Source organism: Jaculus jaculus, chromosome 15 (genome assembly GCF_020740685.1).
Source record: "Jaculus jaculus isolate mJacJac1 chromosome 15, mJacJac1.mat.Y.cur, whole genome shotgun sequence".
NCBI lineage: Eukaryota > Metazoa > Chordata > Mammalia > Rodentia > Dipodidae > Jaculus > Jaculus jaculus.
The window spans coordinates 4,679,987-4,751,396 of NC_059116.1; the positions used below are offsets into that span (position 1 = coordinate 4,679,987).

Below are 71,410 nucleotides of genomic sequence, written 5' to 3' on the forward strand. Positions count from 1 at the left end.
TCTGCCGGGAACTGGCATGCTGGTGGCTAAAGAAAGGAGCCCCTGCTGTCTGTGGAAGAACGCTGGAGAGGCAACGGCATTTTTCTGACTCTCCTAGATCTTTAACTGGACATGTGTCTGTGCCATCATTTATAGCCGGTATTTCCTACTTCCTCATAGTTATGCCTAAAAGGAAACTATGTTTCCCGCCTGAAAGCATACATGCTTTCCCAGAAACATCTAGAATGACCAAGTTAATTGTCTATGTGTTTGTAAACAGCTTTCCCATGATGGTTTTCTTAGATGGTTCGCTATGCTAAAACGCACACTGCCGTCCCTCCCACAGGAGACCCGTCTTCCTGCCGAAGGCTCCCCTCCCGCCCTCCGCCACCCCTCACATCACAGAACACTTCTGCTCTGCCGACTGCTTGATTTCCGTGAAGGTGGCCTGTGCCTTCTCTTTGATGGTGTCCAAGTCCATGTTCTGGAGGTTCTGTAACTGCCCAAGGATAGAGTCCTTGTCCTCCTCCTCTTCCTGATCCTCATCCACCATCTTCCGGAGGTCTTCTGGCACATCCACATCATCTCCAGCTAGCTGGATTTGTGTCTCATCCATTTCACTCTGGGTGAAAAAGAAAATCACACATAGAGAAATAACTATATAATTAACCAATTAGTTAACTAGCTAAACAAAATGTCAAAGCACCAGGAAGATAGATAAAGACCGGCCAAGAATGAATGAAAGCTTTGCCAAGCTTCTGCTACCAGTGGGTGAGGCTACATACAGCTTATCCCATTAGGAGGCCCGCCCCTCTGTGCACTTTATGTGGACCAGAATCTTCCAGCCTCATGGGTTACCAGCAGGCTCCCTGGACAAGAGGCGTTAGCAGCATCTCGGAGCCTATCAGAAATATAAATGGTCTGATCTCATTGGATCTGAAACCCTGGCAAGGCTACCCAGAGAGCTGAGTGCTAAGAGATCTTTTGGGGTCTGGGGATATGGCTCAGTGGTTAAAGATGCTTGCAAAGCCCGATGGCATGGGTTTGATTCCCCAGAGCCTATGTCAAGTCAGATGCACAAAGTGATGCATGCACCTGGAGTTCATTTGCAGTGATTAAAGGCCCTGGTGTTGTGCCCATCCCCCCCATTCTCTCTCTCTCCTTGTACATAAATAAATAAATTAAAAAATATTTTTTTTAAATTTTATTTGAGAGCGACAGACACAGAGAGAAAGACAGATAGAGGGAGAGAGAGAGAATGGGCGCGCCAGGGCCTCCAGCCTCTGCAAACGAACTCCAGACGCGTGCGCCCCCTTGTGCATCTGGCTAACGTGGGACCTGGGGAACCGAGCCTCGAACCAGGGTCCTTAGGCATCACAGGCGAGCGCTTAACCGCTAAGCCATCTCTCCAGCCCAATAAATAAATTAAAATATTTTTAAAAGAAGCCTTCTTTTGATATTGATGTATACAGAAGCTGGGACATTCACTCCAGATCCTCTGCAGAGCAACATGTTTTGTAGAGCTTGTCTGACCCATGCCACCACCTCTAGGGACTGGGATTGACCATAGAGGACCTGGTCATTCACTTTTCACACTAGAGTGGTGACTTATGCTTAGCCATTGCTCCTTCCCTTCCTTCTACTGGGTAGAGAGCCCCTGGGTGGGGGCGCAGAACCATGTGCTGCTGATATCCCTAGTTGGTGGCTCTCACACAAGTTTGTTCCTTCCTTCCTTCTTCCTCCTCCTCCTTCTTTTTTTCTGGTGTGTGAGTGTGTGTGGAGTTTTCATGTCTGTGTGCCTAGTGGCCCCGTCTGCTGTGGGCGAGGTGTTTCGGCCCGCGTGGCTGATGGTGAACATCCCGTGTCCTGTACTCTTGCACTTGTCCTTGAGCCAGAGTTTCTTACTCCATCCCCTAACTTGCTGTTTTTCAGGATCTCTAATCACTGCTCCATCTGTGGGACTGGGGTCAGAGGTGCACAAGGCCACACCAGCAATTTACCTGGTATCTGGGGATTTGAACCTGGTGCTTTCAGGCCCCTTTAGGCCCTTGTGCTTGCACAGGAAGCACTCTTTTTTTAAATTTTTTGTTTATTTATTTATTTGAGACAGAGAGAGAGAGAGAGAGAGAGAGAGAGAGAGAGAGAGACAGGGAGGGAGAGAATGGGTGCGCCAGGGCCTCTGGCCACTGCAAACGAACTCCAGACGCTTGCGCCCCCTTGTGCATCTGGCTAACATGGGTCCTGGGGAATCGAGCCTCGAACCGAGGTCCTTAGGCTTCACAGGCAAGCACTTAACCACTAAGCCATCTCTCCAGCCCCAGGAAGCACTCTTAATCACGGAACCATTGCTCCAACCCTCTGCCTTTTTTTTTTCCCAGTCACATTATAACATGAAGGGGAACTGGATTTCAGGTGGCCGGTAAAGATGTAGGGTGTCAGAAATGGTAAGGATACAAAAGACCAATATGGGTTGGAGAGATGGCTTAGCAATTGCCTGGGAAGCCCAAGGACCCAGGTTTGATTCCCCAGTACCCACATAAACCAGATGCACATGGTGGTGCATGCAACTGGAGTTTGCAATGGTTAGAGGCCTTAGCATACTCATTCTCTCTCTTTCTCAAATAAAAAAAAAATTAAAAAGAAAATATCAACGTTAGCACCCCCTACAGATTGTGACCAGTCTTGCATTTGTTGCCAGAGCTCATGGAATCACATCAAAATAATAGTCTCAGACCATACTGGTTTAAGAAGTTTCCATTACCTGTGGAGTTCCTGGGGAGAATAAGTCTACCACCTAGGGGAGATGGGAATTCTTTTCATCTGGGCACAAGGTAGAAACTGTCAGAAGCACAAGGTGTCACAAGGTCTGGAAGGCACTCAGGGGACTGTGGGCACTGTTCTCCATGTGTAAATCGGGCCGGTGGGCCCCAGCCCTGACCACTGTCTCCATCTTTGGAGAGGTGGAGCTGAGCAGCCCTTCCCTGGTGCGCTCTTGTTAGTTTCCTGGTAGAGATCCTGAGAGCCCCACTCTAGAAGGAGCTTGGCGGACACAGGCCTGATGCGCAGGAGGCCATGCGTTCAGGGGAGAGGCTCCTCACCCAGGCCCTCCCCACAGACTGCTCTCACTCACCCTCGTCTTCATCCCTCCTCATGCTTAACAAATTAGTTCCTCCTCAACTGTTGTGGGATTAGTTGGTCCCCAGGGTTCCCAGTGTACCTTGCATGTGTATTTATTTTTATTTGTCTACCCTCAGGGGCTACTTTCCTTGCAGATCATCCCCTGGGCATTGCTGTGGAGGAGTGGGGACCGCAGACGTCTTCTGACCCCCTTTCGGTGTACACTAATACAGACGGTCTGACCTCTTGGTTGCTTCCCCACAGCAAATGCAAATGATTTAAAAAGACATTCCTGGTGCTGCCCTAGTCTGGGACAAACTAATTGATGTTTCGTAGAGATGGGATGCGGCTAGCTTGTAAACCCTTCTCTCCAGCTCAGGAGGGTCTCTGGTGTGGGATCAGTGGTGTTTACTCACTACCTCAGTGAGCCTGTATAGTGCACTCTTTGCTGGCAAGAGCTCTGTCCACTCATCTTTTTATTTTATTTTTAGAGAGAGGGAGGGAGTGAGGGAGACAGAGAGAGAGAGAGAGAAAGAGAGAGAGAGAGAGAGAGAGAGAGAGAGAGAATTGGCATGCTGGGGCCTCAGCCACCATAGTTGAACTCCAGACGCTTGTGCCACCTAGTGGGCATGTGCAACCTTGCGCTTGCCTCACCTTTGCGAAACTGGTTAACATGGGATCTGGAGAGAGGAACCTGGGTCCTTAGGCTTTGCAGGCAAGTGCCTTAACTGCTAAGCCATTTCTCCAGTCCTGTCCATGGGGTCATGCTCACTGTAGGTAAGCTCACAGGCTTGCGTGTTGGGTTGTCTGACAGACTGTGTTAGGTTGTGAGGCTGTGTGTGACCTGGGCCGTCCATCCCAACCTCCCCCTGCATGTGAGCCTGGGCAGCGACAGCTATCTGGCTGACAAGCTGGTCCCCATTCTCCCTGGTCCCTAGCTCCATCTGAGGCATTTTAGGTTGATGGCCCTTTGCTCAGGCATCAGCTTGGGTACTTTCTGGAGCAAAGATCCTCCCAGGAGACCTGAGCAGGCTCCCGAAACTCACTTAAGAAAAATATGGGGTCCTGAGGAGGCAGAACAAAAGAGGGCATGGGTTGTCGTAGGTACGTCTCTTTAGCTCTGCAGACGCCTGACTTCAGCTGAAGGAGGGTGTGGCTATGAAGTGACCACGGAGACTCTGTGAATGTGGAGTCCAGAACAGGTGGTCCTAGTTGTCCAGGTCTAAGGGCAGCATTGGATGTGGTCAGTGGGTTTGGTCACACAGCTACATTCACTATAGCTCTAGAAGGACACTGCTGCAGGACATTTCTCTGAGAGGTCAGTCTAGTTGTGGAAATAAACCACTGTCCTTGGCTGCAGCTGGGCCTTGGACGCCTTTGACTGAACCGCACAGTGAGGTGAGTGGCGAGAGGACAAAAGCAAGCCCCTGCCGCTGACCCTGGATCTCTGGCCTCTTTAATCCTTGCCGTCTGAGCAAGTCTCAGAGCGAAGGCTGGCCCAGTGGGTCTCATGTGTACTTGCCCTTAACATCCACACGACGGCCTAAGGCAGGAGAAAGATGGAAGTCGCCTGACAGCAGAGGACATGGGCTTGAGTCTCAGAGTTGTCAATCTCTTTGTGACCTCAGGCAAGTCGCTTTCCATGTCCTGTGCCTAGTGGACTTTTTTTTTCTTTAAATAGTTTATGGATTTATTTATTTGACAGAGAAAAAGAGGTGGTGGGGGAAGAGAATGGGCACACCAGGGGCCTCCAGCTGCTGCAAACAAACTCGAGATGCATGTGTCCCCTTGGGCATCTGGCTTAGATGGGTATTGAGGAATTGAACCTGGGTCCTTTGGCTTTGCAGGCAAATGCTTTAACCACTAAGCAATCCCTTCAGCCCCCTAGTGGACTTTGTGATTTTTGAGCACACTGAATAAGACATGACATTAAGGGTTGGGGATGTAGCTCAGTCGGTAGGTCACTTACCTAGCATACACAAAGCCTTGGGTTTCACTCTTAGCACTACATAAAGTGGGTGTGGTGGCACAGGCCTAAAATCCCAGCACTTACGAAGTGGAGGCAGGAAGATTAGGAATTTAAGCTATATAGTGAGTTTGAGGCCAGCCTGGGATATAAGATCCTGTCTAAAAAAAAAAAAAACAACAAACCAAAAACAGGTGGGGGTTGTTAGGTGGATGGCTCAGAGCAAAGTGCCTGTGCCACAAGCATGACGGCTTGCGTTTGCATGCCCAGTGCCCACATAAAGCTGGACGCGGCAAAGTGCACCTGTCACTCCAACAGGGGCGGCAGGCGGAGACGGGCGAATCCCGGGAAGCGCGCGGGCAGCTCGTCTGACGCATGCAGCAGCGAGCAGTGGACCTTGCTTCAAATAAAGTGGAAGGTGAGGACCAACACTGAGGTTGTCCTCTGACCTCCACACACACGCAATGGAACGTGCACACCTAGACTCACACCCATGAACATGCGCACACAGGCACATACACAATCCTAAAAATAAAACATGCCATGAAACCGTCTCCCATGTTTCCAGCCCAGGACAAAGGGTGGCTGTGTTATTAATATCCCAGGGGGAGGGGGAGGGGGAGGGGGATGTCTGTGTCCAGGTGCCTGTGGACAGAGAAGGCCTGGGACACAGTGGAGCGGAGGGCGGACGGCACAGGGCAGAGCCAGCAATTAAGGAGCGGAAGTGGGGTGCCCTGAGCAGACACTGCAGCCTTGTTCGTGCCTTCCTAATGAGCCATCCTGCTGGCAGGATCTAATCTAGTCCTCAGACAAGGGCCGTCTTGTCTGGACTCTATGCTGCCCAGGGACAGAGCTTAGGTGGGGAGAGCAGAGATAGTGACATGGCTCACACTTCAAGGGGAGGCAGCAGTGTCCTCTCATAGCCCTCCGAGACAAGTTCAGTTATAGACATTTCAGAGCAGCATCGCTGGGGGCGGGAGGAGGCAGCTTAGGGAGAGGACTGAGCGTGCAGGAGGAGGCCCGGCGGTGAGTACGGGAAGAGCGGACCGAGCAGACCGCACGTGCCTAGATGTTCTGTGTCAGTCATCTGGCTTCTAGAAACCATTCTCTAAATTTTTAAAAAATATTTTATTTATTTATTTGCAAGGAGAGAGAGAGAGAGAGGGAGAAACAGACAGAAAGAGAATGGCTATACCATGTCCTATAGCCTCTGCAAACAAACTCCAGATGCATGGGCCACTTTGTGTATCTGGCTTTACATGGGTACTGGGGAATCGAACCTGGGTCATTAGGCTTTGCAGGCAAGCACCTTAACTGCTGAGCTATCTCTCCAGCCCCAGTTTTTCTTTAGAGACAGGGTCTCATATATCCCAGGATGGACTTGAACTCATGATACCATTAACTCCACTTCCTTAGTATTGAGATAGGAGTGTGTCATCTCTCTAGCTCGCATTTCTAGAAATCTTATCAACTCACAACACTGGTAAATGCAGTTGAAAGTGAGCGATTTTTGCCAGCTGATTGGCCTCCAGCTTAATCTTTTATTTGTTTTTCATCAGAGCTACTGTCTTATTACCAGGGCTAAATACCCAATTGTTGAAATCGCCCCACACCCAGCTAATGTCTTTCCCTATAAGTGATCCCTGACCTTTTTCCTAAGGGTGAGCCCAGTCCTGGCTTTCAGACTTGTGCCACCCTGGGTCATAATAAGCCAGCCTTGAGAGGTGGCATGAATTGTTTTCCACAGTTTTACCTTCATGGAGCTGAGGGCCTGATGCTATGAGAGTCCAGCCAGCTGGTGGCTAAGCAGATACCTATGTGATGTTGCTTAGAACCATGTGGCTGTGTTTCGCCCTATTCACTTATTTTGGGTGCACGATACATGAAATGCAGGATAGGCAAGGGTTGAGCAAACTTTCCCTGTCTTCCCATTGGTGACGTCACTTAGTTGCCACAAAGTACTACTCACTGTTGAGGTTCTGAGGGAGATGACGCCCTGGGAACCTCTCAGGTGACTCAAGCACGTGGCTTGGCCTGTCTCAGGGCATTCATGGGCACTCCTGCTGCTGCTGTTCTTCACCTGAGCGTTTTCTTTTCTTTTTTTTTTTTTTTTTTTTGGCGTGGCTAGGTGTGCGTGCATGTGTGTGTTGCGTACATTCAGGTATGTATGTGCCTCTCATGCACATGAGTACACGTGTGTGGAGGCCAGAGGTTGACATCAAGTGTCTGCTTGGATCACTCTCCATGTTATCTACAGCAGTAAGGTCTCTCAGTCAAACATAGAGCTCACTGATTCAGTGATTCTAGATACCCAGCAAGACCCGGAGATTTCCTATCTCTGCCCACCACGTTCACCCAGCATTTACATAGTCTCAGGGGTTCCAAACCCAGGACTAGCCCCAGCCCCCCTCGGAGCTTCTTAAGAACCCCGGCACATCTGGAACATGGCAGAGCGCGCAAATCTGTCTCTTCTGACGATAGCCGCGGTTGTTAGTGTTGGTAAAAGTATGTGTCTCAGGGGACCGAATATCTCCGTCCCAGCTGTACACACCCGGCCTTCCTTCCTCTTGGGGCCCCCAAGAGGCCACCTAGCCAAACTTCTCATTTGTGTATGAGGTAACCAAGGTTCCAAAAGACAGAAACCCCTAAAGGTCACATACCCAAGCTTCTCATTCACGAATGAGGAAGCCAGGTCCCACGTGGCAAAGGTGGCAAATATGTCATTCCCTGACAGGCGTGCAAGGGCATGCCGTATGCCAGCATTCAGGAGGTTGCGACAGAGCATTTCTGACAGTTTGAGGCCAGCCGGAACTGCACAGCGAATGCAACAAGGCTAGCAAAACCTTTTCTCAACATATGTGTGCTGGCTTGCACACACACACACACACACACATCTCTTGTCAGGATGTCATTTCTCTTGGCAATCCAACATGGCTGCTGCCAGGCTGGCCCACCAGAAGAACATGGTCTATGGGGTGGGGTCAGGCCAGCTTGGGGTGCAAACCTGCTATGGCAAGTATGGACTGTGTGGACTTGAGAAGTCCTGCTTGCCTCTGAGCCGGTGCTCACAGTCTGCCTGGGTGGTTGGAGGTTACAGGGGAAGGCTGCGAGCCGCTTCCTTGGAGTCTCCTCTCCCCTCTGCAAGTTCAGTTCGCTGCTCTTTGCAGAGGAGCTGCGGGAACTGGGGCAGGCAGAGGATGGGAAGTGGGGGAGGAAGAGGAGGCTAGGGGAGGAGACTGCTGAGGGCTTCCCTGCCACCAGCGGCAGCTGCTGGATGAAGGAGGGCATGGGGGTCCCAGACCCTGCCCGGCAGCCCCAAGGCTGTTCCCAACCACACTGCCAAAGACACCTCAAGAATCATCTTTATTACTTTTTTCTAACGAGGCCAAATTTAAAGTTGATTTTAGTAGGATTTTTGGTGTCTCCGGGTTGCCAGGGTTTCTTCCCACATTCAACTCTCTCAGTAATGAGCCATGTCCTTAATGCATCAGACAAACACCAGGTGTAACGAAATCGCACGGCTCAGCAGGGAGCACCACATTGCTCCCCGCCACGGCCCAGATTGACAATTCTGATAATAGGATTGGGGTTCCCTGTGGTAGTCTCTTCTCTTATTAATTTGGCTTGACTTACGTATACATCTTGAATCGGCTGGGGACATGGCCCATTTGCTTTTAGAAAGAATCTTGTGGCTTTATTAAAAACATTATGACCTCTTATACTTGAAGAAATATGATATTTCAATTGTAATATAAAGTAGCCTTTGTGTTCCATGCAAAATTGTGATAACTCAGCCAGCATTTTTCTTTTCATTTGAAAATGCATTTTAACCTAATTCTTTTCACTTAAAAATGTGTTTTAATCTAATTCTTGTGGAAGATTTTTTTTTTCTGCTGTTATATTTTATTTTATTTTGGTTTTTTGAAGGTAGTGTGTTGCTCTAATAGCTCAGGCTGACCTAGAACTCACTAGGTAGTCTCAGGGTGGCCTTGAACTCACAGTGATCCTCTTACCTCTGCCTCCCGAGTGTTGGGATTAAAGGTGTGCACCACCATGCCTGGCTTCTGCTATTTTTTTAAAAAAATGTCTTGTTCTTTGAGTATGTTACCTTTCTTTCCCTTATCCCAATAACATACATTCATTCAACAGTCATTGTGTGTGTGTGCTGTGCATATGTGTCCCCAACTTTTATACAACAGAGCTCATGCTAGGCACCGAGTAGCAAGATAAACAAGCCAGCCCTCTGTCAAGGAGCACAAGGTGGCTGTGAGTATTCCAGGTCTAAAGGTGATGTAATTATGTATATATATTAATGCCTTATGGGTACTTGGGTTTGGTGGACATAAATCAGTCTTAGGTGGGGGAGAGGAAGGAAGGCATGGAAGGTTCTGGAAGAAGCAGCACTAAACACACACACACACACACACACACACACCCCTTTCCAACAGGAAAGGGAGTGCAGGAAGCACTATGTAGGGCAGAGTGGGATAAAGGACCAGTTCCCGTGGGGAGCAGCCTGAGGTGAGGCTGGACAGAGAAAGCCACAAAGCCATGTCATGGTGTGCAGGTTATGGCCTCGACTTTTTGCTAAAAGCTCAAAATCATCCTCTATATGCACCAGCAGGAGGCTGGAGAGATGACTTAGAGGTTAAGGCGCTTGCCTGTTAAGCCTAAGGACCCAGGCTCGATTCCCCAGTAAGCTAGATGCACATGGTAACACATGCATGTGGAGTTTGTTTGCAGTGGCTAGAGGCCCTGGCCCACCTGTAAATAAATAAATAAAATATGAAAACAACAGCAGGGAAGGAACAGGTCTAGGTCTTCATTACTTTTGTGGTTTTGTGTCTATGTTCATGCTTGTGCATGTGGAGGCCACAGGTCAATGTCAGGTGTCTTTCCCATCACTCTCCATCTTATTCCTTGACATTGCACCTGCAGCTGGCCAGCAAGCTTCAGAAATCCTCCTGCATTTGCCTCCCCAGTGCTGGGGTTACAGGTGGGCGCTGCCATGCCCAGCTTTTACGTGGGTGCTGGGGATCTGAACACACACCCTCTTACTTTCGTGACAAGCACTTCACTGACTGAGCCATCTCCTTAGACCAGGCTTGCATTTTGGCAACACTGCATTTCTGAGACTCAGAGGAGAGCCCTGTTACTGGCCCAACCCAGGTGGGAAGCGAGGCTCGAGTGGGGGTGTGATGGGCTCCATAAGGTGACGTAAGGTGACCTGGTAGCTTACTAGATGCGAGGCTGAGGCGCAGAGGGAAGAGTCGAGGGTGAGCTTCAGATGCCAGCCTGGACTTGGGTAGCTAGGTTTGCTATCAATGGAGCTAAGGGCCTTTGGAGGGGCAGTTTTAAGGGGGTAATGAGTGGGGTGTTTCGCATATGATCTTGTCTTGCTAGTGAGGCACCAGGTAAGGGGAGCCACAACAGTGATGTTTAGGGAACAGAGATGGGTTGGAGGTCCAAGCTGAGAGACATCAACATGTTAGTGAGAGTAGAAAGTCATAGCCAGGTTCAGTCATCCAGTCAGCATGTGCACACTTGAGTGAGGAAAAGAGCTGCTTGAAGGATCATCCTAGAACATTCCACAACACAGGGGCAGATTGGGGGAAAAGACAGAAATCAAGAGGCGGAGAAACCTCAGCAGCAGACGGGTACATGGAAGAGAGCGTGTGCTGTAAAGAGGACGCGACCCGCAGTGCTACGGACGCAGAGGTTCTGTGAGCGCGGAGCTATGGTGGCACCCTGCTGCGTATCTGAAGGGAGATGGTATGTGCGGGGTGGGAACCAGGGCTGGATAACGGAGGACACCTAGCAAGGCATTGCATGATTGGTTTAGTTGGGAGGGAAGCCTTAGAGAAGGAGAAACTGAAGGTGTAGATGAGGGGACAATCGGTGTATGTGATACCCTCTAGCGTTAGAGTGTGTGTGTGTCTGTATGTGTGTGTGTGCGCGTGTCGAGGCTGGAGGCTGATGCTGACCCTGTGTGTCTTTCTTGATTTCTCTCCACCTTATTATTGGAGGCAGGGCCTCTCACTTGAACCCAGGGCTCACTGACCCAGCTTGTCCAGCCAGCCAGCTTGACCTTGGATCCTCTGTCGCCCCAGCCTGAGTGACGGGACGACAGGAGGGCCGCCATGCCCACCTGGTGTTCGCACGGGTGCTGGGGACCTGAACGCCGCTCCTTGTGCTTTACACACTTAGCCCCCCCCCCCCCCCAGCCCTATGCTAGGCGTCGCAAGTATTGCCATAGCCTCGAATTGCAAACCAGAGGAAGCCAGCACACGCTGGGTGTGTTCAGCTGAACATTCTAGCAACTCGCTTAGATGCACACACGTCATGTGCATGCATGCAGCAGATCACGACAGCTCGGTCTTTCTGTCTATGCCTTATCTATTTATTGCAATTAACAATGGCCACCAGAAGACACGGGCCTACGTGGCTCCACTTTAAAGGGACTGTTTTCCCGGCCAGCAAGAGAGTAAAACCCCCTTTGTTGTGCACACCAGCCAGCCAGCTCTTTCAGAAAGCACAGTGTGCCTGCCACAGTCAGCCTCAGGAAACATGGCGGCTCCCAGGAAGACCTTGCCTCCAGCCTGCTCTCTGTCGGCCCTTGGTAAAGGGGCATGTCTCAGCCGACTCATGCAGTTATGTCAACCATGGGGGGTGGTGACACTGGAGAATTGTGAATAGGGATCCTGGGGGGGGGTCATTTCTTATTAGTGGGAGCACATGTTGGATTCGCCCACTGCACTGAGGACTGTTAGTACTCTATGACAATATTTACACATTATGGATTTCATAAGATAACACCCGGGTAGATGTTCTGCAAACACTGTGTGGAGGGAGTGCTGTTAGGCACCCACTAAAGTCCCTGTGACCTTTGCTTTCTGCACAGAGCCATCTTCTTTGTTAGAGCACGTGTTCTGTGGAGAAAATGGGTGACTCAGAGGACTATGGGGACACGGGCGTGACCAGACGCCAAGTGAAGACTGAGGAGGTTGGTGTCTCTGTTGCCACAGGAAGCCTGTCACCATCCACAATTTCCTAAATGCACATGATTCTTGCAATTATGCACTGAGTGTGTGTGGTGTGTGTGCGTGGTGTGCACGTTCCTGAATAAAAGGAAGTCCAGCGAAAGGTAAGCATCACTCGACCGCTGGTGCCCAGGAGCTGAGTGTGGCAGCTGTCCAGACGTCCGAACCGACTGTGGGAAGACAACTTACGGCGCTGTGGAAAACCAAGGGTGTATTCTTCTGAAGTGATCCCGGATGGGGTACAGGTAATGACTCGGGCAACCGTGGCTCCATTTCCCACTCTAATAGATCCCCCATAGTCCAGACTTCATGAGCCCTTCTGGGCTGCTGGGACAAGCCTCCCCTTTCTTTCCTTGTGGTTCCTTCCATTTCTAGAAGCCCGGCTTCTTCCATCACATGCCTGGTGACCAAGAAGAGTGTCCTCTGGTTTCCCAGGGCCTCTGGCTTCGTAATAGAGGATAGGCTCACATCTGCACCGTGGTTTTCTGAGAGCATCCCAATGGTCCCACGGGGAATGACTTTGTGTCACAGTCCAAGGAAAACCGAAGATTCATCCGCTGTGCAATAAACCCAGAAGCCTGCCATTCCGGACAGGTTGGCTGGAGGCCATATTCAAGTGAAAGTATGGACTTAGGAGCTCCCATTCTTCAGGTCTCCAGTCTTCTCTTGTGGACCAAACTTCTAATTCCACCATTTGTTCAAAATGAACGTCAATTCAAAAGCTCACCACTTAATGAGGAGACATGAACACTTGTTTCTAGCTCGTCCTGCATCACCATGGGAAGAGCTAAAAGGCACAGTCTCTGCTTAGATAGCAAAAGGATGAAACTCTGCATAGGAAAGGAGCACCCTGAAATTTATTTCTATGGTTATGGTTCCTTTAGGACCCCCCACCCCCTTCAGGTGGCCTCTCTGCCTTTGCCTAGTGGGAGCAGCCTTCTGATGACGACCACCAGGGGGCGCCAGGCATCCCAGATTTGGTCATAAGCAGGTGCCCTGGCTCCCAGCAGACTTGTGTCACTGATCCTCTAGAGTCCCATCCCATGTTTTGCATGGACAGAGCCACCGGCCTACCTCCGATCTCAGAGCCTCTTGTAAACCTCACAGGCTTCCAAGCCGCTCCTGGAACCGCGTGGGTGGGCGGGGATGCAGGTAGAGGCCCGAGGAGGCAGCCAAAGCCACATTGGGTGATAATTCCGCTAGGTGGACTTTGATCTGGATGGTGGTGGTGGTGGTGGTGATGTGTGTGTATGTTTTGCAGTTTCTTTTAAGTACTGTGTTCACAGCTATGGTAGATTCAAATTTCCATGTGCTTTGCAAAATGTAAGCAATTTGATTAGAAGTACCTTTGTTTTCATTACTTTTTACATGCCCAGCAAATTCTTGAAACACTGTGTAGAATCGATTTTTACAAAGTGAAAACATAATCTGAACATGTCCTAGAGAGGCCGCAGCTGGGAGCCAACTTGGCAGTGGACAGGAAGGTGTAGGGTGCTTTCTAGTGTTTTGGAATTTAGGCCCCTGTGCAGGTCTCAGGGCAAACCACCCAACAACAAGAAGAAGGAAGAGGACCCTCTGCGGCTACTGGGGTGGGACTCAGTGACATGTTCCCCAAGTGGGCAGTATGGGCTGTCCCAGTTGTTTTAGCACAGTTTGAAACCAGGTGGAGTGCAAAACTGCCTCAAATGTTTGGGACAGTTTACACACAAGAGCAGATACCAACACTGGATAGAAAGCTCTGTGTGTGTACGTGTGTGTGTGTGTGTATGCATGCACATGTACACACAGACATCAGACAACAGCTTTTAGGTGTTGATCCTCACTTTTCACCTTGTTTTGAGGCAGGATTTCTCTCATTCTTTAAAGAAATTATTTAAGCGAGAGAATGAGAATGGGCACACCAGGGCCTCCTGCTGCTGCAAGCAAACTCCAGATGCATGCACCACTTTCTGCATCTGGCTTTATGTGGGTCCTGGGGAATCAAACCTGGGTCCTCAGGTTTACATCTCTCCAGCTCTCTCTCTCTCTCTCTCTCTCTCTCTCATTTTTACTGTGATTGTTCCGTGCTATACTCAGCAAGCTTCTGGGAAATTCTCCTGCCCCCACTTCCCATCTCACCATTAGTATGCTGGGATAACAGTAACCTACCACAGCTTCTGGCTTTTAAAATTATTTATTTATTTGCCAGCAGAGAGTGAGAAAGATAGAAAGAAGAGAGACAGACAGAGAGAGAATGGGCATGCCAGGGCCTGGAGCTACTGCAAATGAACTCCAGACACATGCACCCACCCCCTTTTGCAGCTGGCTTACATAGGTCCTGGGGAATTGAACCTGGGTCCTTTGGCCTCACAGGCACGCACCTTAACCATTAAGCCATCTCTCCAGCCCAGCTTCTGGCTTTTGATGAGGGGGCAGTGAGCTCTATCCATCAGATCCTCTGGTGTGTTGCTCTTTCCCATGGCTGGGAGGCCTAAGTTGCAATCTCTGTTCTGTGGGTTTATGAAGTTATTTCACTCTGTTGGGCTGCTGGTTCCTCAGGTACAATGCGGCAGTGACATTAGATGAGATTAACTCCAGGGTGTCCTTCAAGGTCTATAGGAACTTTCAGGTGAGGTTTCAAAATCATGAAATCATGGGGCATTCTAAACAGCTTTGCGGGGGGTGGGGTGCGTGTGAGCTGAGTGAGCCATGCAAGGAGACAAAAGAAAGAGCAAAAACATTTCTTTTTCTTTTTCTTTCTTTCTTTCTTTCTTTCTTTCTTTTTTTTTTTTTTTTGGTTTTCTAAGGTAGGGTCTCACTCTAGCTCAGGCTGACCTGGAATTCACTATGTATTCTCAGGGTGGCTTCAAACTCTCGGCGATCCTCCTACCTCTGCCTCCCGAGTGCTGGGATTAAAGGCGTGCACCACCACGCCCGGCAAAAACATTTCTTAATATAGCTAAAGTTATAAAGGTTTGGTAAGAAATGAAGAAACTAGGGGCTGGAGAGATTGCTTAGTGGTTAAGGCACTTGCCTACAAAGCCTAAGGACCCAGGTTTGATTCCCCAGGACCCACATAAGCCAGATGCACAAGGTGGCGCATGTTTTGGAGTTCCTTTGCAGTGGCTGGAGGCCTGGCTCACCTGTTCTTTCTCTTGGCTCTTCCCTCTCTGTGTGTGTGTGATAAAATAAATAAATAACTTTACAAAATAAATAAAGCCCAACCTGTGTGGAAGATGCATGAGCAGCTCATCATGTGTGCCATGTGTTTGATTCTGTTTCGTCCTAAGCAAGGCGTGACCCTGTGGCCCCGAGGGGGGGGTACTGGGGACTTCAGTCAGACAGCATGATTTTGTCACAGGTTTCCTGCCTAGGACATGTCACGTTGTCAGACAGCCAATGACATCCCAGGGAGTTTCAGGAAATTCGCCAGACAGCAAGAATGGAAGGGACAGAGTGTACACGTGCTTCCTCTTTACATGACTCAGGCGCGTGGGGACAGCAACAAAGCTGGCAGGCTGGCATGGGCTGGTGCGGGGTGGCAGGAGGCGCGTTCGCCGACCACCGGTTGCTCAGGAAATGCGATTAATGCTACTGAGCTTCCCTCCTTTCACTCTCAGCACAGCTGAGTTCCTCGCACCTCTGGGAGATCTGTGTCTCCCACAGGATGTCCAAAGCCCTTGCTTTCGGCAGTGATCTGGCTTGGACGGTGGGCGTGCCTAGGGTTTTTAGTCCAGTAGCTTCTGACAGCAGCTTGTTCAAGGATCTGCAGGGGACCCACTGAAGGAAAGACTCTGGGGTACTTTCTAAACCATCCAGACTTAGGCTTGGCCCTCATTCTCTGGAGAGGAGGAACTTCGGAGGAAGTTTTTGTTGGCTGCTTCAGATAGATGACCCCCTCTATGGGATGGTGCGCCTTTGGACTAGCAATTGGAACACCGGGAGATGAAGGCATGCAGGCATGCTGAGGGCTCCCCCAGACAGTGAGGAGACAGGCACCGAAGGAGCTAGTCCGATTAGCAGAATGCTAATCTCTGCCACCTGGAGACAAGTCTCACACAGCACATCAGATCCACAGCTTGTCAGTGTTTTCTTCCCACCAGTAAACCAGTGACACTGTCTCAGCTGTGTTCTCTCAGCGCTCAGAGGGGAGGGGTGCTAGGGAAGAGTCATCACCACGCCATCATCTTCCAAGCAAGTCTCCTTTAAACAGAGGCAGGGCTGTAAGGGAGTAAGGCCTCGGCTCCCCCGCGCGGATGGGCAGGCTTGGGACAGGAAGCGGTCTCCTGCCGTGGGCCTGTTTCCTCTGCTGTAGCTGGAGGCGACGGCAGGACCCCCAGGACCTACTGTCTCCATTATGTGTGGATGAATAGAAGTTCTGTATTCTCCAGGGGTATCTACATTAAAATATCATCTGTTGAGCTGTGGAGATGGCTCCGTAGTTAAAGGCACTTGCTTGCAAAGCTTGCCGGCCCCGGTTCGATTCCCCAGGACCCATGTAAAGCCGGATGCACGAAGTGGTGCCTGTGTCTGGAGTTTGTTTGCAGTCCCAGTGTGCCCATACTTTCCTTCACTCTTTCACATGCACAAATAAATAAATAAGTGAATATTTGTAAAAATAAGTGATAAATGCCATCTGTAGTATTGACTTCACTTTCAGCAGTGGAGCAGGAATTTTATGGAGGCATTGTGGTTTTCATGAACTCCTAGTTTAATGTTCTTTTCACGATTTTATGAACTCCTAGTTTAGTGCTCTTTTTACAATGCTACAGATGTAAATGATCAAGACACATACTTACTTATAAACATGACTCTGTGCCAATAAGCTAACATTCTTCTTCTTCGCTATCAGCATAATGAGGTGTTTCTGTGTTCAATGTCTTACCTTCGGGAGCCTGTACTTTTCCCTGAGGTGAACTCTGAGGCACGCCCTCTCTCCCTTTTTCTGAGTAAATGCAGCATCTCTTTCTATCCTGTAAAAAGCAAAGCATAAGATAAAGGGTCATAAAGACATAGAGAGCCCTGGACGTTCCAGCTGGTGCTCAGGAGACGGGGAGCCTAGGGCGCACCTGAGATCCCATGGCCCACGACATCTAGGAAATGTGGGACATTCCCCTGAGTCCCCAGGGTCTGCCTGTCTTTGGTTCTACTATCATTGTAGATCTCTTAGTCCCTCAGGCAACTGGGACCTGGGAATGTCTCCCAGATGTAAGCTGAGAGTGTCGGGGAGGATGCCTGAAGGAGCCGGAAGGAGCCTATGGACCAGGCCTTTGACCCTCAGCTTCCTAATCCAGCCCACTTCTGCCATCTGTACCCCTGGGGCTGGGCAGGGGCATCTAGATTCTTAATGAGCTCTCTGAGTGTTTTCTCTTGTCCAGGCCTGAGGCATCCCTTCCAGTCTGAGGTGTTTGGAGATGTGACCTAAAGCTGTTTCCTTCATTTTCAGTCTCTCCGGCCCCCAGTCCAGACAAGAGTCCCTTTCCTGGTCAAAGCTATCTTCAAAGGAAGCCAGGTTGATTCTTAGGGTGCCAGGCTTGGGTCCTGCCCTGTGGATGACCCAATCAGGCTTATGATTCAGCCGGTTTGAAATGGACTCCCTTGCATACAATGATCTAGACAAAGGCAGACCCCTTTGGAGATGTGTGTAAAGCTCACAAGACCCAGTTTTCTTTGCAGCCATGACCAAAGTATGCTTCTGACGCACTTACATGCGCTGCCCCTGGCTGTACTGGGTTAGACTTAGTTGTGCAAACGAAGACTCTGGGAATACCGGAGTGGGACCAAGAAAACAGACTTGAAGTGCGGCTGAGACTGCAGCCCGTGGACTTGAAGGCCATCAGCTGCCATTGCCCACTGGCTGTATGGTCCAAGTCATAGAGGGGGAGGAGAAGAGAGAGTTGGCTGCTGGTCAAACCAAGAACAACTATGTGGAGAAAGAATGATGGCGAGAAACAGGTAAAGTGCTCGGCCACGCTGCAGAGCTTTTGGCTCCTCCTGAATGCCCAAGGGAAGCCTGGGAGGAGTTCTGCTTCTGGGCTCCACTGAGAATCTTTGTGCAGCATTAAAATAGATCCCCTGTTTACTTTTTTTTTTTTTTGAGATAGGGTTTCACTTTAGCTCTGGCTGACTTGGAATTTACTATGTAGTCTCAGGGTGGCCTTGAACTCATGGAGATCCTCCTCCCTCCACCTCCTGAGTGCTGGGATTAAAGGTGTGCACCACCACTCCTAGCTCCCTGTTTAGATTTTTAAAAATATTTTATTTTTATTCATTTATTTGAGAGAGAGAGAGAGAGAGAGAGAAAGAGGCAGAGTGAGAGAGGATGGGCACTCCAGGGCGTTCAGCCTCTGCAAATGAACTCCAGATGTATGCACCACCTTGTGCATCTGGCTTTATGTGGGTACAGGGGAATTGGACCTGGGTCCTTTGGCTTTGCAGGCAAGCACCTTAACTGCTAAGCCATCTTTCTACCCCCCCCCCATTTACATTTTAGGTGAACTTGGTTCCTATCTCTCATTTTTAAATTATTTATTTGCAAGCAGAGAAAGAGGGAAGAGAGACAGACAGAGAATAGGCACACCAGGGCCTCCGGACACTGCAAATGAGCTCCAGACGCATGCACCTCGGTGCATCTGGCTTTACATGTGTCCTGGGGAATAGAATCTGGTCATTAGACTTTGCAGGCAAGTGCTCATCCATCTCTTCAGTCTGGTTCCTGTTTCTTGCCTTCAAATTTTACAGTTATCTTAACTATTACACAAAGGGTAGACCACAAAGATGGGTTACATCTGAAGCCAACAACCAGGTTCAATGAGAGATCACTGGGCCTTGGATCAGGTGCTGTCTGGACACAAATCCATCTGCAGACTGTCTCCTCTGAATGGGCTTGAGAGAGCAATGTGTTCAACCTTCCAGTTTTGAGAGAGCAATAAAAGAAAATGACTTCTCTAAGATACTAATGTGGCATGGGTAGGAGAAAGATCCTTTCTCTAATATTTTACTATGAAAACTTTCAACATACAAAAATCTTGAAAGAATTTTCCTCTTTTTTTTGAGGTAGAGTCTCGCTCTAGTCTAGGCTGACCCAGAATTCACTATGTAGTTTCAGGGAGGCCTCAAAATAGTGGCAATACTCCTACCTCTGCCTCCTGAGTGCTGAAATTAAAGGTGTGCACCACCATGCCCAGCTTATTCCTTTTTTAAAAAATCATTGTTATTTTTATTTATTTGAGACAGAGAGAAAGAGAGAGCGGGGGTGGGGGGTGAGAATGGGCACACCAAGGCCTCTAGCCACTGCAAATGAACTCCAGACAAATGCGCACCTTGTGCATCTGGCTTATGTGGGTCCTGGGGAATTGAACCTGGGTCCTTTGGCTTTACAGGCAAGCACCTTAACCACTAAGCCATCCCTCCAGCCCCCAGCTTCTTTTAAAAAATATATTTTATTTGAGAGAGAAAGAGGCAGAGAGAGACAGAGAGAGAGAGAGAAAGAGGGAGAAGAGGCAGAATGGGTACACCAGGGCCTCCAGCCACTGCAAACAAACTCCAGATGAATGGGCCACACTATGCATCTGGCTTCTGTGGGTCTTGGGGAATCAAATCTGGGTCCTTCGGCTTGATAGGCAAGTGTCTTAACCACTAAGCCATCCCTCCATCCCAGATGGCTACTTCTGTACATCACTTTCAAGGTAATGGAGCTGGGAAGTTGAGTAGCGAATAGAAGGTCCTCTCTCATCATGGGAAAAGTTTCCCTGTTGTCTCAGCACTGTTTCTTTTTTTATTTATTTTTGTTAGATATGGACATAATTAGTATGTAAACAACACATGTTGGTACCATCCCTTCCCTCCTCCCTGCCCCTTTTCCAAAGGGCCCCTCCTCACTGGGGAGGCAGGTCAACCCCGTGGAGATTGTGGATTGCCTGCACTGCTTCTTAACTTTGGAGCCCCTGTACATCTAGAATGTTCTCACTCACAAACACGAAGTCCAGTGGGTGACCCACAGCCCAGTCTACTGATGGACAGTACCGTCTTGTCACTTTGAGTTTTGATTTGTCCACATAGGAAACGAAGAGAAAGCAGGACATCGTTTAAGCTGCCTGGGGCTGCGTCAGTGGCCAGACTTTCTGCTTGGATTTACTCAGTGATGTTTGGCATGGTCAGGCATATTGTCTAAGTTTCTGACCATTTCTCATTGTGCGATGTTATTTTACTTTATTTATTATACTTCTTTCTCTTCAGCAGCCTGTTTCCCCTTCTATGTGTGTGTGTGTGGGGGGGGGAGTGGTCAGTATTCATAGAATGCCATTGCTTTGGCAAAGTTTTATCCTAGGATTGAGATCAGTGTTGCAATTGCATCTACATTTCTGCAAGCAAGTACCTTTGACCTTGAGCCATCTCCACAGCTCTTCGTTTGCCTCTTAAAACCGACTTTACTATAAAATCAAGCGTAAGCACTGGGGGTAGTTAACAAGCCATGATTTCTTTCAAAATACCTCTGACAAGGTTCCACCACAGGTGTGCACTGCTCCTCCTCAGGCTTCCTGCAGGCCATCAACCTGTCGCCCATCATCATCTTACTGACAGGGCTTAGCCACTATTCATTACCAGTAAAGAAACCATGCTAGAGACAAAGGAATACCTTTGCAACGTGATCAACATTTAACTTCAATTCCAAATTGATTATTTTAAAACCTTTAACTTAATTCTACTTGACACTTCAAAAAATCACACATAGATTACACTTACTTGAGGATCATTCTTTGAGCAGTAACAAATTATTGGTCATATTCACCTTCTATAATAATATCACATTAAAAATATTAAAATATTTTACCCCCATCACATTTTATATAGGTAGGAGAATGCCTTATCTTACATGTACTGGGACAAAATATTTAAGGCTGTAGTATCATGTCTATATTTCAAAAATGATTCATAGATGAGTAAAAGCCGGGCGTGGTGGTGCACGCCTTTAATCCCAGCACTCGGGAGGCAGAGGTAGGAGGATTGCCATGAGTTCAAGGCCACCCTGAGACTACAGAGTTAATTCCAGGTCAGCCTGGACCAGAGTGAGACCCTACCTCAAAAAACCAAAAAAAAAAAAAAAAAAGATGAGCAAATGTGGCAGAATGTTAACTGTTGATTAACATATATACATATATATATGTATTCATCATACTATTCTATATTCTCTCTGTTCAGTCTTTTCATAACAAATGGTATGATATATATGTGTATATATATATATTGGTTTTTTGAGGGTCTCACTCTAGTTCAGGCTAACCTGGAATTCAGTATGTAGTCTAAGGGTAGACTTCAACTCACAGCAATCCTCCTACCTCTGCTTCCCTAGTGCTGGGATTAAAGGCGTGTACCACCATGCCTGGCTATATAAAAATATTTTTGATAAATGGTATCACAATTCTCATTAAGTTTTTGGACTTTTAACGTGAGATCACAGAAATTGCATTACATGTTGATCTTTAAGACCCTCTTCTAGGTACAAAGTCTGAAGTCTCACAATTTGAAACCTTTCTACTTGGTAGGGTGGATTTCAGAAAGCTTTAAAAGATACTCAAATTTTTTTAAAACTTTGTATTATTATGTATTTGCTTGAGAGAGGGAGGGAGAGGCAGATAGAAAGAATGGGCTTTCAGCTGCTGCAAACGAACTCCAGATGCATGTGCTACCCTGTGCATCTGGCTTTCGTGGGTCTTGGGGAATTGCACCTGGGTCCCTTGGCTTTGCAGGCAAGCACCTTAACCACTAAGCCATCTCTTCAGCCCTACTATACTCAAGCTTTTGTTTGACCAATTAAGTTGAGGCCAATTAAATCATGCCTAGACCAGGAAGTGTGCTATGAAACTCACCAAAGTACTGAAAACAAGAGGGTCTTAAGGGCTCAGCGTTCAACATGACATCTCTATCATGCCCTTCAAGGCTCAGGAAACTTTGTTGAGGGAACGTAAGGGCCAGAGGGTGGGGAGGAGGACTTTGGGGCACTGTTCTGCAGACAGGAGGACTTGAGGGGACTGGTACATTGATGATTTAACTTCAATGACAGTGGGGGCTGCCAGCTCCACACAGCCTGCGCAATACTGAGATCATCATCATTATGACGCAGATGATGGGGGAGGAAGAAAACAGAGAATGAGACATCAAAATAGAAGAGGGACCACATGGAAAGAGGGGGTTCAGTGGAATTGGGGGCAGGAGAGGGGGGACTAATAAAGGCAGTGGGAGGGGATTATGATCAAATTACAGTGCGTTCATAGATTAAAATTCTGAATAAAAATATTTTGGGGTTGGGAGGCAGGGGTAGGAGGTGTCATGAGTTCAAGGCCACCCTGAGATGACATAGTGAATTCCAGGTCAGCCTGGGCTAGAGTGAGACCCTTCCTCAATAAAAAAAATAAACATATATTTTGGAGACAACAATGAACAAGAGGAAAAGAACTACTGCTCACTCCATTTCTACAAGTGGCTGCCGGTGTCAAGGGCGGTTCACTTTAGCAGAGCCACCTTTGTTCAGGTTCGAGGCAGGGAGTCAAAGGAGCGCCACCCTGGGAGCAGAGAGCCACCGCGGGGCCGCAGGAAGCAGGGCGGCCTCTACTCACTTCTCCTCGATCATCTGCTTCTGGTACTCCTCGTACTCTTCTCGGGTCATGCCTTGAGCAGCTGCGGGGTCCGTCGTGCCTCCTTCTTCTTTCTTCTCTTCAGACCCGCCTCCAAATCCTAGATTCTTTACCTGATTACTTATCATGTTTTTCACAAAGAAAGCCATCGTCTCTGCCCTAGAAAACTCAAAACGAAACCTAAACAACACCAGCAAAACAAATAAAACACCCCCCAAAAACTCAAGACAAAACCCACAAATATCCTCAATCCCAGCCAGGCATTTAGGAGCCGGGGATTGTCACTGCGTCCTCTGGCCAAGGGCACAGTGGTAAGGAGAGTGGTTCGCTGGTCATAAGCTGGATTAGAGGGTGAGCTCTTAGCAAACGGGCAGATGGGTCCGATTACTAAAGCCCACGATCCGACGCAACTCACTGTCTTACGCTTAATACACTCAGCTAATTTCACAGGGAGCAAGCCACTCACAGCCCTGCCCCTCTGTCCCTAGCCATTCCAACATTTTATATTGTCTCATCATTGGCATTGCTGGGGACTGAACCTAGGGCCTTATGCACTGAGCTGGGTCCCTGTCTCTTAAAATGTAAAAGCATGAATGTAGCAGGGCTTTTGTCAAGACTCCTGTTTCAATTAAATTAATGAGAGCCAGCGGATTAGATAGCTCTTGTGGAATTCCCACATTCCAGCCCTTGGGCGCAACATCGTGTTGACGTAAAACGCAGAATGCTTCGTGAAGCAAAAATAATCCTTCTGATTCATATTTTATTTCACTGGGCTCTAAGTACTAGGCAAGCATTTGCTTTTGGGTTTGCTTAAAAATTTGTCTGGCTTCCACGGGCATACGTCACACACATACCTACCCACGCCAGGCCGGGGGTCGGCAAGGGGAGTCATAGTCTTTCATTCATATTGGAAGGTGTGCCCAGCTTCTCCTGCATATAAGTGTCACTCCTCATCCGCTGGGAAAGGCGTGTAGGCATTCTGGCGGCTTCGATTCAGAGGAACCTCTGTGAGTCAGTCAGGTCATCAGTATGTTCCAGGACACTGTCTTTCCCTACAAATAGTTCACTGTCTAGGTGCTCTGTTTCACCTGAGCACACCTTTTTGTTTTTCTTTTTGTGAGGTAGGGTCTGGCCCAGACTGACCTGGAATTCACGATGGAGTCTCAGGCTGGCCTCGAACTCACAGCGATCCTCCTGCCTCTGCTTCGACCTCCTGAGTGCTGGGATTAGAGATGTGTGCCACCTTGCCTGACCTGGGCACAACTTTGACCGTGTTTTGTAGCAGCACGTGCTCTCTTGCTGGGATCTTCTTTTGGCCAAGGTAATAACTGAGTAGAACTAAGACTTTTAGTCTATGTTAGCATGTTTCTAATTAAAGTCCTGGGGTTGGAAGCTGCAAGTTATGTTCTTTTTGCTTATTTTTTTCCCCAAAATATATTTTTATTGAATTAATAAGATCTTGAATGTCTAAAACATACATATTGTCACAAATTACCATTTTTTATTTTGTGTCTAATTATTATTAACAACGTAGTTCATATGGCTACGTCATGTGTTGCTACCCTCTTTTCCCTCAGCCCTGCCCCCATTCCACTGGGGATGCTCCTCAGTGGGGTTGCAGGTATTTCCTACGGGGATGTTAGAAGTCCCTTAGAGTATAAATATATAATCTTGATTTTATTTTTGCTTAAAATGTTTGCCTTATGTATTTTAAGGTCTACATTCTCCTCACTAACCTATTTGAAAATGCTGCACAAATGGCCTCAACATAATAGACTGAAAAAGATCCTTTGGGCTGGAGAGATGGCCCAGTGGTTAAAGAAACTGCTTGCAAAGCCTGACAACCTGGGTTCAATTTCCCAGTACCTACAAAAGCTAGATGCACAAAGTGGCACATGTGTCTGGAGTTCATTTGCAGTGACAAGAGGCCGTTGGGCACCCATGTTTTTTTTTTCTCTCTCTGCTTGCAAATAACTAAATTTATATATATATATATATATATATTATATATATATAATTCAGGTAAACTCTAAACTTTACTCAGTGCTCTTCAATTGAGGACATACATTAGTACTTTTACTTTTGCTTTTAGATGGTTGCTTGAAAGATAACATATTTAAAACATTATCTCTAAATTCCCACTTATGATAAAATTTCATTTCCACTGGGGGTGGGCATTGCTGATTAGGATCTCATATAGCTTTTCAGCAGACAGTCGTTGTTCTAAACTTGTAATCTCTTGTTTCTCCCCTCCCCAACCTAGTTTTACACACAGAAATTCTCCCTTAGTAAATACTGCACAATTATTTCATGGCATTAAAGCCCACTTTAATTTCTCAAAGCAAAAGTCACCCTGCTGAAGTTCTGCCCTTCTTTTTTTCTTTTCCTTTGGTTTTTGGAGGTAGGGTTTCACTTTAGCCCAGGCTGACCTAGAATTCACTATGTAGTCTCAGTCTGGCCTCGAACTCAGGGTGATCCTCTTACTTCTGCTTCCCGAGTCCTAGGGACTAAAGGTGTGTGCCACCATGCCCAGCAAGTTCTGCCCCTCTTTAACAGTCATGACTGAAAAATCATCTCCTCTGTTATACTGAAAGCCAACTAGGATTTGACAGGTATGAATCTGGGCGCTAATACTATCTCTTAAAGAACAAAATAATGAAAGACTAAAATACTAAAACAAAATTTTATTACAATGACTTAAATTATTGGATTAAAATATATTTAAATTCCACTTTATTAAGTATTAGGGGACAGGGAGATGGCACAGTGGATAAAATACTTGCTGCTCCAGACAGGGAACCTGAGTTTGATCCCCAAACCCCATGTCAAAAGCTAGAAGCCACAGCAGACTGTTGTAATCCAGCACACCAAATGAGAGATGGGAGGCTGGAGAATTTCCCAGAAGCTCCTGGCGAGCATAGTAGAGAACACCCAGAGAGTGAAACTCCAGAGAGCCAAGCCCTGTGTCATGTGAGGTAGAAAAGCAAAGACTAACCCAAAAGCTGTCCTCTGATTGCCCATGTGTGCATGTCCACACACACCACACACACACAGTAAATTATATATTTTAAAAATATTTATTATAGAGAGGTGGAGGGAGGGAGGGGGAGAGGGGGAGAGAAATGGGTGCCCTTCTGCTCACTGCAAATGTACTCCAGATGCATGTGCCACTTTGTGCATCTGGCTTAATGTGGATATTGGGGAATTGAACCTGGGCCTGAAGGCTTTACAAACAAGAGCTTTTAACTGTGGAGCCATCTTGCTGTTTTTCTTAATGCATTTAATTTTATCCCAAATTATGCTTTTATTGATTCGTTTGTTTCCTTTCTGTTTTCTCATAGTGTACACTGGGTGAGAGAGGACATTGACGTTTTTCTCACTTATGTATCCCCATCTCTGAGAATAGTGCTTGACATATTCTCAGTGGTTGATAGATTTCTTGAGAGGAAAGACAACGAGTCAATCAATTGCAATTAGGTTGAAAGGCTTGTTTCATAGTCATCCATGTCCACTGAAGGCAAGTGAACTACTCCTCAGGACAGCAGTGGCCTTGGAGGCCGCTGTGTAACACGCAGCTTACAAACAAGGTTCAGAGCAGTTGCTGCCTTCTTTGCCGTTTCCCAGGAATGAGTCTTCTGCTGCAAAGTGGTGTCGCTTGGCTCTTGCTTTCTGGACGGAAATGATTCAGTTGCAGACAGTTTAAGCAGAAGCTTCCTCAGCACAGCAAGGCAAAGCAATCATCCCACAGAAGGCTTGAAGCAGGCTGTCTCACAGGGAGAAGCAACCCCGTGGGTTCTGCACTGTGGATCTTGAAGCTTTTATGACTATTTAAGACATAGGGGACATATTTATGGGGTGAGGAGATCCTCTTTCCCTAACCATGGTGGACCAGGTTTCTCTCTTTTAGGGTCCTTCCTGCATGATCCTCTAGAAAAGCCCATGGAAGCAGGGAGGCTGGCAAGGCCACCGTGAATCATATATCAAAGCTGGTGCTTTTGAGAGTGCATATGCTTCCTGAGTGCCTGGGTGTGGCAGAATGCCTTGGAGCCTTCGCTTTTGGTAACTGGGAATAACCTTCCTGCAACCTCTGAGAGGTTTAACCACAAAGGGGCATCTGACCATCGGGAGATGTAGCGACCAAGACACGGCCGCCGTTTTCTTGGTGACCTCCTGTGTAACTCCTGTTTGAGACTGCTCAAGGTCCCGTCATCAGCCAATGTCAAGGCTGTCTGTTGACTGAGAGATCCTGACACCCCAACGTTTAAAACATTTTAAAGAACTTTAAAATATTTATTCATTTATAAGGAGAGAGAGAGAGAGAGAGAGAGAGAGGGAGAGAGAAAGGGAGTGGAGGGGAGAAGAGAAGATCAGACAGAGAGAATGGGCACACCAGCCACTGCAAACAAACTCCACTTTGTGCATCTGGCTTTACATGGGTACTGGAAATTGAGCCTGGGTCATAAGGCTTTGCAGGCAAGTGCCTTAACCACTAAGTCATCTCTCCAGCCCCTGCAGCATTTTTAAAGTGAGGGTTCATCATGAAAGCTGGGTTCAGGGTTCTACTTGTGGGGCTGCCCACTCAAGAACAGGGCTTGGGCTGTCTCCTGGGACTCTCTCCCCTCCTTCACCACTAGTATTTGTTTATCATCTACATTACAAGACTACAAGCTATAGTTGTGTGAAATCATGTCTCATCATGATTTAATAGATCATCTGTATAAATACTGATGAGCTGTGTGACCTACTCAGCTTTAGAAACTCAATGGTATCTGACCCAAGGAATTTCCCAAAGTAGTAATAATCCCATTAGTGGAACTGAACTTTAGAAAGCTATCACATTCAGACAGCAGGTCCTTCACCACAGGCTTTTCTTTTTTTTGAACATTAATTTTGTGCCTATAATTAAGGTTGGTTTGTGATGTTTTTTCACATCCTTCTCCAAGGAAGGCTGTTGCTGTATCCCTAGTCCGTGGTGCACTGTATGGTACCGAAGTGCTAACCCTCATGAAGGCCAGTAAGATGGCAGAAAGATATTCCCCAGGACTAAGAACAGAGATGACTTAGAGAAAAGATGTCTGGGATGGGCCTTCGGTCTCAAGTCTATCTGGGCAAAGAGGCCATGTGAAGTGAGAAAAATGTCTTGGGCCAGGTATGGTGGCACACGCCTTTAATCCTAGCACTTGGGAGGCAGGGATAGGTGGATCGCCGTGAGTTCAAGTCCAGCCTGGAACAACAGCGTGAGTTCCCGGTCAGCCTGGGCTAGAAGGAGACCGTACCTTGAAAATACACACACACAAAGTCTTGGGAAGTAAAAGGAACAATGGAAATCTCTCTCTCTCCATACATACACACACACATACATGTATATGTATAATATATGGTTGTAATCAGTATAAACACCTAGTAGAGAAATGTCAGTGGCTCCTGTTTATGTCGTTAACCCCCAGGACATAAGGAACTGCACTAAGAAGACACGCCCAGTAGCATGGTTTCTTTCCTTTCCTCTTCTTCCCTTACTTTCTTCCTTTTCGTTCTGTGTTGGGGATGGAACCCAGGGCTGCATGCACGCTAGGCAAGTGCTCTTCCACGGCACGTGAGCTATGACCGACGCTGCCGGTGGCCACAGAAGCAAGGGAGGCTCCCTGCAGCCAGGGTGCAGGGGCCGTATTCCACAGGTACGCCCCTGGCCCGCCTTCACTTCTACAGGACTCGCTGGTATTTTCGTAGACCCACATGCAAGGTTATAGAGCACGTATACAAAGGGATTTCCCAGTCACAACAGAATTTACGTTGAGTTACAGTACTTAAGACTGTCTTCCATCCTATCCTGGATATGTCAAGGGCATGTGGACACTTTGAATTTCCAAAGTGGCCACTTTTAAGCAATGTAACCCAGGTTGACCCTTACAGTAATAATCAGCAATAATCAGCCACAACCTGCTATTTCATAAACCCTACTGTTTTGACTACCCAGCATTGTCGTGGGTGGTGTACTTCGGATCACAGGTGTCACTTCCTGGTAAGGTCACCACCATCCCTTTCTGTCTCCTGTCAGAGCTTCCATGTTGGCATGGTCTGTGGAGACCCAGCCATTCTAGTTTTCTACAGTGTTCCTTACATTTCTAGTCTTCTGTCAGCCTTTTGCCTTTGAGTCACAGGTATCTGACACAGTCCAATGCTCCTAGATTCTTGGAGGTGCCAAGTTTTCTGCTTACTGTATACTGTCCCTCTTATATATTTTTCTTACTTGGAGTACAATTCTGAGAGCTTGTTTTGGCTCAAATGGACTGCCTTGTGCGTTCTGTGAGGAATCATTGCCAGAGGTTAATTCTGCTTCCTCCTGGGCCTCACCAGATCACAGCAGAATTTCTTGAAAATTCTATCCCACACAGGTTGTTTAAAGGCAATTATAGCATCTAGCACGAGTTTTGGTTTCTTATGGAAGGTTCAGTCTCTGCTCACAGTCCCAGGGAGTGAGCCTTGTTCATGCCCTCTCTAAGTTGCCAGAGGCCTGGTGCCTCTGGCTCACCTGTCCCAGGGCTGAGGATTGAAGCCATGACCTCACGCAAGCCCAACAAGTGTTTAGCCAGTTACCTTCCTGTTGCTGGCACAAAGCACCTGACTAAAAGCTGCTAGAAAGTGTTGATTTTGGCTCACAGACTCAAGGGGAAGCTCCATGATGGAAGCTGGACATCACCTCCCGACCAACATCAGCAGGTGAGTGTGCCCAACACCCACTAGGGGGAGCTGGCTGTGATTCCCATAAGCCGGTCGCAGCAAAACTCCTTCAGCAAGGCCCTGTTCCCATGTTGCCACCAGCTGGGGACCCAGCACTCAGAACAAGTGAGTTTACAGGGGACACTCGAGTTAAAGCACCACAGCCACTTAACTACAGCCCAGCCCCAGGTTCCGTCAACCCAATCCAAGTGTCTAGGGGTTTCCACACCGCAGGCAGTGTCTCTAACAGTCCAATGGGAAAAGCCTCTAACCCTGGTTTCTACCACCTCTGCAAGACCTCATCATTAGGATTTTAAGTTCTGATTTTTTTTTTTACAAATGTGCCTACAAATCTATTGTCAGTATTTGAATACTATACATATTTTGAAAAATATTTTTATTTACTTATTTGAAAGGGACAAAGAAAGCCAGAGAATGGGCATGCCAGGATCTTCAGCCACAGCAAATATAAACTCCAGACGCATGTGCCATCTTGTGCATCTGGCTTATGTGGGTCCTGGGAAATCGAACCTGGGTCTTTGGGCTTTGCAGGCAAGTGCCTTAGCTGCTAGGCCATCTCTCCAGCACCCAGTACACTATATTTCGAAAGCTCTTTCTAAAGTCTCTTTTCACAATGCTAACAGTTACGAGAGAAACATTACCAAGACACTAAAGGTCACTTCTGGTTAAGTGGCAGAGCCAAGATTCAAATCACTCTTCTGACCATAAAGACAGCAGTTAAACAGTGCTTGTCGAGAAAATTAAATCTTGGGTGAGGCCATGGGTCAGCTGGTAAAGTGCTTGCCACACAGGCCTGAGAACCCAAGTTTAGATCCCCATCACTTACACGAAATGCCAGCATGGCCCACCTGGGGCCTCTGCAGGCATGGTATACCCACACACGTACACACACACATATGGGGAAAAAAATCAAAATAAAAAAGTTCTCATTATTTTGAAAAAGTCTTACTCTACAGCTCACGCAGGCTGGCCTCCAACTAACTCATGGTCCTCCACCTCCCCTTGGCGTACCTCCCCCTCATCCGCCCAGGGCATGAGTTACAGCAGCATACCCCTCTGCCAGCTACAAAGTTTCTGCTAGCCAACATTCTCGCGTTCACTTACTCAGGGTTGGGATGGAACCCAGGGTCTCACAAAGCCAGGCAAGTGCTGCACTGAGCGGCGCCCTGGTCAGGAAAGGCAAAGACACGAAGGACACTGCTTAATCTACACACTCTTACCAAGGGCGCCCGCCACCCACTGCCGCTGCTTCTCTTCCCACAGGCCAACTCCGGGGACACAGGCTACCCAGGTGGGGTGGGCAGGGCAGATCACAGGTGAGTGTGATGTGGTGTGATCGCAAAGCAGGGCCATTTGAAAACGAATCACTACTTATTACCCAACACTAAAGAAACTAAAATTTACTAAAATAGTTCTTTATTTGAATAAGGTCATTGTCACTTTTTTTAAGTTTCTGCTAGTGTCAAATTAACAATCAGAAAAGAAACTTGACAAAATGTTATCCAATTGAAATTGACAGTGCATAGAAAATCCTTTTAACCTTTTAAGTAGTATCATAAAAAGAGATATATTAAACAGGCAACACACAGCTTTAAACAGTTGCCCATGAGGATCTTCGACAAGATCTTCTAAGATTCCTGACATAGTAATCTGTCCACCATCTTCCTTTAGCAAGCACACGGACAGACGGATGTATGGACGGGCAGGGCAGGATGCACATCTTCATGGTCACGACTGTTACTTCTGCTCTTTACAAACAGCGGTCTCTGTAGCCCTCAAGTGATTTCTGTTTTCCCCAAGTTATCAAACACAACAGCTGTGGGAGGTGCAGTGCCCACGATCAGAAGAGCAGCACGCTTCGGCGGGTGGTGTCAGGATGGGCCTTCTCGTGACCCCCGATGGGAGGATGATTTGCCGAGTTTAAGTGCCAAGAGGCACGGGCAGCACAGGGTTAATTTATGTGAAAGGAACGGTGTGCTGGTGCAATTCCACGGAGAGCAGACACAGCTTGGTCGGCTGCTTTTACTCGCTCATCTCCGCAGGTCTCAGTCGCCAGGGGAATCACCGAGAATCACCCCAGGGGCCTGTGACACAGGGATACCGATGCGCCCAGGCTTGGGAGTAGATGGCTTGGCGCAGGGCCCTGGAAGGGCTCGGTAAGCATCTGTGGCCCCGTGGTCCGGGATCATCTCTGAGGAGCACCGACGCACTTTCACCGCGGTCAGCCCTGGTCAGTGCTGGGGCTCAGGGGAAGCTTCAAGCTGGTAAGACATTTCAACAGTCAGAACACAGACAGAAGCATTAAATAAGAGCAGTGGCTATTACATTTTTCACAAATAATGGCTTACATTAAAATTTTAATATAAATTTTGTTTCAGTCCAAGGCACCTGTAAAATACTTGCTGGTGTGAGAAATGAATTGTCTCAATATAAAACTGTACAGAAATGAAAGAATCCTGGCAGTGACCGATTTTTCCACAGAACCACATCTGTGTTGAGAAATGAACTCCTCAGAGCTGATGTTTTTGAGGAAGATAAATCAAACTTCATCAGATACTAAGACGTCACCCTATGTGAGCCACTTCTGATGTCACCCTGTGTGCGCTGCTGTGCAGAGGCTTCAAGCAACGAGTGATTCAAAGTGGAGATGTTTGTGCTCTTTCCTAAGAGCCACCTGTACTGGCATCAGGAGGATCAGAGTTTTAGCCTGAAAAATGCCCACTGCATGTGACCGCACTCCTCTGCTGTCTGGGCACGTGTGGCCCTGCACTTTGTATTCCTGGACAAGAGCGGCACAGCAGCCTTTGATGTTCACGTTCTACATCTCAAACGCCCTTCAGAAGGAATTCATTTTTTTTTTCATGGAAAATGAATAAATTCTGTGTGATGTCATGACTCACAAGTCTGAGAAAGCATCACCACAAGGACAACGTGGGCAGTTCTTTCTGCAGGTGTGAGTGTCACGGAGGGGATGTCCTTGTCAGTGGTGCGGGACCGAGGCCAGCGGAGACCAGCAGAGCGCAGAGGCCGCCCGGCAGAGCGGGTCGGTGGGCCGGGGCGGAGCGCGGCACTCTCTATGCCCACTCGGGCTTGCTTAGCCCCGTCCGAAAGTGACCTCGAAGCAGGGTGGCGAGAAGGCTTGGTCCACCTCAAACACGCCCCAGTCAACGCTGCTGCTCCAGGCGCTGCGGCAAACGAGGTGGCCCTGGAGAGCAATGCGGCCAGCAGCAGGCTGCAGCCAGGGAGAGCGCACATCACAGCAACCTGAGAACACAACTTAAATCCGAACTTCACATGCGACTCAGAGGGTCTCTACCGCCACCAACTTTGTGCAAAGACCCATCTCCGGTCTTACAGAAGGTACAGGAAGAAACAGAGTGACTTCCTTTCCCAATCCTGCACAGCACCTTTGGAAGCCGCTCTGACCGCCTCCTGGACTTAGGAGTATGCACACACGCACAGACTTGGGTCACACAGTGGGTAAAACAGATTGCAGTGGGCTTGCGGCTCTAAGCTCTCCTCAGGACATGTGACTGGAGCTAAACTACATGTTGCATAAACAGGAGAAATAAAGTCATTAAATTAAAAGTACAGGATGTACTTCTGTGATCTGCACTGACATCACAGGAATGAAGAACCTGGCTGCCGTGTCAAAAACACACGACCAGCAAACACGCACAAGGATCGGCGTCACAGAATGTTGTCACCTACATGACTGTGTAGGCAAAAAGCAATTCTTGTTTTTCCCTAAAAATTTTCTTTAAATGTGAAATGTAGCATTGATAATGGGGAAAAACCACTTCATCAAGCCTTCGAAAGCACAGGGTTCAAGAGGGAGCCGTGTGAGGACTGCACACCCAGGCCTCCGAACAGGAATCGTGAGTCTCAGAAAATAAACTGGGTTACAAAGTGCATGTGATAGGAAGCTCTAAGACCTTGTAGTTCGGGAGGTAGGAGGACACACGTGCTTATGTAGCCTCCGACACTGGAGGCTCCGAGGGCGGCACTTCCTATTAGCTCTCGTAGTTCGGGAGGTAGGAGGACACATGTGCTTTTGTTCAGAGCCTCCGACGATGGAGGCTCCGAGCGTGGAACTTACATCCACAGGCTGCAGCACTTCCTATCGTTTACCTCTTGACGCGGCAAGATTCTGTTCAGTGGCTGCATTATGCTGCCTGAAAATTCACTAAAAATTTAACAGAAGTATGTAATGGGAACAAATTTTCATGAGGTTATCTTTAAGGTTTATTATTATTATTTTTTTTTTACGGAAAATCAATGTGTGAACAGTTGTTTTATACAAAATTTAATAACTTAGTCCATGAAGTAATTTAAATACTAAATTCCCTCAAAAAAGACAAAATTTTACACATACATACATGATGTACATATATGAACATGGTGGTCAAAAGAATTTTTTGGCAGCTGCTTCCTGCTGCGTCCTATAAAAAAAAAAAAAAAGAAAAATTGACATGTACTTTATGTGGAAAGAAACAGGATTGCCTAAAAGGAAATATCAGTGCCTGCTTAAGTATAATATACATTCAGGTAAGCACATTCTAAACTTGTTCCCCATGTGACCTGAAACAGACTAGATGCCAAGTTGCTTTCCATCAGACTGTTTATTGAAAGTTGTATTATGAGCTTATGTAATCTCACAAGTAGACACAGAAAAACCCTTAAGACATACCTGTACATGATATAGCCAATGAACAACACCGTCTGCACCACCACGAATATGACAAAGTGGACTGTGGACAGGCAGGCTGGGAAAGGAGGGAGTTCTGGGCACTTTGGTTTTTCATTGGATGGCTACGAGACAAAGAACTTGTGTTAAAACTTCTCAAGTCAGACATATATGCAAAGCTTTATAACCAAACACAAGTACTTTCACTTACATATGCCCTCAAATTTAACTTCTACTTTAAAAAATTTAAATTTTGCTGGGCATGGTGGCACATGCCTGTAATCCCAGCACTCAGGAAGCGGAGGTAGGAGGATCACTGTGAGTCTGAAGCCAGTCTCCACACACCACCGCTCAGCAGTAGAGACAATTCTCCCTCAGTGACCAGGAGATGACAGCAAATGCAATGGCTCTTCATGTATCACAGGTCACCTTCCTTCCTCAGGAACATTAGTTTGTTCAGATAAATCCTGACTGGCTTCTTAAATGCCTTTTAATTGTGTTGAATGTTTTGTGTTCTGAGGTTTACCCAACTGTCCAAAGGAAAGAGCAAACTATTGTTTAGTGACTTGGTGTGGGAACAGGATAAAGGGGGACTAGAAAAGAAAGCTCATTAAATGAGTATGGCGTGCTTTCCTCAAAAAGAAAAAAAAATCGGGTTGGGGAAATGGCTTAGTGGTTAAGGCATTTGCCTGTAAAGCCAAAGGACCTCAGTTTGATTCTCCAGGTCCCATGTAAGCCAGATGCACATGGTGGCACGTGCATCTGGAGTTTGTTTGCTGTGGCCGGAGGCCCTGTACACCCATTCTCTCTCTCTAATAAATAAATAAAGTTTTTTTAAAAGAAAAAAAATCAAATGAAAGGAAGAAATCAACATATTTCTATTTGCAGATGACATGATGGTATACTGGAAGGACGCCATGGACTCTACCAGAAAATTGAGATCAGATGGACACTTCCAATAAAGCTGCGGTACATAAAATCAATAACAAAATGGGTAGCTTTCTTAGGTAACAATCATGAACAACTGAGAAAAATTAGGATATATATCTCTTCCTAAATCGGCCCCACGCCACCAAAGACTACCTAGGAAGAAACCTAATCAGGATGTAAAAGACCTTTCCAATAAAATCTAAAGCTTTCAATGTTTTAGGACACTGGAAGAAGAAACTGAAGATATTAGACAATGGAAAGACCTTCCATGTTCCAGGACCAACAAAATTAATATTGTGGAAATGGCTATGCAACCAAAAGTAATGTACAGAATCAATGCAATCCCAACCAAAATTTCAACCACAATCTTCATAGAACTAGAAAAAGCAATTCTATAAATTCATATGGAAACACAAAAACCATTACTAGCCAAAGCAATCATAAGTAGAAAGAGTGCTGCTGAAGACAGCACGGCACTTCCCATTACACGCCAGAGCCAGTGACCACGACGGCAGAGCACGTCACGTTACACACTACAGAGCCACGGTGACCACGACGGCAGAGCACTTCCCATTACACGCCAGAGCCAGTGACCACGACGACAGAGCACTTCACGTTACACACTACAGAGCCAGGGTGACCACGACAGCAGAGCACTTCACGTTACACACTACAGAGCCAGGGTGACCACGACGGCAGATCACTTCACGTTACACACTACAGAGCCAGGGTGACCACGACGGCAGATCACTTCACGTTACACACTACAGAGCCAGGGTGACCACGACGGCAGAGCACTTCACGTTACACACTACAGAGCCACGGTGACCACGACGGCAGAGCACTTCACGTTACACACTACAGAGCCAGGGTGACCACGACGGCAGAGCACTTCACGTTACACACTACAGAGCCAGGGTGACCACGACGGCAGAGCACTTCACGTTACACACTACAGAGCCACGGTGACCACGACAGCAGATCATTTCACGTTACACACTACAGAGCCACGGTGACCACGACGGCAGAGCACGTCACGTTACACACTACAGAGCCAGGGTGACCACGACGGCAGATCACTTCACGTTACACACTACAGAGCCAGGGTGACCACGACGGCAGATCACTTCACGTTACACACTACAGAGCCAGGGTGACCACGACAGCAGAGCACTTCACGTTACACACTACAGAGCCAGGGTGACCACGACAGCAGAGCACTTCACGTTACACACTACAGAGCCAGGGTGACCACGACAGCAGAGCACTTCACGTTACACACTACAGAGCGCTGGCACAGAAACAGCCATATTGACCAAGAGCACAGAGGAGAGGTACCAGAAATAAATCCACACAGATATGGCCGCCTATGTGACAAAGGTATCAAAAATATAAACTGGGAAAAAAAGTCTATTCCACAAATGATTCTGGAAAAACTGGCTATCTACTTGCAGAATATTGAATTTGTACCCGTACCTCTTACCCTGCGCAAAAATCAACTGTGAAAGTGGACTAAAGATCTAAACTTAAGACCTGAAGTGTGAAGCTACAAGTCGCTAACACAGGGAAGCCTTGAAGATAAGGAATAGGTAAGGACTTTCTGACAGGACCCCAACAGCACAGGAAACAGCCCAGAGCACAAGCAGGAGTCCAGGTCTGCACAGCAAAGGGAACCAACAGCAGCAGTGGGATGTCTTCAGAGCGGGGTTGTGCACTTCTGAGGGGGGTGGGGTGCTACCTACAACAGCACTAGCCGTGACACGAACGCAGCCCTCAGAATGGGCACACACGGCTCATTCGTGCAAGAGAAATGCGGCAACAAATGCTGCTGGGAACGCCAACTGGTGTCGCCACCATAGAAATCAATGAGGAGGGCTGGAGAGATGGCTTAGCGGTTAAGGTGATTGCCTGCGAAGCCTAAGGACCCACATTTGACTCTCCAGGTCCCACGTAAGCCAGATGCACATGGTGACGCAAGCACCCAAGGTCACACATGCGCACAAGGTGACACACGTGTCTGGAGTCTGGGTGCACTGGCTGGAGGCCCTGGTGTGCCAATTCTCTCTCCTGCTCTTGCATTAAGAAAAAAAGGGTCAGTCTGTTGGGCTTGTCTCAAAACAAAGATGGTCCAGTCACACTACTTCCGGGGACATGTCCGCCTTGAGCGTCACAGTGAGTAGCAGCACCAATTTAGCTAGTTCCTTCTCTAAACACATGACTGAGAGGAGGAGGAAAGGCAAGTCACCACATTCCGCTGAACCAAGTTCTCTATGTCCCGCTTCACGACATGCAGGTGCTCCTTGATGTCCATGAAGTGCTGCGTGCTCTCGTAGCCGCCCGCAGAGCTGGGGTGCTGGATGCCACTGACCAGTCTGGCAGTTTCAGTCATGGAGTTCCTGAAACAGAGAATCCCTTTCAAATCAGACTTCAAACGTTTGTACTTTCTTAAGTTCCCCCCATTAGACCACTGAGAAAACACAACCCAGCCCACCCCAGACAGACGACAGGAGCGGCGGTCATCTCTGCACAGGAGGCCGAGGGCGGAGAGGCTGGGCCTGGTGGCGCAGGCCTGGAAGCCAGCTGCTTGGTTTGCCTGGGAAACACAGTGAGTTCAAAGCCAGTCTGACAACTCAGTGAGACCCTGTCTCAGAATGAGAGTGAAAAAAAGACAGCTGAGGATGTAGCTCAGTAGCAGAGCTCTGCACCTAACATGCGCAAGGTCCCCTTTCAATCCCTCACGCCATCAACATAACACCAACAAACACCATCTTCAAAATTGGAAAACGATTTATGAAACTGAAACTTGTCAGTATTGTTTACTGGAAGTCACCTAAAAATAGTCATGCAGAAGATACTACTAGCTAATCTGTTTAGTCCAGTAGTGTGAATGGTAACTACCTAGCACGCTGATGCATGCTACCCTTGGGAAAGCTGTAAGGCATCTTGCCCGACACCTGATACCGTGGAGGACAACTGAGTGGCCCAGGCCCGGGCTACCAGACCCAGATGCGCCATGCTCTCGGGACTGGCTTCTGACCGCTTCCAGGAGGCGGCCCGCGAGTCCCAACTGTACTTTGATGACTTATCTGGGCCTGGCTCGTCTATTCAGACACTGGTTTATGAGGTTCTGTTTTTGTTTCTGGGACTTCAGAAGGAGTGCCTTCTACAGAGACTGGAAACAGCACTGAAGCCAGCCACGTGGGTACTCCCCGCCTATGTGACTGACAAAGAACGCTTCCACACCAACGTGTAGGTGTACTTCCGGTCCCACTGCAGTGGGGAATTACAAATGACCTTTGACGTGGAGAGCGCAACCTCCCCAGAAGCCTGTCATGAACTAAACGAGCACTGATGACTCCCAACCCGCGTCGCACGGCTCTGCACTGAGGGCTGCCGAGCACTGCCGGGCCCCTCGTGACGAGATGCCCGTGCCCAGTGCAGCGAGAGACACTGTACCACTCACTGAGGCCAGGAGGAGACGACCATCTCAAGTCCAGCTTGAATGACTGCACATTGCTTTCAAGTCACGGTAAGCTTAAAAAACAAAACAAAACCTGCAACTTCAACCGCGCTATGCTGGCTTTGTCCATGCTGCCTGAGACCACCAGAAGACAGCTGGTGGCTTCTGGACTCCATGCTCCACAGCACCTTCCTGTGTTAATTTTATTTCCTATCTTCATGTTACAATACACCATGGCCATGCGCACAGCAGCTTTCCTGGGGCCTGTGAGTACTTCTGACAAATCACAGGGTCTAACAGGTCTTGGGGATGGAAGCTAAACTGACTGCAAGCGCGCCTCTCCTGCCTTTCCATCAGAAGGCCTGAGACACAAGCCCTGTCTGTGCTTCAAAGGCGCATCCGTGGGTCCTGAGTAGGAAAGGAAAGCAGGCTGAGGCGATGCAAGTCTCCAAAGCGGTGTCCTTTGAAAGGTGACTCTGAGCACGTGCAGCAAACTTACAAGCTGGCTTGAGAACACACTCTGCATGCAAGAGGTGACCCCACTGTTCACATGTAAAACAAAGCGTTCAGCCCAGAAATGGCCTGCAGACGAGGCTGGGGCCAAGCAGTGAGAAATACCCATTTTCTCTTAGTAACAGAAGAAACACCACAGTCCTGTCTTCAATAAAGGAATGAATGTGAACTTCAGTTTATCTACAAAGCATCAAGTTAAAGCTCTGCTAACGGGAAAGCATTCATGTTGCCATGATTAATTATCTTGCAGCCCCGTTTCCTTGTGAGGAACAGCACACGCGGGGTCTCCAGAGTCTGTATGCTGCCCTAGCTCCTGACTTCATCGCGGCTGTTCCCTTGCGTCCGTGGAGGCCTTTGCCCCTCCCTGAAGAGCCTTGGCTTCCGCACTCGGTCTGGGCGATGATCTGCAGCCTCTCCTAGCTGTGGTCACCCAGTTGTCTGTGTGCTGGAGCAAAGCCCAGTTCAAATGCCACCTTGTCTTACCACTGTGCGCTTCTTCCTGCACACACAGCCCTCCTGCCCACCAGGTTCAACTCTGCATCCGCACGTATGGACTGGCGCAGGCCCTGATTCTCCCCCAGCACCTACAGCAGTGACCAGTGACTGCCGGCTCCCGGGGAATCAATAGCAAGCCACCTCACTCAATGCCCTGGAGTCAAGTTGAGTGGAGGAAGAGTGGGAGCAAAGAGGCGGCCGCGAGTCTCTCCTCTGCCCATGCGTGTGTGCACGGGGGAGCGTGTGCAGAGGTCAGAGGACGACTTTGGACGCTCCGCCTCATCTCGCTCTCCTGTTCCCTGCTGCACTCACCAGGCTCCTGGCAGCTCCTCCCATCTCTTGTCACAGCCAGGAGTGACATGAGACACCGCCGGGAGAGTGGATGCTGCCTCGGCATGTGACTGAACTCAGGTTCTCCTGCCCGCACGGCAAGTACTTATCTGCCAGGAGACTGCCTCAGTCCTTTCGTGCTTTCTACATCAGTGTCACAAAGATGTCTGTAATGGCGTGTGTCTAAGCTTCCATATTAAAATGCCAAGTAAAGACTACACTTTAATGCACCTAAACTCTCCCTGACGGGGTAACTTTCTCATATAGCGCACTTAACAATACCGCTTCTCAGAAGCAAGAACTTGCATCCACAGAAATGGCTTTTCAATGCCGGCTGCTTGGGCGTCTTAATATATTCCTATTCATTCACCTGTGATCTGCTAACATTTATTTGGCACACACCAGGCAACTTTTAGGGAAACAAGCTGTTGGAACAACACATTTCTGGCTAAGAACCATAGTCCAGCAGCAAAGTGTGGTCACCCAGTGAACCAGGTACAAAGAAAGACCAGGCTCACGCATCTGCCAGGTGCATGCTGAGTGTTAAGGGGTGGGGAGGGGTCTATGCAGGCAGAACTGTGGCAGAAGAGGACAAAGTTAATTTAGAGAGTAGTTCAAATGACAGGAAGACTGGACAGACCCATGGGGAAATCACCTTATAGGGAATGGTGGCAGATAAAGCAAGGAAAGAAAACCAAGTGCAGGAGAGAGGCCCAGGACCAAGAGGCAAGTGAGCTCACAGGGTGAGTGTTGCGCTGGAGGTCCCGAGAGAAGCCCGTTCTGAAATGATGGTGTGGACAGGAGGCTGGCTGGGCTGCGTGCTGTTAAAGATCTCTTTGTGCTAAGGATGTCTCCAGGACTTCCTAAGAGTTAAGAAAATCCCGAGATGGAGTTTCACTTCCCATAAGGGCATGCGATTCGTCTCAGAATCCTCTGAGGCCTGAACCGGAGGAAAAGCTTTGAGGACTAGCTCAGAAGTGTGGGTCCATGCCGTGCGTTCCCTCGTCACATGCACGGCCATGCTCCCTGCTGCTGCGGGGGAGTATGAGGCCCGCCGAGCGGCCTAGGGCAGGGAGAAGGCTCAAACGACCTGGGCTGAAGATGACTTGAGGAGCTGAGACGCCTACACTTTCTCAATGTTGGAAGGTGCGACGGTCAAATTCCTCTCTTCACACACGAGCCTAGAACCTGTTTCCTCACGGAGGAAACTCACAGAACACAGCACATGCAGAGACTGACTGGGGACAAAGACGTCAGGTACTACTTACTTAATTTCATTGACTTGTCTCAGAATCTCATGCTGAGTTTTGACCACGGTGTCCAGCTCCTGTTGAGTGATCTGGAGGGAAACAAGATGAGCAGCCAGCTCAGTATGCCCAGTCTCTGCACAGAGCTCCTGCCTCTCCCTCCACCAAAGCTATGGCGACGGCGCCTGCATGTCTGAAAGCTCACCTGCCCGTGGTGCCCTGGCGCCCCTGCTCCTCTCCTGGAGATCTCCTCCGTCAGGGAAGACACGTATCTCCTCTGCTCATCCAGAATCATGTCCAACTGTCGGTTCAGCTGCTTGATTTCCAGGTGAATGCGGTTCTGTCCTTCAAAGACTTGTCTCAGCTCACGATCTCCTACACTCTCAAATATGTCATCCGCTGAAAAGTCATTACAAGTGACAGTCGTTAGGATCACCCCCACACACGTGACTCTGAGATGCTGTAGCGGTCCGAGGAGCCGGCTCTGGGCTATGCGGGCACAAGGCGCTGATTCAATTCCCGGCTACAGCACATGCTCAGAGCCACACACACCGGTGAGCCCAGCCAGGAGGGCACAGGTGGAAGCATCTCTGTTCGCCTGTCTAATCGTCAAAAAGAAAAATACCAGCTCCAGGTTCACTGCTTTTGATTCTTTTCCTATCTCAAGGAAATGGGGCAACCAAGCGAGAGTCATACACCAACATCCTTCAAATGCATGCACATGGGGTGTACACATCTGCACACGCATGTATTAACCACTTGCACACAAGGGTGCACACATGCACACAGAAAACAAACAGAGCATTATGAGCACATCTACCAGAGGAGTGAAGGTAATTCACTCATGACTAAATTACCTCCTATTTCATAATGTATGCTTATAAATAAGGCCTGAGCCTTTTCATTCAAAAATAATGTTCCCTTTGATACATGTTGTGAGATTTAGTCAGTCAGGGATTCTGTGGAGAGGGGTTTATGGCATAAGGTAACTCTCTGTGCAGCCACGGCCTCCCACAACACAGCAATGTCTTCCTCACAGCGGCCTCATGCAGCCAGGGTCTCACACAGCTGACGTCTTCTTTCCTCACACACCACTAAGCCACACTCTCCTTTACAGGTGTTCCAACCCTGAAGGACACCAGATTTGCTTATCTACTGTTTCCAGGAGTACTTAGAAGGTGCTGGGTCAGCGAGCAGGGGTGAGACAGGCCACACACCCATGTGCTCACCACACAAACAGGGCCGCAGCTTCACAACTCACCAGGCTGCCCTTGGAGGTCAGGGTGGTCCTTCTGGAATTCCTCCTTTTTTTTGTCCAATTCTTGTTGGAAGTGCTCAAATTCTTCCTGATACTTTTCCTTTTCTTTTTCTGAAATCTCTTTATCTGGCGTAGGCTATTCAAAATCAAATCATAAAGAAAAGACGTTAGTGAGGTATCTCAGGGTGCTTTTCCTCTTGTTCACTACATCACTGAAGAGTCACTCTTACTTCAATCCACCAATAGACTCTGCTTCAAATAGTAACAATAAATTTTTTTATTTCAAGGTAAGGTCTCATCTAGCCCAAGCTTAGAACTCATTCTGTAATCCCTGGTTGGCTTTGAACTCACAGTGATCCTCCTGCCTGTTTCCCAAATGCTGGGATTAAAGGTGTGCTGGCTACCCCCAAATGTTTTAACCCCCACTACCATTCACTGAGCACTTGCTAGAAGCACATTTGTCTCAGCTCTGAGATCATCATGATGCGGCAAACACCCGCTTCTGCAGCGAGAGGATGGCGCGCCAGCAAGGGCCAGTGGCCTGTGCAAGATGTCACGGCAGTGTCCACAGACAAGACCGACCTGCTTATCCTCCCAGTGACAGCCGTAAGACACTCCCACCAGTCTCCACAGTGAGCGCCGCGAGGCCACACCACTGAAAACCAACAGCAAGCAGAACAGAAAACGTGTATACTCACTGGCTCTTTTCCAGGCTCAGTCAATTGAAAAGTCAGGAAAGAAAGAACATCATGGTCATCTACAAAACAACACAAAAATCAGTCTGATAAAGTCCCACAAACTTTTGTTTTCATAGTTGTGAATTTATAGGTATTTAAATAATAATAATAAATTAGTTCAACTTGGAAGGAATTAGCTCAACTTGGGTAAAGGAATGAGTGTGAGCTTAGAGACAAAAAGTCAACTGAGAGATTTACATAAGAAGTGTCTGGAGCCATCTTCTCAAACTCCAACCAGAGCACTAGTTGTGCTTCCCACAGCCGAGGTTGCTGACGCTAAGTGTGACAAGGAGAGAAGCCCCAGCTCCCAACCCTGGTACCAAGCCTCCTGCACAGTCAGCGTCCTGTCAAACAGGGCACGGTGCGGTTGTGTTCCCCTGTGCTCAGACTCTGGGCCTTTCTCAGGCACAGGCCACTTTTGAGGTTTTGCTTTTCTCACCTGGAAAATGGTATTTTATCTAAAACCATAGGAAACCAAACTACTATGGAGCTGTGTGAGCTGAAGACAGGGACAAAGGTGGCCTAAGTGAGCCAGTGCACCAGTGCTGCCTGGCCACACCACCGCGCACAGCAGTGACGTGAGCGCCACTAAGAAGGCAGTGCAGACTGCGTAGCCCGGAGCGGAGCCCTGCGGTGTCAACGGTCAGGAACTGGAAGTGCAGCCTGACCTTCAGAAATCCTCACCGTTCAGAGTCCACAAGCTCATCGAAGAAGGAACGAAACCTCAACCTCCCCCTGCCCCGAGGTGTACAGAACAATCACTGTATCTGGATGTATTTAAAGCTGTAATGCAATGTATAAATACAAACTTGCATTAGTGTGGAGCAAGTTCATTATCAAAACTGATGGTTACTGTTGCCTGGTTGGTCCCCACATTACATTTCCTTAGGCTGCCAAATTCATTTAATATGACAAGGAAACTCCTAGATTCCCAAAATATTTGGCAATTTATACCTTCAACTTAAATAAGTCCTATTTGCAATGAAACAGAACCCCAAGTGATGCTGTAATCTGCAGACTCACATTCAGTCTCGAGGCAACAAGACTGGCAGAGTAGTCTGTGAGAAAGTTCCAAACAGACTTACGAACTTAGATGGAAACAAGTCCACAGACCCCTGGAATAAGCCACCCCACAACTTTTCACTCCTAACAGAGCAAGACTTACCTGCAAGACCCCCGGTGGCTGCAGATATTCCAAAGTGCCCTTGCGTGGGGATAACCATGTTCTCCACTTTGGCACAAAATTCATAATCATTTTTATCTGGTGTGAAGCCATTATTGATCATCACCTAGAAAGACACGTGACGGCTACAGGTTTGCAACAGTGTGAAGTGAAGCTCAGTTCACCATCTCTGTTGTAAGTAATAGCCAATCTTGCTTCCTTCCACTGTTGTGAAGGAAATTTGTAAATAAACTCACAGGCTCTTACTATATACTAACATATTACACATAAGCTTTTTTTTTTTTTTTTTTTGCCTATTATGTGTCAAAAGTTAAAAAGAAAAAAAATTTGACAGTTTTCCAGAAAATATTTCTACGATGAAATACAGGTCACCTTCTCTTGGAGGGATCTATGGGAGCCAAGATCATTTTCTTTGAAGGGTTCAGACAGAGGGGTCACAACTGCTATGAAACCCGCCAGCAGAGCTTAAGAGCAACGGGCAGCTCTAAATTCACTGTGTTAACTGTGCGGCTGGCTGGGAATGAACCAGGCTGCCTCAACAAGCTCCTCGTGCTGAGTCAGGAGGGAGGTGGACTTCCACGGTCAGCAGAGAGCGGGACAACACTGGCGCCTCTGCTCCGGCTGCTCCTGTCATCACCTTAGCCTGGACACTAAGTGTAGCCCTGCAGCTAAGATGGAGGCAGGTTCAAGTTAATAGTTCTACTATTTAGTACAATGTGGTCCAAGTTACTTAAAATCCTTCACATTCAAATTTCTTCTCCACCTTCTAAACTGGAGAGGGCTGTCCAGCAGGGCTGTTAGGAAACTGCACATTACAACACAAAGCACAGGACGAGGCACGTGGAGGGCCAAGGAGGCCACGTCATCTCTGCTTACGTCTTCACGAACCCTTCTGTAAGAACTCGGGGGTCGAAGTCACCTTGCAAAGCTGCATTTCACTCCCTGATGAAAACTGCAACTTTCTGAGAAGCTCCTTGTGGGGTAAACTACAGGCCACCTCACACGAGCCCTGCTCTGCGCCCCACCTTTCCTCACACGAGCCCTGCCGTGTGCCCCACCTTTCCTCACTCCCCAGACGTCCTGTCTTCAAGCTGCAGCAAACTACTTGCCTCTCTCACAGATTTCAACTTCTCTGAAGACCTTAATGCTTGTCTTCTGAGCCTGTAACAGACGCCCACCCCCAATCCTGTTCCTGTTTTGAGGCACAGCTCAGCTCTGAAAAGACATTCTTGGCCTTCCCCATGCCCACCTCACCGGGCCACAGGCTTTCAACCTCACCACCTCTTAATGGTACCTGCGTTGTACTCTTGGTCACAAAGCACGGTGCTGCTACATGAGCCCATGAGTTCTCTGGGGACAATGCTCCTGCCCCACTCACACTTGCATCCTGAAGACTGGGTATGTACTTAACATGTCATCGAGCTGGGTGCTCAAACCTCCACTGACCAAATGGGACCCCACTGGAAAGGTTTTCACAACAGATGCCCATGTTTGCCGCACCTGTTCTCCTGGGGTAACACACACACACATGCAGACAGTCACACTGAACTTCTATCAAAAATTCAGAAAGAAAAGCCGCACTAGAATATCTTCATTTGATTACTGTCACTTACTGTCAGTGTCTTCTTGTAATACATAATTTTTACCCGGACGGGATACGGCTTATTACGAAAATCCCTCTGGCAACTCGCTAAAGCTTGAGTGGCACCATCACTGCAGTGTTAGAGAAAAGAAAACAAGAAACTCAGAAAGCTCCAGCACTGGAAGACACGGAAGTTCAATGAAAGCAGTTTACGGTCAAATCTTAGGACATGTCACAGGATTTATAAGGATGTCAGCAAGATGTTTGTCCCGTCACAATGCTAGGTGACATGAGAAGCCGAATGTGTGATTACAAGGGAAGAGAAAATTATAATACATGAAACCAATGGGACTATGAATCATCATGGGGCTTTACATTTTTGTTCTTTTAACTTCTTTTGTGTGGTACTGGGAATTAGATCTAGGGCTGTACCTACGTCAGGCAAGCCCTCTCACACTGAGTTACATCCCCAACCCTTCATGCTTTTAAAAACGCAGGTCTAAGGGCTCGATCCCAGGTCAACTGAAGCCAAATCGAAGGGAGCGGCCCAGGAACTGCTACTTCACAGGGTGACTTGTACACCACCTGGAGAGGAACAGTGAAGCCCAAGCAGGGACACACCAGGTGTCACACTGAGCACCCATGGACCTTTGCGACTCACTGAGTCTTTAAATAAAATAAATGATAGTAAGTTTGGGAAAAAGTAGCATAAATTGTTTGGCAAAGGCTAACCTTAGTTTAGAAAGATTTCTTTCAATAAAGATGAAAAAGCCATGAGTAGTAGCATGACTGAAAGCCCAGAACATTCTCTAAGGTGTCAAATCTATATACATCCAAGTTAACTGAGACATGCACACCTGAGGATGACAGCGGTCCATAGAAAGACCTGTAAGACACAGCCAATGACAACAGACCCTGTCACTAAATTACAATACAACATCCAACAAAAGAGCAATCAAAAAATGTTGTCTAGGCATGTTCAGATTAGAAGCAATGCATTTCACTAAGAAGGTCAAGAAACACTGGAACAAAAAACAATGTAAAATTCACACGTGGGCTAGAAAGATGGCTCAGTGGCTAAGGTGCTTGCCTGCAAAGACTAACAACCGGGGTTCGATTTTGCAGGACCCACATGAAGTCAGCTGCACAAAGTAGTGCTTGCATCTGGAATTTATTTGCAGCACCTAGAGATCCTGGTGTGCCCATTCTCTCTCTCTCTTCTCACTCTGCTTACAGTAAGTAAATATTTATTTTTTAAAGTACACACTTACTTTTGATGGTCATAATGAAGCTGTCCATTGTTGCCTATAATTACTATAGCAGGATTATTTTTCTAAAAACAAAGAGAATGTATTTGTTTTAAAATCCTTAGCCAAAAATTTCTATAGTTCTACATCATTCTTGATGTGCTATGAAATCTCTTATAAGATTCTAGGAGTCAACATTTTTAAATAGCATGGGGAAGTGGGCTGAAGAGATGGCTTAGTGGCTAAGGCACTTGCCTATGAAGCCAAAGGACCCAGGTTCAATTCCCCAGGACCCATGTAAGCCAGATGGAAGAAGGGGTACATGTGTCTAGAGTTTGTTTGCAGTGGCTAGAGGCCCTGGCATGCCCATTCTCTCTGTCTTTCTGTCCTCTCTCTCTTTGCTTGCAAATAAATAAATAAAATAAAAATTTTTTTTAAAAAAAAAAATAATGTAACCTTGGCATTCAAGGTGTTATTAGGATGTTTTAAGTTGCCAACAGTTATCTCTGAACACCAGTAAACAAACAGCCAGCTGAAGAGGAGGCCATCAACCTTAAAGTTGCTAAACCACAAGATAATGACTCCAGGATGTAAGGACATTTTGTTTTTAACTATTTTAAAAGAGATCATCAGAAAATTTAGCCTAACCAAAAAGAGGGACACAGGAAAGACATGAATGCATTAGCTAGCTACAGCCATGCTCCTGCACGCTGCCACGAAAGCCAGCTTTCCTGGTCTTCCAGACACCACTGGTTCCACTGCCCACATCTTAGGACTTTAACCGTGTAATTATGAAGCACATACAGGGTGTGTGGGAGGTATGTGGAGTCACTTCAAAGTTCTGGGTTAGGGTTCCATTATGACCTCAACTTGGCATCCTGAAAAAAAAATCACATCTGCATAGGTTTTAGTTGCTAAATTTCTGGCTATGGAGATTTTCACAATCAAATGTCAGCCAAGGAGCACATCGCTGTTAAGTACATGAAGGTGTCAAACAAGCTATTATTTCTCACAGCTTAAATTTGCTAGCAGGTACATTAAAGTGGGTAACAGCTCTGACAATAAATATACCTTTCCATCGTTGTCAAAAGAATCAAAAAATATTCCAACACCATTCCACATATCTGCGGATCCAAACACAGGGCCCTCCAAGCCTTGATTTTCTGTATACCAAATTGCCTGAAAACAGACAGCAGGGAAGTTAGAGACTAGTGGCATAGCATGTATATGCATTTATTTCCTAGGTAACAGAAATGAACCTACTAGGCCGTCAGCTCCAATTCTACCTCTTCCAGTCACTCGAAATGTCACCTCCACTTCCCAGTTCTCAAAGGCGGCTTTGGTCTTTGTCCACACAGACCCTCTCTGGCTTTTTAATGATGGCGCTATTCGAATCTGATCTGCACTTGGAATAGCATCTAGAGTAGACATGGGAGAAGAGCAGTAAGTTACAATTAGGTGAGATTCAACACAACAGTTGAACACAGCCTTACAGATCAGATTTTAACTTAGTAAACTGTACAGAAATCATTCATGCTAACAGTTACAACTGAAATGTTAGAAGACTCACGTCTTGTGTCTTTTAAACAGTGAGATCATCTCTATCTTAAAAAAGTTAAAATCTACAACCATACATTGAGAATTCTAGGGGTAAGAGGCATGAAATTCTTGCTTTAAGAATTAGGCAAGATGTCTATCTAACTCTCATAATTTCCTTTTAAAACACCTCAAAAACTGGCACATGATTAAAAACCCCAATGTTATACAGTTTAGAACTGTTAGGAAAAGAACACCCAGCAGGAAGGAAGAGTGTCCCTAGCCTCAGTAAGACCTTCGGCTTCAGCAGGCTCTCAGGAACACAGGTGATTCCCAGTGTGAGTGTGTGTGCCCGCCAACACATACATGGGCTTTCCTCAGCGTCACTGCTGTTTTGGTTCCAATCCACCACAATAAAGCAAGCCACGTGATTTCTTTGGTTTCCCAGTGTCTTACAGTTAGGCTCACATTCTACTGTACATCAAGTATATAATCTTTTAAAGATTGTGGAATCTTTAAAGAGTACTTCAAGGGCTGGGCATGTGGTTCAGCACAAGGGGACTGGCAGTGGTCTACAAGGCCTTGGGTTCTACTCATGTTCCACAAAACAGAACCAATACCTTTATTGCTAGACCTGTTGGGAAAATGGCCCTAATGGAGACCCAGGGCTGCCATAGACTTTTGAACAAAACATTAAACAAGTAAAAAGCACAGTATCTGCAAGCTGAGGTGCAAGCAGAAATATGTCAATTCCCAATAAGACTACCTATCAAGATACCTACCAAGCCTACAGTTGGGGTACTTCTAAAATAACCTTTCAGACATTTACCATTCTGGCATTTGTGCTGGGAAATTCAACAGCTATAATGTCACTTTTCAGGTAGGAAACTGAGAAAGCTGAGACACTTTCCTGGGCTCACTCACTGTCACCCACATGGTGACACACTCAAAGGTTAGGGGTAGGGCACAGTGCAAAGAACACTGGACACGACCCAGACTTGAGTCCCACTGTCCCGACACTGACCAGCTGGGTGAACTTCTCCCAGTGCCTTCGTCTTTCAGAACACCAGCTATTCCACCTGTAACCAGGCAACATCTGCCTCCCTAATACAGATCCAACTGGAAAATAGGTAAAAGAGCTTTGAGAGCGACACGCAGTTACAAGCTGGCCCTATGGATCTAAGGATTTAATACTATACAGCACCAAAGGACATAAGAATTAAGAAAGAATACACCACAGATTTGATCTTAATATGGGGCTGAATATACAGGGCTGTGTTTAAAACTAGATTTTAAATTTCATTTCTTTGTTTCAATAAATGAAAAGAGGAGGGGGGGATAAAAAATGAAACTGCAGTAGCCATAAACACAAGGGATGTCCACCCAGGGAATCCTAGAATCCACAGATCAAACACCAAATTCTGCGCTTGAAACTAGTCTCGCCACACCGCCTAAGTGCACGCAGGGATGTCATGCCTACAGCTTTTGCAGCTGACTAGTGCTGTTGCTTGAGGCTTTGTAAAAGAAAATGAAAGTAACACATTTCAGTCATTAACTTTTCTAATTTGCGGACGTGTGTCAGTGTGAGAGAAGACAGACACAGCAGACAGGTGATGGAAAGATGGAGGAGTAAGTGGTGTGAACACATCTATCACCACCACTGAGAAATCCATCATAACCTTCACACCACAGAAGATCTGAAGATGAATCTCTGGTATCATACACATCAACTTTGTGTATTACAAACGTTATCTTCATCAACAGTCATGCCCAGCAGGCCAATAACAAATGACTGTTTTAACAACCTAATTGCACTCCAACTACATAATGACTTGGTTATTAAATGAAAAGTACACCTTACAATTACACACTCGTGTGAGGTAAACGGCCCTTCCTGAAAGTGTGTTTCCTATTCTGCCACTACTGTCAAGAAATGAACTCCTTTGCAATGAACAATATAAAATGATGTGTACAAGACTGCCTAACTACACACGAAGGCAGAATCCTGCCTGCCAGAGCTACTTGGGCCACAGGCTAAAGCTATCCACAGGCTGCTTCCCTGGATGTATCTGATGGTGACCAGACAGAGCCCGTGTGTGGCATGCCAAGTGCTATGGCTGATAGGTTCTGTGCTGGGCAGTGACCATCAGCACTAAAAAGTGCAGACAGGTACTCTTTCACAAAAGTGACCCCAGGCTCCTTCACCTGAATGAATGCAACCTGAAGCAGAAGTTGGCTCAATTTTCCTAAAAGGGAACATACAATGATGCTATTCTTAGTCCCAAGTCAGAAGCAACACCCCAACCCCCCAGCACACCATCCCTAGTATTAAATAAAGGCACGAGTATAGCTATCAAGTTACATAATGGAGAGCTCAAAGACCACACACCGCTGGGAGAGGAAGCTTTTAAAGGTGTAGTCCCAACATCTCAAGAGTGACATCCAGAGACTTTTAGCAAGGACACTTAGGCCCAATCGGAGGGCAAACCAGGTACAAACCAGAACCCCCCCCCAAACCATGGCTAACACCGAAAACAGCAGGACGCGTGAGAAGGGACGCTTCTGCAGAGTTCTGAGGCTGGCACGGCTAAGGAGCTGGGGCAACGTGTCCCCGGGAGAGACGTGGCGTGGGGGTGTAACGTGACACCCGGGAGCCGGTTTCGGTGCAGGAAGCGTAGAAAGTAACAAAAGACAGGCAGAGGGACAGCGGAGGAAGGGAGGCCGGGAGGAGGGGGGCCTCGCGGGCGGGACCTCGCAGCAGGAGCCCGGGCGAGTGCCGGTCTCGGTGACCCTCGCTGCCCGGAGGGGGGGCTTGGCGACCGTGCAGGAGCCGAGGGGGCCCGGGCCTCCCCACCCTTGCCCCGACTTACTCCCCGCGTGGGCCCAGAAGGGCACGGTGCCATCGCTCTGCACCAGGTGAGGTCCCTTGAAGCTGTACTTGTACTCGAAACGACGGTGTGGCGGCGGCTCGGCCGGGGTGCCCGCGGGGTCGCCTCCCGGGAGGGCGTCGCCGCCCACCCAGCGGCCGAGAGACAGCAGCAGCGCGCACAGCAGCCGCCGGGCTCCGCGCCGCGTCCCGCCGCGCCCCGACCACGCCATCTTGGATTCTGGCACGCAGGGGCCGGCGGGAGTGGGCGGGGCGCGCCGGGACGCCGGATGGCCAACAGGGCGCTCGCTGATTGGCGGATCCCGGCAGAGACCCACCCACGCTCGGGGGCACGGGGTTAGCCACGCCCCCGGTCTCTTCTACGAGAGCCTGGAGGGTCTGTGGGCGGGGCCTCTGGGGGGCGGGGCCTGAGGTAGGGATTCTCACCTGTCCTGCTGAACCATCGCCTGGTATTGGCAGTGGAGCTGCGCCTTCCTGGGCCTGTTGCGCCCCTCCCTGCCGCTTAGAATCACTCAGAAGCCCCGAGACTGATGAGCCAGCCCACAATAAACTAGGATGAGAAAAGGCACCGTTTGTTGAGTGGCTGCGTTTTCGTTCTGAGAACTTTCCCGAAACGAGGGGATAGCCACGCATACTTTACATAGGCCTAGTGAGAAGTGCTCAAGAGCCGTAGGATATTTTAGTGGGTTGAATCGGGGGTTCTAGGTCAAGTTCTTTACTTTGAATACCATACTTTGGAACATATATATATGTGTGTGTGTGTATATATAGATATATAGATATATATATATGCATGCATACATACATACATACATATACATTATGTGTGTGTGTCCATAAATATATCTACATGCATATATGTTTGTCTTTTCCCCTACTTTATGGGATTATTTTTAATTCTCTTAAATGTTGTCTTTAAGTAGAAGTTTATGATTAAAAAAATTATTTATTTGAGAGAGAGAGAGAGAGAGAGAGAGAGAGAAGTGTGTGTGTATGGGCACACCAGCGTCTTTTGCCACTGCAAACTCTAGATGCATGCACCCCTTTGTGCATCTGGCTTTGTGTGGGTGCTGAAGAATCAAACCCAGTTTGGAAGGTTTTGCAAGCAAGTGCCTTTAACCACTGAGCCATTTTCTCAGCCCAAACTTTATAATTTTAATATATTTGCATTTATTACTTCCCCACCTTATAGTTAAGGTTGACCATGTTCCATTTGGAATCATTTGCCTGTTCCATGTCACAGTGATATTGTCCTGTGAAAGTCTTGTCATTTTACCTTTTACCTTTGAACCTATAATCTGTATGAAACTGATTTTCTGTATAAAATTGGGAAGACATAACGATGCACATTTTTCTACAAGGGTAGGTGACTGACAACACCATTTACTAATAATTCTGTTCCTTTCCTAGTCTTCAGTGTGGTCTCTGTCATGAATCAGGTGACAGGCGTGTGTGAATCTATTTCTGGACTCTTGACTCAGTTCCATGGGTCAGTTTGCTTATCACTGTGCCGGTGGCTGTCAGAAGTTCAGAGAGATATGAAAGGCTGTAGTGCCTAATAGAGTAAATCCTTCAAAACTGCATGGACTATTCTTGACTCTTTCTTTTCCATATGTATTTTGGAATCAGCTTCTTCCATTTCTATGAGGTAACTTCATTTTGTCCATCTGGCTTTACGTGAGTACTAGGGAATCAAATCTGGGTGGCCAGGCTTTGCAAGGAAGTACTTTTAACCCCTGGGCCATCTCTGCAGCCCATGTGGGAGGGAAAGAGGTTTGTTCCATGGAACCAGAAGATGATCAATAATTTGAATGGAGCCCACAGTTCATGCAGGTGAGAGGGGGAAGAAAGTGAGGGTGAGTGAATGGGACAGGTTCCGGAAGGACAGGAGTATTAGAGTTTGGATAGTGTCTGGAAACATGGGAAACTCCATAATGGTCTTAAATGAGAAAAAGTTGAGAGAGACACCTAAGTGAGAGGCAGTTGGTATCTGAGCAAGATAGTTTTGGGGGCAATACAGAGATAAGAGGCATAAGAACTCAGGAAGGTACAGTAACCTCAGATCTAGCACTATCTTCTGCCAGCACATGCTACTCTCCACCGCTTATTTCCTTAGGCTTACCTTTCAGTGGAGGGCAGAGCGGCCTGGGTGGCTACATAATAACTTTTAAAAAAATTTTATTAGCATTTTCAATGATTATAAAAAAGTCCCATGTTAATTCCCCCCCCCCCATTTTCTCCTTTGAAATTCCATTCTCCATCATATTACCTCCCCATCCCAATCATTGTACTTACATATATATAATATCAACCTATTAAGTACCCTCCTCCCTTCCCATAATAACTTTTAATTCCTGTTCCTCCATCACCCTGAAAAATAGAATCACACTCTTGTAGTTGCCTTTGCATTGCTGGAGCAAAACACCTGACCAAAAGCAGCTGATGGGAGGGCTGGAGAGATGGCTCAGTGGGTAAGGAACTTGCTTACAAAGCAGTTCGATTCCCCAGTACCCAACTGGAACCAGACACACAAAATGGTGGTGCATGTGTTGGGAGTCAGCCTATAGTGGCTGGAGGCCCTGGTGCACCCATTCTGTCCGTCTCTCTTCTATCTCTCTCTGCTTGCAGATAAATACAATTTTTAAAAAAGCAGCAGTTGGAGTTTATTTTGGCTTACAGTATTGAAGGAAAGCTTCATGATGGCATAGAAAGCTTAGCATGAACAGAGGCTAGACATCACCTCTGTCACAGAAGATGGAAAACAGCAGCAGGAGAGTGAGCCTATCTCTGGCAAAGGGGAGCTGGCTAGAACACCCCTAAACCTACAACCAACAACACACCTCCTCCAGCAAAGCTCCAATTTCTAACTTGTCACCAGCTGGGAACCAAGCATTCAAAACACATGTGTATGGGGGACATGAAGTCCAATGTAACACATCCACTTTGTGCACCATAGCAGTGTATCCCTCAAAATGCTTTCTTCTTCAGCCTGTCAAAGCATTTCATGAGAGGCAGACATTGATGCCTGAGGAGGACTTACTAAATAAAAAACCTTCCTTTTTGTCTGTTAGTCCTTCCCCTTGCATAAAAATTTGTGTGTAGGGCTGGAGTGATGGCTTAGCGGTTAAGCACTTGCCTGTGAAGCCTAAGGACCCCGGTTCAAGGCTCGATTCCCCAGGACCCACGTTAGACAGTGCACAAAGGGGGCGCACGTGTCTGGAGTTCGTTTGCAGAGGCTGGAAGCCCTGGCGCGCCCATTCTCTCTCTCTCTCTATCTGCCTCTTTCTCTCTTTGTCTGTCACTCTCAAGTAAATAAATAAAAATGGACAAAAAAATTTAAAAAAATTTTGAAGACACTAGTTTTTCTTTAAAAAAAAATGTGTGTGTAAGCCCGGCGTGGTGGCACACACCTTCAATCCCAGCACTCAGGAGGCAGAGGTTTGAGGACTGCTGTGAGTTCAAGGCCATCCTGAGACTACGTAGTGAATTCCAGGTCAGCTTGGACTACAGTGAAACTCAAAAAAAGTGTGTGTAAGTGTCAATGTGGGTAAGACAATCATTAAAATTGGTGGTGCAGGAAGCCACAGGTCAATTAGCTGGAGGTGAACTATGATTTTCTTAACAAGTGCCTTGCATTTAATCCCTTAAAAGCTCCATTTTCTTATCTGTACAATGGAGATTGATAGCATTACCAAGGTCATATGTATTAGCGATTTTGGTGCTTGTACTTGACGAACTCCCAGAAAAATCTTAGTTGTTCTAGTGACATCGTGACAGTCCCCCACCCTTCCACTGATAATGCAGAGAGACCCGTTCCAGGCCTGTTTATAGCAGACTCAGCACGGCTGCATTTAACTGAACACCCACCCGTCTGCTCACCTCCATCTCTTCCCACAGATCGTAAGATGCCCCAGTGCGGGAGAGTCAGGCAGTGAATGGGGAAGTTCTTGTTGACTATATAGTCATAAAAACTGTCTGGCCTCTCTTAGGTAAGCTGTAGGCACTGGCTAAGTAACCCAACAGTGATCCCACATGTTTGAGAGGAGCTGAGCTAATAGACTTAATGGTTAAAGGATTTCTCTGTATTTTTAATTTGGTTTTATATTTTTATTTTATTTATTTATTTTGTTTGTTTGCTTTTCAAGGTAGGGTCTCACTCTAGCCCAGGCTGACCTGGAATTCACTATGTAGGCTTAGGGTGGCCTTGAACTCATGATGATTCTCCTACCTCTGCCTCCAGAGTGCTGGGATTAAAGGTGTGCACCACCATGCCCGGCAGATTTCTCTTTGCTGTTTTTCTTGCTGCTGTGATAAAATACCTGATGGGAGCAGCTTAAGGGAAGACAAGTCTGTTCCATCGTGGTAGAGGAAGCATGGCGGCTGGGCAGCTCTGCTCAGGATGGCCGAGGTTCACAGTACGGTATGTTTACAGCTTGTTGCATGAGAAAGCAAAGAGTTGGAGTCTGAACCCGAAGTGGGTCTAACCTTCACAGGCCTACCCTTAGCGACCATCTTCTGTTAGTGGGGCCACATGTCCCAAACGTTAAACAACCTTCTAAAACAGTGTCTCCAATGGGAGACCAAGGGTTCAAACATGTGGGCCTGTAGGTGACATTTTCAGCCTTAATCCATGCAAGGAACTGGCCACTTGTAATAAATCTGTAGTTTAAGGTTTTTTTTCTGATTACTTCTTAGCCAACAAATAAAATATAGCTATGAGTTGTTTAGGATATGATTGAGATGAGGAAAGAGAATTTGCCATATTTGATATACTAGGCATTGGTATCAGTGGTCTGTCATGTGGAGTCTGATATCCATAGACTTCTAGATAATGTAATGTCTCATAAAATCAATGCATGCAGAGATGCTCTTTTTAGTCTTGATATGTTTAGATAAATTAACTGACCCTATCCCAACCTTTAGGCTTTTCTCTTCCTCTCCTCTCTCTATTCTTCTTTTCTCTCCTTCCTCCCTCCCTCTCCCTTCCTTCATTCCTTCCTTCATCCATCCCTTCCCTTCCTTCATTCCTTCATTCATTTGCTCACTCCTTCCTCCCTCCCTCTCCCTTCCTTCCTTCCTTTCTCCTTTCCTTCCTTCCTTTCTTTCTTCCTTCCTTCATCCATTCCTTCCTTTTTATTTTTCTTTTAAATGCATGAGTTCTAGGCATTTGCCACAGATCTCTGTGCTTGCAAACTCCTGAAGGTGCACTTTTGATCTCATTGGGTCTAAGAGATACTGTGAGATAGTAAAGCAGGACTTCTCTGTTTTTTTTTTTTTTGAATTATTTATTTATATTTGCAACCAGATAGAGAGAAAGATGGAAAGAGAGAGAGAGAAAGAAAGAAAATGGGCATGCTAGGACCTCCTGCCACTGCAAATGAGCTCCAGATGCATGCACCACTCTGTGCATCTAGCTTTATGTGGGTGCTGGGGAATTGAACTCAGGCCAGCAGGCTTTACAAGCAACTGCCTTTAAACACTGAGTCATCTCCCCAGCTTTAGAGCAGGAGTTTTTAATCAAATAAGTTCAAGAGACTTGGATTTTCACAATCCAATTTTTCAAAATGTCAAAGTGTTTAAAGTTTATGGAAATGAACTATTAACTTTAAAAAAATTAACTTTAACATACCATTTCTAAATTATTTGATCACAGAACTCTTTTCTCATAACAATAACACTCTGCAGGATTTCTGTCTTGTGGAATAGACTTTGAAACGCCGTGTAGTGCTAGTTTAGAGCACAAATGGGGTTAGGGATGTAGCTCAGAACTGCGGGGCCTGCTTCCCCCACACAAGGCCCTGCACGTCAAGTGAATATGCAGACAAACCAAACTCTGTCAAAGACAATTTCCCCCTCCTAGGTGACCACTCTGACTGGCCACACCACCCTGGAAAACTCAAGTCTGACAGCTAACCCAAGTGTTAGCAGATTCAGTATCAGTTTCTTGATGTTGAACACCGATGTGAACAGGTGGTTTTCATTAAATTTTCTGCTCATGTCTCTCTCAACAAAATGAGGGCTGGAGGACATGATACAGATGGGTGCTTAGATACTTCTCAAGGTGGGATCTAGCTGAAGACCAGGATCCCATTAGCACAGAGCGGACATGGAATTCGTTAGGCAGAAATAAGAATGAGAGAAATATCAAATTACCAATGATGTTTACTTTTTTTAACTAGGTGACATAAGTGTCTGGAGTTCAATTGAAGTGTCTGGGGCCCTGGAACACCAATTCTCTCTTTCTCTCTCTATCTAAAAAAATTTTTTTTAAGTAGGGGGGCTGAAGGGACGGCTTAATGGTTAAGACATTTGCCTGCAAAGCCAAAGGATCCCGGTTCGACTCTCCAGGACCCACGTAAGCCAGATACACAAGGGGGCACATGCATCTGGAGTTCGTTTGCAGTGGCTGGGGGCCATGGCATGCCCATTCTCTCCTTCGCTCTCTCTCTCTCTCTCTCTGCCTCATTAAAAATAAATAAATCTTTACTTATTTGAGAGAAAGAAAGAGGTGAGAATAGGCTTCACAGGTAATCACCTTAACCACTAGGCAATTTCTTTAGCCCTGGCCCTGGTGTTTATTTCTAACATAATTCAGTTTCCCAAATGCCTTTTGGACAAGTGACTGTGTGATGCCAGTCTCTGTCCCATTTCTCAGTTGAGATTTGAATGCTGAGAACTGTATTTTCAACTTTAAGACAGTGGTTTGTTGTCATCTGCTTCTGGAACTCTCCTCAGCAGCCCCCATAAGTCTACATGGGTGGACATCTAGCAATGCTAAATGTAGGATCTCTTGTGACAATTCTCAATGTGCACCTGTCTCACGTGTATGGTACTTACTTCCAAAAAACCATTTGAAGAGTCTCTCATTAGGGGTATTGGAAAAAGCTTTCTTCCCCACAAATCTCCCCTTGAGGCCTATAAAAAGTTAAAGAGGACACTTTAATGTACAAATGATTTTATCTCATGTGTTTTCCTTCTATTTTTAAGATAGTTTCAAAAAAAAAAATAAAGTAAGTTTCTTCAGTTTCCTTGCTAGCCCAAATTTAGCTGGTAGCTTAAAATTGTGTAAACACAGGGTCAGAACCCTCAGCTGGCTAACAAACATGCAGTTATATTGAAGGCAGCTTGTTAACACAGACGCATGGACACTGCCTCTTGCACCAGAGCGAGTCTGCTGTGTATTGACATCGTGAACTGTCATGAGATTAAACTACAACCAGAACAGCGGGCGGAGGTGCCGTGAGTGACAGGGGATTTGTGGCTGGGGGCGGAGTGCAGTGCCTCCCCGGGGGAGAGTTCATCTTCTTCCTCAAAGAGACGCCTTCAGGGATCATGTCACTTGAATTCCCTGTGAATTCGGTGTCGTCTTAGCTTGACCAGTTCTGGAAGAACACATTAACCTCCGCTTGTGATTTTCAGAAAAACCATTCTAATTTAGCAAGTAATTATGGGTCACATGTAGGACAAAGAGCTCGATAATCTTGGATTACCCACAGGAAGCTTTGTCTCCAAGGCAACCCCCAATGGAGGGGCCATTAATTCGAAGGCCAGTCTGTTAATGAACCCAGAAAGGTAACTGGCTCCCAAACCTGTTAGAGCCAGGGAAATGGACATAAGGATTAGCTTGCCATTGAGTGATTCAGGGATAGAGAATAAATGCTTCCAAAAGCCCACAGAGGACAGACAGACAGACAGAGAATGGAGATAATTGTCACTGTTCTGCCTTTGCACAGCTACCTTTAGTACTCTGAAGGGACTCTACCCCTGCTCCCGAGGGAGCTCAAGCCAGGCCAGTCTTCATGCATGTTGCTTAGTGTCTCCCCTAAATGTGTTGTTTTCAGTATTTTCTATGACCTAATTACCCACAACCTGGCTGTTTTTGAGTGGCACCTCAGCCACCACCCAAGGCTGGTAGAGTAGCTGGAAGAAGAGACAAAAGAGGTATATTATTCATTAAAGTCTTTGTCAATTTTCATATCTGGATTCACTTATTGGCAAATTGCAAGTCACATAGAAATTTCCAGGTGTCCTTGCCACTGTGATCAGCAGAGCACAACCTCAAATTGTGCTTCTGTTTTTTTAAATGATTTTATTTATTTAATTGAGACAAAGACAGACAGAAAGAGGTAGACATCCCCCCTTCCACCGAGAGAAATAGAGAGAGAGAAAGAGACACTATGGGTGTACCAGGGCTTCCTGTCACTAAAAAACTCCACATACATGGGCCACTTTGTGCATCTGGCTTTATGTGGGTACTGGGGAATCAAACCCCAGGCTGGCAGGCTTTGCAAGCAAGTGGCTTTAACTGCTGAGACATCTCTTAAACCCTATCAAACTATGCTCCTAAGCATGGGGTTTGCATGGTAAGCCGGAAAATGTAGGGGACCCCTGGATTTTTTCCATTTAGGAATTATGAAGAGACATCATTTCTCATTCATTCATTTGTCCCCCCCCACACACCCCATGCAGTCTTCTGGCCACCTGCACAACATGACATCTGGAGAGGGAGCAGGGCACAGAGGTTCTGGGCTTGTGGTGGCTTTGAACTGTGCCTTTGCGGTTCACTGTGTGTGACACTGGGCCACCTAACGTGCCTCTATTCGCTCATCTATAAGGTGTGGACAATGATGCAGAATTCTGTGAATTAACCAAGTTGATACATAGGAGAATCTGGGATGGTGCTGAGATTTAGAAATCCAGCCCATATTAATACTGTTACTATTATTATTAATTTATTTTTTTCAAGGAGGGAAAGGGAGAGAGGGGTGTGTGTGGGGGCATACCAGGACCTCTTGCCACAGCAAATGAACTCCAGACACATGTATCTTTGTGCATCTGGCTTTATGTGGTCACTGGGGAAATCCAACCCAGTATATCAGGCTTTGCATTGCTGAGCCATCTCTCCAGCCCCGTGTTAACATTAATATCAGTGGGTAAAGCGCTTGCCACGTAAGAATGAGGACCGTGTATGGTACCATTGCCAGCACTCACGTAAGTGTTGTGTGTGGGAGTATACACCTTTAGTCCCAGACCTGGGGAGTCAGAGGAATCCTTGGGGATCACTGGCTCACTATTTTAGCCCAACTGGTGAGCTCTGGGTTCAGTCAGAGACCCAGTCTCAAAGAAGAAATAGACAGTGATAAGAGAAGACATCAACTTCTGGCCTCCACGCACATGAGCACACATGTGCTCACATATGTATGAACATGCATACGCACAGGCACACGTGCCACAAAAACCAGAAGTGATATTATTATTACTGTATCGAGCACTGGGATTATGGAATGAGTAGGACATTCTTCCTACTGTAGTGGGGCTCACATCTGTTGGGGGATCAGGCGCTGCCTGGCCACCACAAACAAGAGGTGGCTCCAAGGTGCTTTGAGGTCCCAGAAGGACTTTAAGCTTGCCAAGGCTTCAAAGGCCAGGAGGGCATCTTGAGTAGACTAAGTGAGGAATGACAGTCATCGAGGGCAAAGGAAACCATATATTCAAAGGTCAGAGGGTCACGGGAGCCTGGCTGCATTAAGGAACCGTGCCTGATTTGTGGCAGCTAGCATGAGGTGCGAGGGAGGGCGTCCCCAGATGAGCTTGTACAGGAGCCAGCTCTTTGACTTCTGCATTCTGCCCCTTCTTCACCGCCTCCCTTCTAGGATTCTGTGTCTGGATCTTCTCTTCACTGATGAAACTGGTTACTGATGGAGCCTCAGTATGGGTGATGATTACATTCTATTGTCAACGTGAGCAGATAGGAGCTGAGTGAGAGACTCTTGGGTGGGTCTGTGGGGGTGTCTTCAGGGAAGAGTTGACTGAGGGAAGAAGTCCCTCTTACAGCATGGACTTCCAGTGGGGGATTTTATATAAGGAAGGTCCAGGAGAAAGGGGAGTCTCTCTTTTGTCTGGTTTCCCCACGCTGCTTGCTGGAGCGTGCTTTTTGCCTGACTCTCCTTGATACTCACTTATACATGTGTCTACATTTGGCTCTTTGATGCGGGCAGTGGAACCTGGCCTGCATCCATCCTCATGAACCACTCAAGAGCAGCTACTGGGATCTCTAACTCTTGAGCCTATGGACAGCTACTGTTGCACTGCCCATCCCCTGTTTGTAGGATGATTCAGTAAATCCATTTTTAATACATATTCATCCCTCAAGTTCTAACTTTTTGTTTTGTTTTTCAAGGTAGGGTTTCACTGTAGTCCAGGCTCATCTGGAATTCACTATGTAGCTTCAGGCTGGCCTCAAACTCATGGCGATCCTCTTATCTCTGCCTCGCAAGTGCTGTGACTAAAGGTGTGTACCACCATGCCCAGCCATCCCCAGTTCTATTCCTCTAAAAAACCCTGACTGATATTGAAGAAGTCATCTTAACTTGATGATGTCCAGAAACACTGTCTCACATGAGGTCATGTTCATAGACCCAAGGGATTAGGACCTGACCATATCTTTTGGGCAGGACATGGTCAATTTATAAGAAGTTTTTGAGGTGGGGAGAGACACAGACATTACATTTTCTGGTGGTTTGAGGTGAGGAGACTGGTAGCGAGAACTGCTGAGACCAATTTACAGTTTTTGTTAAGCAGAGTAAACCTTTCTTTTCTCTCTTTCTCCCTCTTTCTCTTTCTCCTTTCCCCCTGGTTTTCTCCTTCTTTCTTTCTTAAGTATAATTCAGAATTAACCTTTACATCTTTATTGATATCTCACTGTTTCTCTAATATCACTTTGAATTTGTGGATTTTAAAATATTTGAGGTGCTTTTGTCAGTGTCAATTATCCTTGTTAATGCTCTAGTCATGTGGGATCCTCTTCATGTTACCTCTTGAATTCTGTTAATACAAATCCCAGAATCTTAACCATGTTCTGACATTCTTGAACTTTTCTAGTTTGATAGGTGAGGACTGAAATGGACTATCTATCAATCATCTATCATCTACTATCTATCTCTCCAGATATCTATATGAGGTAGAGAGAGAAAAAAACAGAGGGAGAGTGAATATGGACATGCCAGAGCCTCTTGCCACTGCATAACAACTCCAGATTTGTGTGCCATTTTGTGCATCTGCTTTTACATGGGTTCTAGAGAACTGAACTCAGGCTAGCAGGCTTTGCAACAAAGCTCCTTTAATCACTATGCCATCTCCTGGCCCACTTTTGGGCTTTAATTGGTTATATCAAGTTTATGGCTGACGAGTCCATAGTCTAATGTAGGTGCCTTGCTGTATTCAAGAGCACTGGATTATAAACCAGGATCCCAGTGCTCTAATCTATCCATTGGCATCACCTTATAAATAATCACTCATCTTTCTGGATCTTCCCGTACTCCTTAGTAAGTTGGGAACCTTCCAGTCCCCCTCCCCCCACCATGAGCTAAAATGTTTGGATATAAAACTTCTGGTTCTCCCATGCCCAGGTCCTCATATAAAGACTTTTTTTTCCCCTGAATAAAGCCAATTGTATAAATAAGTTCATTTTAATGGTTGTGTTTGTGCAAGTTATTTTATCAAATTAACTTGTAAGACAAAACGCTGTTAGGTAATGTGCTTTGGGCTTTCTTATGATCCTCATTTAGACTCTGGTCACTGAACTGATGGAGCCTCATAGATTGACCCTTCTCTTTCAGAAGTTGCAGCCAACTGACAAATAGCTTCCCCAGACTCCTGCTGGAGCATCTGCTCTTGCCCTGGAGATTACGGGGTCCCCCACGCCCTCCCGCCACCCAGTCGCCTTCTTCCTCAGGCTGCTGTTCATTAGAAGCTGCTTCAGCAGCAGCGGGGGGGGGGGGGGGGGGGGGGGGGGGGGGGAGGGGGGGGGGGAGGGGAGGCCCGCGCACGAGGTTTGGGAGGGCATTAGCCTCAGGGCCACCTGGAGTCTTCAGAAAGATGACCTTCCCCTCCGGCGTTGAACACAGACACCAACTGCATCCCTCACAGCGTCCTGGATCCACATGTTCTGAGCAGCCATCTTTGCACGACGTCTGCCTTGTGCCCAGGACTCCAAGCTCCACCAGGCAAAATTGTCAGTTTCTGAAGAAAATGTGAACCTGAGTATCCCTGTTCTTGCTGGAGGCCCAGGGCATGGGTGCAGGAGAGACCAAGTGAATACAGTTGACAGCCACACAATGACTTTTCTCTTAGGACACACATTGTCCTTGTCATTTGAAGGGTTCCCCCTGATTTGGGGCTGGCATGTAGGACTAGGAGTCAGTACCTATGTGTAAATGTGTGCTTTGCATACATACACACAACATCCCTTTCATCGTCTAATCTGATATATTCAAGGACTTAGCAGCAGGAGGCTGGCCTACTCCATCCTGAGTCCGAGTGTTATTAGGAAAATCAGTTCTGGCCTGCATGGTCGAAGATGCAGACTCGGCCATTCTCCAAGCTCTGCAAGAATTCATACCTGTCACTGAAGCTCAGGGCGAGAGTTCCTGCCCGGTTCTATACACTGGAAGCCTAAGGCTCATTGTTGATGTTCACGTAAGGCTTTCTCATAACTCTTCACAACTCTTTTTTTTTGTTTGTTTGTTTTTGTTTTTGTTTTTGTTTTCTTGAGGTAGGGTCTTGCTGTCTCACTCCAGCCCAGACTGATCTGGAATTCACTGTGTGGCTCAGGCTGGCCTCCAACTCCCGTGATTTTCCTACCTTAGCCTCCTTGTGCGCAGGGATCAAAGATATACACCACCACACCTGGAAAAAAATGGCCTAGATTTATAGTTTCCACAATGAAAGCATTTCTTGTTTTGCTCAGTTTTGTCTTTTTTTAAAAAAATTATTTATGAGCAGCCAGAAAGAGAGAGAGGAGAAAGCTAGAGGATGGGTGTTCCAGGACTTCCTGTGTCTGCAAACAAACTCCAGACACATGCGCCACTTCGTGCACCTGGGTTTATGTGGGTACCGGGGAATTGAACAGGGGCCAACAGACCTTTACAAGAAATTGCCTTTAACCACTGAGCAATCTCTCTGGCCCCCAGTTTTGTCTTTTAAAATTCTGTTTCTCAGCTTTCGCTCTCTTCCCTCTCAGTCACACCGTGTCACATTTAAATTACTGACTCTTGACTGTGTGCCAGGAACTGTTCCCAGTCCTTGACAGGCATTGTGCATTTCCCCAGGATAAAACTCCCACTGTAGGAGCTTTTCCACATATCACGTATTTGAATATATGGGTGGATCTGCGACATGCCAATGTCCTACTTATTGACTGATGTGCTGGAGTGGAGTTTACATTATGGCAGTGTGGGCAAGGGAAGTAAGACATTTGTACATGGGGTGGAGACGGAAGACAGAACGTAGGGTTACTGCCCTCAAGTGGGTTATAGTGTGTCAGGAAATTGACCTTCAAGAAGTCTTTAACCACCATATGAGGTACTATAAGAAGTGCTAAATCCTTGGCACACTTTCTAAATCCTGCAAGATACTTCATAAATACTTCACAAATCCTACAGAGGTCAGGGAACAGGCAGTTGAATGGGAGTCTGTGTCAGGCTTGTGCTTGATGGCTATCTCCAAACATCCTTTTACACAGCAGCCCAGGCTCAGGGCTCTGAGATGGATGTTTGTGGGAGCCCACTCGGGAACTGCACATGCCTCCTTTATGTCTGCCACTCCATTCTGATCTCTATGCTACTTCAAAAAAAAAATTAAAGTTACGTTGAGTGAAGCCATTATCAGTTTAGTTTTAAAATATTTATTTATTTTAATGAGAGAGAAAGAAAAAGAGAGAGCGTGCGCATGAGAGAGCCAGAGCCTCTAACCACTGCAAAAAAATTCCAGAAGCATGTACCACCTTGTTCATCTGGCTTTACGTGGGTATTGAGGAATTGAACCTGTCTCTTGGCTTTGCAGGTAACCCCCTTAGCCACTAAGCAATCTCTCCAGCCCCAGTACATTTATTTATTTTGAGGTAGGGTCTCATTGCAGCCCAGGCTGACCTGGATCTCACTCTGCAATCTCAGGCTGGCCTCGAACTCACACCCATCCGAACTCACACCCATCCTCCTACCTCTGTCTCCCCAAGAGCTGGGATTTAAAGACGTGCGCCACCACACTCTACTATCATTTTATTTATTTTTTTATTTGATGATAAAAATTAGAAGGTTCTTTCTAGAGATGTGGAAGTCACAAAAAAGTGTTAAGAGTAAACAACTCTTCCCCCATCCAAGGCCCTAAACCGGAATCGACCCAACTTTTAGAGTCACCCGTGGGCAAGCCCACCCGATCTTCTTGTTCACAGTTTGCATGGCCTGAGGACACTGGCCCGAGCCTGATGCGCCCCATGCCTATCTGATACGGGGAACGTGAAGAGCCCCTTCCACAGCCAAACTACGTGGTGAATACTTTGCAAGGCACACAAGGGCCAGGGCACTGACAGTCAAATGGAGCCCATGTCCCGCACGTCCTGCAGGGGCCCTGTTACGTAGCAGGCCAGGCTTGGGGCCCTGGGAGGGCAAGTCACATCCGCAGGGCTCGGGAAGCCCTTCCGCACTTAGACCAACAGCAACCCAGTGCTCAGCAGCCCCTGCCTGGCTCAGCGTGGTTCCTGGTGAACGGGTTGAGAGGGAGCCAGGGTGCAGGGAGTGAGAGGTTTGCGTCAGAATCCAGGATCAACATAGGAATTAAAGGCCAAAAGCACGGGCTACCCTAGATTCAGCCTCTTCCGGGTGATCTAGAAAGATTTTAAACGGCCCGAGGACTCCCTTTCTCTCCCCTCCAACTTGCCCTTCCATGCCCTCCAACCCTCCACACACAGACACTTAGCCCAAGCTTTATTTGGGGTCCAGCTTCGTACGTACGTTTTCCTTCTTCTTTCCATCTCATTAACTCCACTCCCAGGGACTCCCCGCTTCTCCAGTGATTAAAGTAGTGGGCTTTTAAAAGAGGCCTCCAATTAACACCTCATCAGCTCCAATCAGAGGAGACAAAAGCAGGGTAAAGATAACTCAGTGAGAGGGGTGGGCGCAACATCATGTAATCACTTAAGACAAGCATTGAGCAATCTCTGGGCGACCCACACTGGGCCTATTCACCTTGCTTTCTTCCTTTTGGATGCATTTAAGACTGTTTGGCTGGGAAGACAGCCCCCCCCAGGAGTCTCATAATTCCTCATTCACAAGCTACCTGTTTACAGCTCAGAGACTCCAAGGACCAAACAATCCTATATTGTATGCCCTGCGCTCCCCTAAACTCCAGATCCCTAATAGTGTGTTTTCGGTGGCCTTAGAACCAGCCAAAGGCTGGCTTTACACTCCCCGAGGGCTCTTCTGGCACTGTCTCCTAATTACAGGGGAGGTAACAATGTATTTTTTTTTTCAATGAGAGTTCTTTGGAGCAGTTAATTTGGTGCCTGTACTAAATGCCTCGAACATTAATTAGGGTGGAAGAAACCCTGATTTCCTCAGCAGCTTTCTCCTGCACTCACTTCCCTCGTTTTCACATAGGCCGGGACAAGTCTCCGTAATGAAATTACCTCATTAATGCCTTTATTCTCCACAGTAACTCATTCAAAACCGACCATTTAGCTTTAATTGAATGCTGTCAAAAGGAAAAAGGTGCATTCATGGCTTTGATTAGTAAAAAATTTTCCCCCCTGAGGGGCGGACAGATTTAAATTATGAAGATGGTGAGTAGTGAGTTATAATTGGGTACAAGCAGCACTTCAGGAAAGCCGAAATGCTTTCAAACCCTGGGCCGGCCAGTCTGCCGACTATTAACTACGTCCAATGCCTTGTTCTCTGTGTTTGAATTGATGGCAACTTAACTGGCCAAAAGAAAATGGGGTTTAATTTTTGTTTAATACACAGTGGGGTTCTATTTACCCACAGAGCAATCGCTTCTCCATGAGCTCCGTCTTTGTTCCCTTAATAATTTATCATTCATGCTTTCTAACAGGAGTTCTGAAGGGTGCCGGGCACCGTCTCGGTCTCCAGGGAGAGAGAAAGTGCTGAGCGCACACCCGGGTTAAGTAAGGCGCTGGCTGGCCCAGCACCTCCGCGGGCAGCCCCAGGTAGGCCAGCCCGGAGTCCCTTGTCTGTTTGAAACGCACAGAATCTTGGGGACTGAGCCTTCAGAAAACTCCTGATTTCACGCAACAACCCTGTGAGATAGACATAGAGACATAGGCCTGAGATAATGAAGGCCCGAGATTCATAGTCACAACCTGTTGAGGTCTAGAGAGTATAAGCTTGGGGATTAAAAGAACCAAAAAACAAAAACCCAACCAACCAAACAAGAACTGTACTTGTTTTTGGTTTTGTTTTGTTTTGGGGCAGAGCTGCATTCTGGAAAGCCCAGAGGGGTCAAGTGCTCACTGGCTCAGCCTTCAATTGTAAATAAAAAAAAGGCAGCAATACTGTGCCAGGGATGACGTCTATGTTACGTGTTGTACGCAAAATGATGTAGCACGCAAGTCATGATGGTGAGAACCACGGACAGATGGCGTGGGTGTTTCTGACCCCAAGGTAGCATTTAGTTCTAAAGTATAAGTAATGAGGAGAGGAGAGGGATGGATGGGTAGACAGAGTGAGCAGAGAGGGGAGAGAGGGATTGAGAAAGGAAGGAGAGGGAGAAGCAAGGAGAAAGAGAAGGGAGAAACAGAGAAGAGAGGCAGAGAGAGGGAAGAAGGGAGGGAAAGGGAGGAGAGAGAGAAGAAAAGAGAGGGGGAAAGAGAGAGAAAGGAGGGGGGAGAGAGCACAGAGCGGAAGGAGCCTCAGACTGGTCCAGGCAAGGCAGAGCTTCCAGTGACAGGAGGACAAAGGCCCACTGAAAATATGTCACTTATTCTTTCAAAGCCAGAGGCAACAGCGAGGCACGGAGGGTCAGAGGAGAGAAGGCGAGCCTTGGAGTCAGTTAGCTGTACCTTCTAGGTCCCATCTCAGCCTCGGTTGCTGCAGTGTTTTGCAGCCTTTACTGCCCTCATTTGTTCAGCAGAGATAATAAAACCACGTGTGCAGCTGCTATGGGATAACACGCGTGGTAAGTACGTGGAGAAACTTGCCTGGCAAATCTGGTGAGGGAGGAGAGGAAGGTATTCATAATAACCATGACTGAGCCAACCGAAGCACCTTGAAAAAGCCCCAAGGTACACTGACTTTTAAATTTTGGCATACATTTATATATTTAATATTTATAGCTTCCCTGATATGGTTTTAAGTAATGACTGTTATAAAACCATGCCATTAAATGCTCAGTATATGTCTGAGTTGCAAATATCAAATACAAGTAGCTCTGTCCTTGTAGAAAATAGCAACAATGGAGAAAAGTGTGTTTTTCTACTTGAAATCATTGCAACTTCATCAGATATAGGTATTTTACCTCCTCCTCATCATGAAAGCCAAACATATTATTTGCAAAAAATGTATTTATTTATAATAAGGCAAAAGTCTTGAAATACTACTAAGTTTGTTTTGGTCTGTTTGTTTTTGCCAGTAACCTACCATACCAGTGTGAGGACCAATATTTGTCTGGTCTCTGGTCATAATTTACAAGGCTCCACCTCTGTTGAAATGGCTACTCCTGCGTTCTTGATCAAGACCCTTATTTGTCTGACTTGAAAACACAAAGACACTTGTAGGTTTTGGAAGGGCTGGGTAATAGAGTTTCTACCCTGTTCTCCCCAGCGGAAGGGCACTTTAAAATAATATTTATTTATTTGGAAGAGTGCTATTTTATGGTTGCTGAATCCCTTTCCCATCAGAGAGACAGCTCTTTCCCTAGGTATAGTAAAAGAGAGAGAGAGAGAGAGAGAGAGAGAGAGAGAGAGAGAGAGAACACAACACACCTGTTTAACACATGTCCTAAAAAGCAGGCCCATTGTTGCCAGCACTTCTCTCCTTCCCCTCACTCCAGCTGTTAGCTGTGACCTTGGGCCTTTGACACCAGGAGAGAAGAATTTGTGAAGAATCTAGTCCTGCATTTCCTCTAAGAAAACTTAGAGCTTTCTGCAGCGAATCAGTCATCTTCATGGGTTAGCATGCCAGGGCGACGTGGTACTAACGTGGAAGGCAGGCCTGCTCTGGTTCCTGGTGGTGTAAGCGCCCAGCCCGTAGGTGGGAGGCAGGTGCTGCCGTGGGCTGACTCACACGCTCCTCTTCCCCGACAGGCTAAAGTTCTCAGACCGTGATCTCATCTGGAGAAAGGGTTATTGCTGGCACACAGCAGTAAGATGAGCTTCTAATACAACGGTTCATGTGCCCGGGGTCCTTAAGAAAGCAAGGCTGGGCACAGAGGCTGAGGTGAGTGAGGGTAGGAAGTTGTGTGCAGTCATACAGCAGTGTCAGCGAAGGGCACAGCCCGGAAGACCTCCATGTTGATGCACGTAGGAGCTCAGGGGGTTCTTTGCAGAGACCCCTACTCAGGGGAAGCTGGGATTCTTTTCCGAAGCAGGGTCTCGGTTTAGCCTGGGCTGACCTGGAACTCGTTCTGCGGCTCAGAGAAAGTAATGCGTACCGCTTAATTATTCTCCAGGTGTCCTGATGTAAAAAATGAAAATAAGAACAGGTTACCATTGAAAAAAAGACCACATTCATTTCCCTTCATAATTTCCCAAGGAATAAATAAGATTGTGAGCTTTAAAGGGCGTCTGTCTCCCTTGAGTCCTCCTATTTGATTCCTGCTAGACGAAAGGGACATTCTAAGAGATGGGCCACAGTTGGTTTTTATGCCCTGGATAGTTCAGTTTTGTGTCCTTCCCTCCCACCCCACCCCCATGTTCTGGAAGGAGAACCAAACACAACCCCCTCCCCCTCCCTGTCCTTGCATCCCCGCCCTGCCTTGTTGCATCTGGTCAACTCTGACAAACACTGTTAATGACCAGGTTATATCGGCATTACATAGTCAAGTAGCCCATTCAGTTTGCTCAAAAGGGCACAGACATAATCGAGCATGGGGCTGAATGGATAATTCACACTGAATAGGGCAAATATTTGGATTCAAGTATAGGTCAGCAGCGAGCAATTGAAATATTGATAAAAGAAGCCTGTGGGAACTAACCGCACATAAAAGAAAGAAAGAAGGAAAGAAAAAAGGAGGTTCTCCAGGGGCAAGACAGGGACACAAGACCACAGGGGGTGATTTGTCTGCCCCACAAGGCGGGAGGTGGCTGGGCTGGAGCGCTCCAAGCTGACAGACGGTAGGCTTGTCACTGCAAAAGCTGCCTGTCCAAACTGCATTGTTTGCTTCCAAAGTGGAATTCAGCATCTACCACAGAATTGCCACAAAACTTTTTAACAAAACCCCCTTGTCCGACTCACCCAACTTTACTTATTTAAAAAGAGCCTTAGGCGAACATCTCCATGTGGTTTTTCAGATTGTCCTATTCAGCCGGCAGATCTCATCAATATAGTTTTTTTTTTTGGCTCAGAATCAACCCCACCCCCACGCCCTGCTCGCTCCCAGAGCACTGAAAGTTCTGGGTAAACTTCTAGCCTTCAGCTTCTACCACTCACTCACCCATGACGCTTAGCAAGTCCAGACCTCTGTCACCCAAAGTAAATGTTTGGCACGCTCAGAGCCTGTTGATAATGCCTGGCTTTATGGGTGAGTTAATTCTCAAGCATCCACTCTGCATGTGGGCATTAATGTGCCCTGAGCCACACTCAGCCACATCCTCTTGCTCCTGAATGGGCCAGAAATCCAGATCTTCACAGTAACCAGTGCACTTAGCTTTCTCAGCAGTTCCACCTCCGCTCACTCTAGAGACTCATTTGCTGGGCAAGTCAGTGCCACCAAGCTCTTCTGTAACAACCTCCTGTGCCCTGTGGTGGGGCAATGTGCCCTCTGTTGCTTGCGTAACTTCTCAGCTTGTTCTCAGCGTCCTGACCCCTGAGTGGTGTGGTAGCGTTAGTAGGGTGCATAGCAGCTGTCCCCGGTAC

At 47.1% G+C, this 71,410-nt stretch overlaps 2 protein-coding genes across 2 annotated transcripts; both read right to left on the reverse strand.

Moving 5' to 3' along the window:
• Positions 1–373: 373 nt before the first annotated feature.
• On the reverse strand, positions 374–22,864 carry Cplx4 (complexin 4). Its single transcript, XM_004654781.2, has 3 exons — positions 22,698–22,864; positions 16,967–17,054; positions 374–601 (listed from the first exon to the last, which is right to left on the reverse strand). Exons 1-3 carry the CDS (start codon positions 22,862–22,864, stop codon positions 374–376), a joined length of 483 nt encoding a protein of 160 aa, XP_004654838.1.
• Positions 22,865–30,852: 7,988 nt separating this feature from the next.
• Lman1 (lectin, mannose binding 1) lies at positions 30,853–51,757 on the reverse strand. The gene is made up of 14 exons (XM_004654782.2): positions 51,529–51,757; positions 48,386–48,540; positions 48,194–48,301; positions 47,147–47,208; positions 45,907–46,006; positions 44,276–44,399; positions 43,072–43,130; positions 42,377–42,509; positions 41,321–41,514; positions 41,137–41,207; positions 37,316–37,466; positions 34,144–34,265; positions 33,833–33,895; positions 30,853–31,714 (listed from the first exon to the last, which is right to left on the reverse strand). Exons 1-13 carry the CDS (start codon positions 51,755–51,757, stop codon positions 33,859–33,861), a joined length of 1,545 nt encoding a protein of 514 aa, XP_004654839.1. The 3' UTR covers positions 30,853–31,714; positions 33,833–33,858.
• Positions 51,758–71,410: the final 19,653 nt, after the last annotated feature.

Excerpts from the sequence above, each read along its gene's own strand:
- Cplx4 (XM_004654781.2), bottom strand. The coding sequence starts at position 22,864 with ATGGCTTTCTTTGTGAAAAACATGATAAGTAATCAGGTAAAGAATCTA. Across the intron at positions 17,055-22,697 it reads AAGCAGATGATCGAGGAGAA|GATAGAAAGAGATGCTGCAT; the intron begins GTGAGTAGAGGC and ends TGCTTTTTACAG. Across the intron at positions 602-16,966 it reads AAAAGTACAGGCTCCCGAAG|AGTGAAATGGATGAGACACA; the intron begins GTAAGACATTGA and ends TTTTTCACCCAG.
- Lman1 (XM_004654782.2), bottom strand. The coding sequence starts at position 51,757 with ATGGCGTGGTCGGGGCGCGGCGGGACGCGGCGCGGAGCCCGGCGGCTG. Across the intron at positions 47,209-48,193 it reads CTTTTGACAACGATGGAAAG|AAAAATAATCCTGCTATAGT; the intron begins GTATATTTATTG and ends CTTTGTTTTTAG. Across the intron at positions 37,467-41,136 it reads AGACAAGTCAATGAAATTAA|GAACTCCATGACTGAAACTG; the intron begins GTAAGTAGTACC and ends TCTCTGTTTCAG.